The sequence below is a fragment of the Sphaerodactylus townsendi genome, linkage group LG02 (assembly GCF_021028975.2).
Source record: "Sphaerodactylus townsendi isolate TG3544 linkage group LG02, MPM_Stown_v2.3, whole genome shotgun sequence".
In the NCBI taxonomy this organism is placed as follows: domain Eukaryota; kingdom Metazoa; phylum Chordata; class Lepidosauria; order Squamata; family Sphaerodactylidae; genus Sphaerodactylus; species Sphaerodactylus townsendi.
This window is the reverse complement of record NC_059426.1, coordinates 137,819,797-137,891,885: the sequence shown is the minus strand read 5'-3', so window position 1 is coordinate 137,891,885 and position 72,089 is coordinate 137,819,797. Positions and strand designations below refer to the sequence as shown.

The following is a 72,089-nucleotide window of genomic DNA, read 5'->3' as shown; positions in this document are numbered from 1 at the left end:
GCTGGTAGCCTGAAATTTTGGTGCCACTAGCCTAAAAACTGCATCCCCTGCAGGCCAAAATTGGAAAAAAATAGTAAAAGCCACAAACGAACCTGCAATTCTTGCGCCCACCACAAGGTGGCGCCCGGGGCACTTGTCCCCGGATGTTCCCATGGTCGCTATGCCTGTGCCAAGCCCCTTTTAAAGCTATCCAGGTTAGTGACCATCACCATCTGCTGTGGCAACATATTCCAACCACCAATCACACGTTGAGTGAAGAAATGTTTCCTTTTATTAGTCCTAATTCTTCCCCCCAGCATTTTCACTGTATGCCCCCTGATTTTAGTATTGTGAGAAAGAGAAAAATTTCTCTCTGTCAACATTTTCTACCGCATGCATAATTTTATTGACTTCAATCATATTGCCTCTCAGACATCTCCTGTCCAAACTAAAGAGTCCCAAATCCTGCAGCCTCTCCTCATAAGGAAGGTGCTCCAGTCCCTCAATCATCCTTGTTGCCCTTCTCTGCACTTTTTCTATCTCTTCGATATCCTTTTTGAGATGTGGCGACCAGAACTGAACACAGTACTCCAAGTGCGGTCACACCACAGCTTTATATAAGGGCATGACAATCTTTGCAGTTTTATTATCAACTCCTTTCCTAATTATCCCCAGCATAGAGTTTGCCTTTTTCACAGCTGCCATGCATTGAGCCGACATTCCCATGGAACTATTAACTAAGACGCCCAAATCCCTTTCCTGGTCTGTGACTGATAGCCCTGACCCCTGTAGCATGTGTGTGAAGTTTGGATTTTTTGCCTCTATGTGCATCACTTTACATTTTGCTACATTGAACCGCATTTGCCATTTAGTCCACTCACCTAATTTATAAAGGTCCGCTTGGAACTCTTCACAATCCTTTGCGGTTCTCACCACCCTACATAATCTGGTAATTAGGAAAGAGAGTTGGTGGGGAGAGAGCCATGTATGTTTTGCTGGGGATGGGGGGGCTGATTTGTCAGCATCATATCTCACAAATCACCTCCCACCCCCCAGCAAAACATACATGGCTCTCTCCCCACCAACTATCTTTCCTAATTTTGACCTCACACCAACTTAATGAGGTATGTTGTTAGCCTGAGAAACGGCTCAAGCCAGTGCAAGTGGGTATTAAGCATGTAAATCTCTCACAAAACACCCCCAGCAAAACATTTACCAAACAAATGTCAGCATCATCTCTCACAAAACACCTCCAGTGGAATCAACCCCAAACAGCATCACTTTCAGTGATGTTTAAATTAGGGAGCCCAGATTCTCCTTTTAAATCTACTTAAAGGGAGAATCTGGGGTCCCCAGTTAAAACAACATTGAAAGTAATGCTGTTTTGGGGTAGATTATCTCCCACCCTGAAACAATATCACTTTCAATGTTTAAACTGGGGACCTCAGATTCTCCCTTTAGACCCATGCCGAAGGGGGTGGATTTAAAAGGAGAATCTGGAGAAATTTGGGGGGTGCCTGCTGTCAGAGGTGAAATTGTAAAGCTAGCAGCACCAAAATTTCAGGGTTTTTAAAGGAGCCTTTCCTGATGATTTGGTGAAGTTTGGTGAAGTTTCCTGATGATTTGGTGAAGTTTGGTGAAGTTTGGTTCAGGTGATCCAAAGTTATGGACCCTCAAATGTGTAGCCCACATCTCCTATTAGCTCCCATTGGAAACAATGGGGTATGGGGCACCCCCTTTGGGAGCCCATAACTTTAGACGCCCTGAACCAAACCTCACCAAATTTGGGTGGTATCATCAGGAGAGTCTGCCAAAAAATCTCTGAAATTTTGGTGCTGCTAGACAAAAACAGTGCCACCTGCAGGCAAAACACTGAAAAACACTAAAAATTGAACACACACACACACACACAAACCTGCAATTTTTGCGCCCCCCCCCCCACAAGGGGGCGCCTGGGAACATTTGACCCCCCCTTGTCCCTAGGCAGATACGCCACTGGCTGCCACTCAAAACAACAATCAGAATGTGGGACACTGAGCATGCTCATTACTGTACTTTCTACATGTTTGCAAAATGTGGCTGACACAGTATTTCTGTCAGTTTTAATGCTGATTCCCAAAATCCCCTGAATATTGGCCTTAACTAAGGTGGCTGAGCATTTGGCTACAAATGCTGCTGTTTCACCAACAAGAGATTACAATATGCTTAAGGTCTTGTGAGATATGCTTCAAGCTGCCACTCAAAAACAACAGCCAATCAGAATGCAGGACACTTGCAATGTGAATACAGAAGTCCCAGGCTCGTGCAAAAGAAACTGGAATACTTCATCCTGGGTTTAACTCGATTCTTCATGAAAACAGACAGCCATGTGAAGGGAGAAACCGGGATAAAATTGACCCAGTATGTATGATCCCAGTTCTACCCTGTTGTAATAGTGGTGTGTGGAAAATGCTAATATTTAGCCATTTTTATACAATATGAGCAACTAACTTTAATATATTAAATTAGAGTCGGTTGCACTAAACTCTGTTGAGTTTTTCAGCTGTATAATTTCATTGACTTCTAAACAAATTCTCATGGTGGCATGTAAATGTGGACCTACACATTTCACAAAATTGTAACGGTTCTGTTCATTCATTTCCCCCTTTATTTAACAATCCAATTATCCAGCAGTCTCAGACAGAACCAGTCTCACCACACTCTAGTTCCATCCCTGCATAGAAGCCACAGCCAAAATAATACCAGAACTGTGGTCAGCTAGCAGGAAAGACATAGGCCACTTCCGCACATGCAGAATAATGCACTTTCAATCCACTTTCAATGCACTTTGCAGCTGTGCAGAATAGCCAAATTCACTTGCAAACAATTGTGAAAGTGGATTGAAAGTGTATTATTCTGCATGTGCGGAAGGAGCCTTAGAAGCAAAGAAAGCATTGGAACCTATCACCAGCTGTATCCAAATATTTCTCAAGCAGCAACCAGGACCACATCAAAGAAAATATGAGATAAAGTTTCAGTCACCCCAGACCCCAGGTATATTTGGGTAAATCTCAGAATCTATGGAGGGAAAAAGCATTCCCTCTCTCTAGTGAAGGGAAAAAGCCTAGCTGGGAGAAATGCCCTCCAATATTTGTGGACAGTCAATTAAAATAAAATGGTAGGGTGAGAGCAGGCACAATACTAAAAAACAATATATGGTATGCTCTATGCATCCTGCCAAGAACAAACTGACAGGCTAATGTTTGCAGTGCTGTATCTCAGGATGATCCACCAGTTGGTGAGCCAATGGACAAGAAAAACAGAGGGAACAGCACTATAAAAGAAAATTTAGATTCAGCATTAGACCCCCAGTGTGAAACATAAGGATCTGAACTTAAAAGAGGAAGTAAACTACTAGTATCGTCAGAAAACAAAACCTTCAAATAAAAGTGAAAAGATGTCTTCAAAGCTTAGCATTTTGCTGAACCCAAGCCCAGTTCCAGCTGGAGAACCACAGAAGCCAAACAATGATGAACTCCATTTATTTTCCAAAGAAAAACCTCAGAAAGTTGATCAATAGAGCTATTGACTCCAGTAATTCAAACAGTCACTCCAAATAAAAGCTAAGATAGCATTTTAGCCTTAAAGAATAGAACTGCTGTGGGAACAGACTGACCCCCAGCATAGAAAAAAAAATGACAAGTAGCTGCTGAGGAACCAGCCACTAAAAGCAAGGAACACTCTTTGTGAGTTTTTTACGACCAAATGAAAAAGAATATCTAAATAACGAAACCGGGACAGCTGCTCAATTGGCTGATTATTCAACTTGCAGAGAGTTTCTTGGGCCAAGAAGATCTCAAAAAGACCATAATGTTAATTTTTTTGTAATTTGTTACCAAATCCTCTCCACCTCAATAATTGTACAACAATTCTCACAAACCTACCAATGATCTGGGCAAAAGAACACTGTCTGCATAAAGTAACAGCAGAATTTAACTGGTAACTAGAATAGGAACATGGGAATTAACTGCTGATAAAGCCCCTGCAATAACATTAATATAGAGACTAGGGCTGATTCCGCATGGGCCAAAAACAGTGGTGTGAAAACAGTTTGAAAACGGTATAAACCCTTTTACACCATTTTCACACCGTTTTCACACTGCTGTTTTTGGCCCATGCGGAATGAGCCTAGGAGATGAACGAATAACCCTGCCAAAAAGAAACTCTCGGCTGAAATGCATATGCTGTAATTAAGCTAGCCTAGGAACTTGCCCTTGAGATTGTGGGGAGGGGGTGCACTTTGCACATCCAGAAGCAAAGGGCTAGTTAAAACCGGAAAATTCCTTCAAGATGGATACTATCTCGACACCATCCAAATACTAACCAGGGCTGACCCTACTTAGCCTCTGAGATCTGACGAGATCAGGTTAGCAAGGAGTTATCCCACTGATGGCAGAATTATTATATGGTTGCTGAATTCAATGCAAAGTTTATGCCTGATAGAAGACATATAGATATAGTGTTTGATCCACAGATGTTCTCTAGATATAGAGACTTAGATATAAGGCTATACAAAACACACTCTTTGGGCAGGCTATATACTTCTGTACCAGATACAGAAGAACCAAGCAATGATTCAGCATCAAATGCCTTTGGATTTCAGCCTGCTTTTTCCTTAAAACACCTAGAGCCTCCAGCCACCTAACCATCTTCAAATATAAGGCTCATTCCGCACACGCAGAATAATGCACTTTCAAGCTGCTTTCAGGGCTCTTTGAAGCTGTGCGGAATGGCAAAAACAGTTGTGAAAGCAGCTTGAAAGTGCATTATTTTGCGTGTGCGGAATGAGCCTAAGAAAAAAGCATAAAGTTTCCCAGTGGAGGAACACCAACTAATGGGTGGTACTTAGATGGATCAGACCTGCATCCTTCCTTGTACATTGGCAAAATGATGGTCTGAAACCAAAGCTCTGGAATTACACTAATATCATTCACTGTGGCAAACAAAACTGCTAATAATGGCATCAATCATTCTGGAAAGGTCTTTTATCTGCTGGCAAGAAATCTGTCCAAGATGATAGCAAGGAGAGGCTTTTGCTGATCCCAGGACATTTAAAAAGGGCAAATAAGTGGGTCTGTCAGACAACATACAAAAATAAGGAGTCCTAGCTGGGCTTAATTAATTCAGTTGTTCATTAACTTTTATAGAAATATAATCATATACTTACTTTTAAGCCCATTTAATTTAGTAACTCTTCTTATGATGCTGTATTCTTGGAGATCTCTAGTCTTGTCACTTTGCTAGACTTTCAGATTATTTTTCTTTCCCAAGAACAGTTGCAAACGACTTACAAAAAGTCCTTTGCCACCCTGCAACAGCTTGCAGTCTCCCTTTCTCTTTTCCAAGTACCTTTGTGCTAATCATTGCAGAAAAATAGAAATTGGTGAACTTTTTGATTTCTCTTTCTTGAGTGCAAGACTAGCAGAGGGAGCCCAGTTATCTCCAGAACTGATGCCTGGGCTGTATGAAATCCAAGTATTTAGCCAAATCAGGCAAGTTCTTTTCAGTTTTAATATGATCCTCACCCCTCCACCAATATTTGCCCTCTAAACAAATATGGGAGAACTGAATTGTTATATTTTTTTAACCAAAGGGCACATAATGTTTCTGCCTGACATCAAGCAGAACCAGAATCAACTGGTGTACAGAACTGTGAAATAAACAGCAACCGATGGAAGGCAGGAGCTGTGCTTAACATTCATGACTTCTTGTCCTGTCAGCACCCCTTCAACTCCAAAGTTCAAATGTGATTTGAACGACGGTGGCCTTTCCACTGGATCCATAGACCAATGTGAATTCATGAACCTTTCTGGACAGAAGCTCAAATTAATCCATACCGCACAACATGGCGTCAACTGGAGCTGGATGTACCCTATTCTCCTTACATTTCTATATTTTTATACAGATGTTGATTGAAATTAAACTTTTTGCACTAAATATTATTCCAGGGAACATTCAGACATTTGAGGAATAACATGATCATTTTTGCTTGCTTGTGTTAAGATACAAAGCACTTAACAGCCTTGTTTTATACAAACATTCATAGCAGCATCTGGTTCTACGAGAAAGACATGTAGTTAGTGTGCTGTGCTTGAACTCTGAAGAGCTGGATTCAAATCCCTGCTCAGCTTTCATGTTCAGTGGGTGGCCTTGGGCTAATTATCGTCTTTCAACTTAATCTGGCAGGGTTTTTCTGATAGTAGAATGGAATGACTCCATTTAACCATGCCAAGCTGCTCAGAGGAAGGGTGAGGTAACACAGATAAAATCCTTTCCTTCTCCCACAAAGTTGCATCAATTTCCAGTCATGACACAGATTAGTCTGTTGCCTTTCTTTTGCTGACAAATGTAATCACAACACTATTTTTGTGTGGCAGCCTGCCCCTAGTAGCTGGTACGGTCTATAAGCACCTTACTTTGTTCTCTTTCTCTAGGATGTCACTAACCAGCATTCAGCACCTTAAGGTTTTCTTCAAAGCAAATTTTTGGTCATCTTAGACACAAAACCTATGTTTTATTTCTTGTCTACAAAATATTTCTGCTGACTTCATGTAAATACTTCCTCCATTTTTAACCTTACAACAAAAGCCCCATGAAGTGGGACAGGCTGAGAAAGACTAACTGGTTTAAGGTCACCCAACAAGTTTCATAGTGAGGGGAGATTTGAAACTGGATTTCTCCAGTCTCAGCTCTACCCATTATGAAACAATGTACCTTTATAGGCAGGTATAGGTTGATCTGTTTCTAACTTTCCACCAACCTGGCAGCTTCACAGAGGATGTTAATTACAAGATATATAAAGATACAAAGCAATTTAACACAACTTATTTTATTGGGTCAGTTATTTTTTGCTTTAACAATAGGCCTTTGTTAAACTTCAGGCAGTGTCTGAAAACTTCCAGCAGCTGTTTGGGATCACTCACCTGATCACCTGCTTCTGACAGGGAGTTATCCTCCCCTCTGTGTATCATATAATTACTTGGCAAATCAGAGTGCAGGAGACCACAGCCAATCAGTTGGCTCCCTTCCTAGGTGTTTCTGCTTCACTCTGGCTGTAAACAGTAAGTTGTTTTAGACAAATCTGCATTTTAAAAAAATCCTATTTCCTTGCAGTCCATCATAGATGCTGTTGCCACATACAAATGAGAGGCATGGGGCTATGCTGAGGATGGGGTAGCTTCTGCTACCTCCATCTATGAATCCTCTCTAGACAGTACCTGCAGGGAATTTTGGTAGGCTTGCCCCTTCTCCATACTGTCAGTCTGCAATGTCAAGCCCTTTTTCACATCAGCATGAATGATGAAATAGGGTAAACTGCTTACTCCAACTAGTACTCAGAGAGACAGGACAGGTACCAGAAAACAATGGCTACTGCTATATTGCATAGTTCAGGGGTATGGCAGAACATTGCCTATGCACTCTACATGTGGATCTCAGGCCCTAGTAAATTGCCCAATGTTGACCCCTAATGCCAGCTCTGGAATGTAATGTTTTAGTATATTTCTAACAGCGTGTAAAGGCACATCAAGAATATTTTTTGTTATCAGGTGAAATAGAAAAGCCATAAATGAATAAAATAAAATAAAATAGTGGGTGTCAGGCTTTTAAATACCATTTTCACACATACTGCATCCACACTTTGCTTAATTTTTCAGTCCTCTGTCATAACTTTACTCCTTCTTCCTTTTTCGTTTTATAATATGACATACTTCATAATCTGTCTCAAAGCTGGAGGTCCTGTGTGGAGCAGCCATTTTATTTCTTTTGCAGCTACTGTAGTTGATTCTTTTTCGGCAGACTGCTGGAATGTGAAACTGAAATAATTCTGGTGTAGATTCCTGCTAGGTTACTCCTAGCTTTGGTACTGGCAGTTTTACACGTCCTCACAAGATGAGATGTACTTTGCTACCTCAGCTTTTTTTCTAAAGGGCAGGACTCACTTGCTTTTACAAGGAAAAAGCTATTACCTAGGAGGTGTGGTAACATGTCATCATTAAATGAACATATCTTTCATTTTAACCCCAGGAGAAAGACAGTATGTACAAATTACAGAATGTGAGATGTACATACTTGGATGGACAGGGGACTAGTGGTTCTCCCTTACAAGAAGTACGATGTCCAGCATCTCCAAGGGCAGGAAGGAACAGACCCTGTTCTAGTTTGAAATTCAGAATTACTTGGAGAAATTAGTAGTCTGGGGCAGAGATATATAGATCAGCAAAGAGGGAGTGCAGGTACATGATTTGTTAGCAGCCGAAGTGGTTCACACAACAGATTTAGTGGTGGATTCTGCGCAGCACAAATATAATGTATTTAGGACATTATAAAAAGCATTCTGAGAAAGAACATCACACAGCTCTTTCCCCCAAAATGAGTTCAGCCTGCTATCTTCCTCTCAGCCTGGGTTTTTCAAAAATCACTAAACTAGTGATCTCCCCCCACTCCAACCCAGGTTGAAGACAATTCCTGCCTGCTGAGTGTGCATCAGCAGGTAGGAAATGCTTTTATTTTTCCTGCCCAAGCCGCTTACTTTCGTTTCCGCCGCTCGTGCCCACCATTTTGTGTACTGCAGATTCTCAGTGAAGATTGCCCACAGAGGTATCCTCTGCTTGCAGCTCATCTGTGTGTGATTTCATTGTAAAAAGTAGATGTATTGTCGAAGGCTTTCACGGCCGAATTCAATTGGTTGTTGTGGTTTTTCTGGACTGTGTGGCCGTTGTCTGGTAAATCTTGTTCACAGAGAGAAGTGTAACAGAATTCTCTCTGTGATAAACCTTTAAGATGCCAGCCACAGATGCAGGCGAAACGTTAGGAACAAGATCTCCCAGATCACAGCCACACAACTCGGAAAACCCACAACAACCACTAGATGAATAAAGTTTGTTTTGCCTAGCAATCCCATGCATGTCTTGTTTTTCCTTTTTGTTTTGAGGGAGATGTCTGTGAAGCTACGGAGACACAAGTATGTATATATTGCAGCTTCTCTAATCATGTTGCCTTGGCTTCACAAACATCCCCCTCAAAACAAAAAAGGAAAAACGTGCACAGGATCACTGGCAAAACAAACTTTATTCATCTACTTTTTACAGTGAAATTGTGCACAGCTGAGCTGCAAGCAAAGGAAACCTTCGTGGGGAATCTTCATGAAGAATCTGAAGCAGCCCACAAAATGACAGACGCAACTGTGAAATTGACAAGAGCTCCTTGCAGCAGGCAGGAAAAAAGATCTGTTTTGAGTGGCAATGCTTGTTTTCTCCCACGCTGTGGGAATACAAAATGCCAAAATGGATCTTTTTATAAAGATGTTTGTGCTGTGTGGAATCCACCATAGTCCTTATCCACCATCAAACCTACCTATTTTTTCTCTTCCTTGCATTCCATAAACTGTGTTTCTACAGTGAGATAACAGAGGCTCATTCCGCACACGCAAAATAATGCGTTTTCAAACCACTTTCACAACTGTTTGCAAGTGGATTTTGCCATTCCGCAAGCTTGAAAGAGCACTGAAAGCAGTTTGAAAGTGCATTATTCTGCATGTGCGGAATGAGCCATAGTTCACTGTATGCTCCTACTAGTATCAGCAGAAACTGGAATAATAAAACCAGCATTATTCAATAGATTTTTAGCTATGTTCACATTTCCTGCTTAAACCCAGTGAAGGAAATAAGCATTAAGTAATACTTTTTAAAATATTTTCACACCCTTTTGAATGTGGCAATTAGGCAGCATTTGAAATGATTTGCTGGCATAAGAAAGCCACAGTTGTTTTGGTAGTGTGCATTTAAATTTCACAAATAGTTCTGACTTTGACTAGAATAGTTTATGCCATGGAGAAGCACCCATTTTTCCTTGACTATGGTTATTTCAGATGTCCTTTAAGGGCATCTTGTAACTAGAAGATTAGACTTGAAAATCAGAAGATGGCAGTTTAAAAGCTGTTCAGTGTAATGAAGAAGGTTTTTTGAAAAAGAAATTGCAGTTACAGCACAACAATTTAATTTCTTTTCTGTCCTTCCAGTACACTGTAAATTTTGGACTGGATAAGCATCTGATTATATCTGCATCATTAAAGAGAGAGTCATTCAGCCATTAATAAAGACAAAGACCACCTGCAAATGTTTTACAGCCCTTTTCTTTATATGAGGTAGTTCTTTCTCAAAAGGAAGGCCAGGCCTATTCCTCAAAGTAGTTTGCTGCATGTGCATAACAGGCAATTATAAAGCTTAGAAGATTTCATAGGGATTTGATCCCTTCCCTTCACCTGTGATAGCTCCACATGCCTTCCAAAATTCTGCTCCTGGAGGACTTGAGCTCTTGGGGCTGCAACAGAAGAAGGGAAGCAAGAAAACTGTGCTCTGCAGGCATTTGGCTGGATCCAAGCCAGTGCACAAGAAAGGTGTGTTGTAACGGGGTCCTTATATTCTGGGCTAGGGAGAGATATTATCTCACCGCTAGCCACCACTTGTAACAGGGTCGCTTAATATTCCAGGGCGAGGGAGAGAGATATTAACCCACCACTAGCCACCAATTGCAATGGGACGGGTGGCCTACAATCAAGGCTCCCACTAAACTGACCAGCGGGGTCTCCTTTGCCACCCAAAATATCCCAGGCTAGTGTTCAGGGATCTTCTTTTTACTCTGCTGCCACCATAAAAGAGAAGGAACTAGGAGTCCCAAAACTGGCCTCTGGCTGGCAAATATAATAAAGGATCCCACCTCACATTCACTCTTGGTCTGAGGGGAATGTCCTTCTGAGTCCCATATACAAAAATGGAGGGAACTCAAAATTGGCTGGGATTCTAGTCTCTCAGGACAGGCACTCTTCAACCTCTCACACACAAAGGCAGGCTGGCACGAGGGTAACTTGAACACAATGAATTAAATTTATTTTAAAAACAAAAGAAAGGCTTCTTAAACTGGTTCAGAGGTACCAACACTTGATGGTTTCAGAGAGGTTCTTTTCACTTGAAAGTTACAGAGCTTCAGCTATTACTTAGGTTTCTCAGACTTAACCCACACTCAGACACACGCAGGTGTCTCTCAGAAACGACTTGGCTTTAATATACTTTCCTTTTCCTCACAGACACACCCTTGACCTTATTTCTTCCACTGCCCACTGTTTCACACACACACAGTCCTGGCCCTGTGAGTTTCAGGCATTACACAGCCTCCCTCACACACACACCAAACCCGCTCTACCTAGAGGTTTTGGGGCTTCCCAGACTGGTATGGTACAGGGGCTGGACAGACTCCTAGGTCTAGTCAGTGTCTACTGACAAGCCTCTGGCCGGCGCTTCACTCTGCACCAAAAAGCCAGTGCCTTCCTTCTTCCCTTCGCTTGAGGAGAGTCACTAGAATCCTGCCAGCTATCTGAGCTGGACCAGAATTCTTTTACACCAGAGACAGAACTGGGAGACTTCACTCCACAGACTCTGCTCTCAACTGAACACGAGCTGTTCTCTTCAGAACCCCCAACGAAGAACTGTCTGACAGGCTCTCTCTGTCTTTCTGTTTTTCTAGCAGCGTTTTAGCCCCCTTACCAGTGGTGGGATCCAAAATTTTTAGTAACAGGTTCCCATGGTGGTGGGACTCAAACTATGATGTAGCACCAATGGAGCTGGCCAGGGCACGATGGGGACGTGGGTGGGCATTCTGGGGGCGGGGCATTCCTGGGCGGGGCTCACATGTCACATGTCACTTCCTTGATGCTTTTTCAGTGAGTTTGTAAACACATTCTTTCATCTTCCTACAAAACTGTCTTTTTGTAGATTGAAGAACTAGAAAATGAAAAAAGCATGGATAAAGCATGATTTGAAGAAAAAATTAATAAGAGCTAGAAAACAAATGTAAAAATGGGAGCTAAGATAGCCAGAACGTCATCTATATTGGAAATAAAATTAAATTGCTAAACTGAATCACAAAGTGTTTTCTGTAAAAATCAGAACTGCATGTTTTGTATGTTATTGGGATACCACCCAGAAGTGTCAACTTTACCTCATCCCTTATAATGTACACTTACTTGGGATGTAACACCATCAAGTTCCTTTCCTTTATCAATGCCAGCCACTGGTTAATTTAAGAGCAGGAAAAACTCACAATATGATTCTAGAGGGTTAGCTGTGGAAGTTGGTTGCAGCAAAAATAAATAGGAGCCAATGTGAAAATTTTATTGCAGCATAAATTATGTGGATTAGAATTTTCTCTTCCAATGCAATGAGTGAATCTTCACTTTATAAACATTTTATGTAGGAAGACAAATAAAAATAGCAGGGTTAAGGGACTGTGAAATGCAAAATGTACAGCATGAAATGTAATTATGTAGAATTCAAATGTAAGCAAGAACAATGCACAGACCCTTCACTAGTTATGCTATTGAAGTAACAATAAACAGGAGTTTGTGACACATTATGTGGCACTAACAAAATTTTATTCTGGTATAGGCTTTCATAGATACAGTATGATAATATCTCATCACAAAGTAAGTTAGAATAGAATAGAATAGAATCTTTATTGGCCAAGTGTGATTGGACACACAAGGAATTTGTCTCCGGTGCATATGCTCTCAGTGTACATAAAAGAAAAATACATTTGTCAAGAATCATAAGGTACAGCACTTAATCATAAGGTACAGCACTTAATGATTGTCATATAGGTCTAGTAAGCAATCAGGAAACAATCAGTAGTAATGAAAACATAAAATGTAAAATCATAAAATAAAATAAAATAAAATAAAATAAAATGTCAGCACAGGCTATAGTCATACAGTCATAAGTGGGAGGAGATGGGTAATAGGAATGATGAAAAAAGTAGTGCAGTAATTATATAATAAGTATATAATAAATAGTTTAACATTATCGAGGGAATTATTTGTTTAACAGAGTGATGGCATTCGGGAAAAAACTGTTCTTATGTCTAGTTGTCTTGGTGTGCAGTGCTCTGTAGCGACGTTTAGAGGGTAAGAGTTGAAACAGTTTATGTCCAGGGATGCGAGGGGTCAGTAAATATTTTCACAGACCTTTTGACCCGTGCAGTATACAGGTCCTCAATGGAAGGCAGGTTAGCAGCAATTGTTTTTCTGCAGTTCTGATTATTCTCTGAAGTCTGTGTCGATCTTGTTGGGTTGCAGAACCAAACCACACAGTTATAGAGGTGCAGATGACAGACTCAATGATTCCTCTGTAGAACTGTATCAGCAGCTCCTTGGGCAGTTTGAGCTTCCTGAGTTGGCGCGGAAAGAACATTCTTTGTTGTGCTTTTTTGATGACATTTTTGATATTAGGTGACCATTTTAGGTCATGAGATATGATGGAGCCTAGAAATTTAAAGGTCTCTACTATTGATACTGTGTTGTCTAGTATTGTGAGAGGAGGTAGGATGGGAGGGTTTCTCCTGAAATCTACCACCATTTCTACGGTTTTAAGTGTGTTCAGTTCTAGATTGTTCCAGTGGCACCACGAGGCTAGTTGATCAACCTCCCGTCTGTATGCGGTTTCATCGTTGTCTCGAATGAGACCAATCACTGTTGTATCATCTGCAAATTTCAGTATTTTAACAGATGGATCGTTTGAGATGCAGTCATTGGTATACAGAGAGAAGAGAAGTGGTGAAAGTACACAGCCTTGGGGGGCCCCTGTGCTCATTTTACAGGTGTCTGATGTAATTTTTCCTAGCTTCACCTGCTGTTTCCTATCTGTTAGGAAGCTTGTGATCCACTTACAAATATGCTCAGGTACTGCTAGCTGATTTAGTTTGGTTAGAAGAATGTCCGGAATAGTTTTCCTCTATGTTATAGAAGATGGCCTTGCTAATGGGCTGCTTTCTTTAGCCTCTTCCTGGTGGTATATATGAGTAGCTCCAACCTAAAGGAAAGCATTTTACTTCAGATGTAAGCAAATTAAATAGGACATTGATAATAAACAGAATTTACATTCTGCATTCTTATTAATAAAAGTTAATTTCTACAATCATTCCATAATTCAGCAGTTCTCAAACTGTGACTAGAATATATTAATGTGCTACAAAAGAATGTGCTAATGCATCATGAGAGACTAATTAATTATGTATTTAAATACTGCTGTGAACTTAAAGGTGGCCTGCTACATCTCTGCATAAGGCACTATATGGTTTGACTCTGTTCCAGTGACCCCCTGTTATGGGTGATCATTCTGATGTCTCCACAGTGGGTATGACTGCATGATTTATGGCACAATCCCCTTCTAAATCCAGGCCCACTGCATGTTTTCATGGGTTGCCCTTTGTACCTCTGCGTGAGCCGTTGCTTCAGACTTGTCACCTTCAACACAGAAGATATGTTCAATGATTCTGAAATGTGGGGTGTAATCCTCTGCAAGTGGTCATTCCTATTCTTTTGCTCTAAAAGCAAATGCCTACAATTATAGTTTATATTTAAAACTTGGCATAGCTAACATTGTGAATAACCAGGATTGTAGAACCAGTCCTGGAACTGGTGGTGGGACAGCTGTGACCTTGGGGGCTAGTCACAGTTCTTTGGAGCTCTCTCAGCCCCACCCACTTCACAGGGTGTTTGTTGTGAGGGGGGGAGGGAAAGGAGATTGTTAACCCCTTTGAGTCTTCTTGCAGGAGAGAAAGGGGGGGATAACTCTACCTGTTCTTCTTCATCTCAGCACTCTTCATCTCAGTGATGGAATAATAATAAAAAATCATGACTGCTACAGAATATACAGTATCAGAATATGCTAGAATATTACAACCTGCTATCACAAATATAAATATAAGTTCACATTGTTTGTATGAGCATTGGAGTTCATTTGCAGGACCTGCAATACCGTCTGCATTATTCTGGGAATTGGTTTCATTGACTTCCCCAGTTCCCAAGTATAGGTCAAAACAAATAAAATATACAGCTCCTGGTGAAAGAATGGAAGGACAGCTAGCAAAAGGACAGAGGGTTATTAGAAAACAGAAGGCAATCATAGTCCCATTGTCAGCTAACTACAGATTATAGAGTTTGGCAGATGACTACCCAAAGGAAACCTCCCCCACTACCCAGTTTATGAAGTTCTATAGATCACTTTGATTTGGCTACTTTTAAGTTATATTATAGATGAAATAATGCACTTTGTTGACACAGTGTGTCTCACATGGAATATATAAATCCACCCATTCTATTTCCACCAGTCTTGGGTGAGCAACCTCTATAAATAAGCAAAGAAGGAACATGAATAATTCTGCCTTGAATTAAGGCATGTGTTCTCCTCATGTGACTTCAGCTACACTCAAGGAACAAAGAACTGTACAAGCTTTGTGTCACTAGCAGTGCCCGAGTGCAGGCATGACATGTTAGAAGGTCTAGCTAATAATTAGAGTTACTGCATTTATTCTGTGTCTTCCAAGAACCAATGTATTCTCTGTGCAAATTCAGTTTTGCAGCGAAAGCTCTTTGGGGCCAACAAAGCTTACGTCCTAAGAAAAAAGCAAGCTTTTATTTTAATGTATTGCTGGGTATTTGGATTATGGGTTCTTTCAGATCATTGTCGTTTCATAACATTGTTTCTAGTAATACAGGTCCATGAATGTATTATCATGCAGTTTGGAAATATTTTAACATTTTAACATCTGATATAAATTGCTATGACTAGGTGTTTCTATAGCATAAGTACACGTTTGCATGTTAAATGAAGTTTTGGACACCGAAATGTTTCAAAGAATATGTTTATACATCACCCAGTCCATCTTTACGTACAAATGAAAACACATTTAATCACATCACACCACAATAACTGACTAATAAATACACAACCCATTCAAAGTTTAACATATTTGTATGCCATTAGTTTCAGGGGAAGTACTGAGCACACGATTTACACTGCAATCCTAAGAAGAGTTAATATGCCTTAAAGTCCATTAATGCTAGTGGCTTAGGACTGCACTTCTAACTCTCTCCTGCTGAAATCAATGGGATACAAAAGAACTTAGTATTGGTGAAATTGTTTATGAAATTTAAAAAGAATTCATCAAATTGCTGAGCTCAGGAGACATGTAACTTATCATTTTTCTATGATTACAAATAGGCTTCATATATTGAATAGAGCAAAATACTGAAAAAGCATGAGAAACATTTTTGTCATTTGTAGTGGGAGGGGGGAAGTGTTGTTTGTTTGATCAAGATGTAACTGAGATGTTTCCTTTTTGGTCTCTGGAAGAAATGTTCAGCTGGATCAGATGAACCTTGGCCCAGTCCCTCCTTCTGACATAAGTTACATTACAAATAGAATTGTATTCTGCTGAGTTATCCAGCCAGTTTTGGTCTTTCAACCAGCTTTTCTAAACCACTGGAAGCACAGCAGGAGTAGGAGGAGAGTAGAGGTGGGAATTTGATAAGAAATTATTGGTGTCAATGATACTATTCAGTATTCAGGGATTTACTCTTGAACATGCTCTTGTTATTTCTTTCTATAATATATAATAAATGCAACCTAAAACCACTGATTTAAAAAGTGTACAAATAGTAAAGAGCCATTCAGAGATAACTCCAAAACCAAGGTAGTCCCAAAGCAGTCATGATACAACTATCTATTAATGTGTGAATGTGCCTAAAAAAAGAAGCCAGAGAAAAGAATTTTCCTGAAAAGACTTCTTAAGTGTCCTTTTAACGTTCAGCCTCATCTGAGAAGCAAACACATCATCTTCCACTTCTTCCATTCAAGAAAGACAAAATGCATCTTCCACAAGTCATATGGCAAGCTGCCTTCATTGCAGGCCCATAGGGCAAAATGGTCTTTGCACTCTTAGTCTCTTCTGAAAGTACAATAGAAGACACTTTGATCTTCCATATGAGTTAGAACAGCTGTGGAATAGATGCAAATTTGTCTTAGTTTTCCCAATTTTCCGTCTGGCATTAGGGATTCTGGGAATTGCAAATATGTGTGAGACAAGTCATACCAAATATATTCTAGGACAGCACATGTTATTAAGAGTCCATTAGAATGAATGTTCCCAAACATTTGCTAAGAACAAGTCAAACTATAGTCATATCAGTCACATACAGAGGTGGGGTTCCAACCAGTTCTCACCACTTCTCTAGAAGTGCTTACTAATTTTTTCTGAGTGCCGAGAAGGGGTTACTAAAGCAACCTCCCTGCCCAATAGGGACTGGAGGTGTGTGTGCCGCCACTGTTTGAATCCCATCACCATCGGAACCTGTTATTAAAATTTTTGGATCCCACCACTGGTCACATATAATCATCAGGAATAATAAAAGTAGAAATTACTTTCTTGTTTGGATTCTAGTGGTTGGAGTTTAGATCTATTGATGAGATAAATTGAAGTGAAACAAATTCAAGTTTCATTAAAGAGGTATTTTAACAAATAATTTTTGTCAGGCTAGTTTAAATATTCAGATGCATTGTATATCCAAACTTTATGACTCTGTGTGTATGTAAAGTGCTGTCAAGTAGCAGCTGACTTTTGGTGACCCTATAGGGTTTTCAAGGCAAGACATCGTCAGATGTAGCTTGCCATTGCCTCCTTCTGCATACCAATCATGGAGCTTCCTGGTGGTCTCCTATTTAAATACTCAGCAGGGCCAACTGTAACGAATTCCAACTCTTAGTCACATTTACTGCAGCTGGAATGCAGCACACAGGGATTAAAGGGAGGACTGCTCATGACTGGCTGGCTATTAGAAGCAGAGTTCATTAGTCAGTGTGTAGAGATTTTGAAGGGAGTTCTGTTCAGAGTGTGCTAGTGAACAGATGTGTGTATGAGCATTATTCTATGGTCGTTTTAAAGCAACTCTGAGGGACTGGAGAGTCAGATTAAAGAGGAATCTGTACTGAGTCCCTCGTGTAATAAAACAGTCACACTAAAGACACACATGGGTTGCTATTCTGACTTCTGTTAAGGGAATCCACACTCAGATACAAAGCAGTGAGGCTTATGAGAGTTCTGGGATTCTAACAGACAAAAGAGAGGAAATTGACTTTCTAACTCCTGCTCTGGAAATTGTCATGTGAGCAAGAAATAGCTAGTCAAGGGAATGTCTTTAAAGTCTGTGTGAGGAAAAACTATTTTGGATTACTTACCTGAGGATAATCTGAAGGACTTTCTAACCAAGGTAGATTCTGTATAGGGCAAATATAATGGGTGTACAGTGCAATACAAACCATGGGGTCTTTACACAGGTCCCATTTCCAAAATTAGTTTGCCCCATTTTATTTTCCTCAACCTGGGATTTTTGAAAATCACTTAACCAGTGATTCTTTTGCAAAACTCTTTTGCTCTGGATTGGAGCTGCTCCCTCGTGAATGGCCAGGCAGGAAGTGCTTTATTTCTCTCCTTTCCATCACATCATTCATAGTCAGAGAGAATCTGCCTGCCACAACAATACATTAATTATTGCCATGCTGTTGCAGAGGGATCCCTTTTAATTTTCTTTTTTTAATTGCGTGTTGTTGCACATGTGCAGCTATGCAGGTGCAGCCAATGTGGGATGATCAGCATGGTTGTGGGGATTCATTTCTGTACGTCTGCATAGCTATGGATGTGTCGCAGGAAATTTTTTAAAAAGAGAAGTGTCTCTGTGCAAAGGATCAAAAGCAAACCAGATTGTTTCTATGGACTCCAATCACTGCCTGCACGGAATGCACGTGAACTGAAAAAGGAAAACAGATTCCTTTGTAACAACTGCAACCCATTCCGCTGTGCGGAATCCACCTAAAAGAAAGGAGAACTGAATGTTGAATATTATTTCACCAATACTTAAATATCTGTATATATCAGCCTGAATGCAACATCTTAAAGGAATAAGCTCGAACTGAATTTGATTGTAACCAAATATAAGGAAAGTTACATCAGCTACTGCTATATAATAACATTCCAACTTACCTGCTTCATATTTCTTGTTAGTTAGTATTTTGACAAAACTATTTCTGTTCCTGTAAATAAAAAAAAATCATTTTTCGTCTTTTAAAATCATACAGCCTATGGTGCCTAAATTTATATTTCTGACAGAAGTGAAGGGATTTATTTTGTGTTTCCTCAGAGCAGACCTCTGCCTGACTGAGGGGTGCCTGTGCTAAACAGCAGAAGAACATTTTTATTTTATTGATACAAATGGGAAAGCACAAAGGGACATATAAAGTAAAACCATCACATTCATGTTACTGCTTTATTTTAACATAGAACAAAGGGGTTGCTTAATAACAGCCTAAATTGACGGGGAATTTTGGAGGGAAAATCTCCTCAGGACACTTGTGGGCAGAGGGAATGCTCCACCAACCCTTCTTAGCAGCCAAGTTCTAACAAGATCAGACAGCAGGGACCAACCAGGTCAGTGAAACCAAACTGAGAAGTACTGAGGAGTATTTGGGTGACAAAACAGAACCCTATCTACCCACACCTTGACTACCACCACAAACCAATTTATTTATTCTCTCCAGTAGTATGGTAGCTCCCTGAAGGCAAGTTTTGTGGGAGAGGTGAGATAGACTGGTTCAAAAATTCACATTGATAACTTCGGCCAAAAAATGGGTCACTTGTCTCCCCTTACTTCAGGTACATGTTTGGAAGTATATAACCCCTACAATTTAGTTCAGATGTAATTACAAACGAACTGTAGCTTGCTGTGAACCAGGACATTTTGAAAGAGAGTTAGCCCTTCCGGAAAAAAAAGTGTACTTGATTATAACATCAAATAAGTTATTAGTTTTCTTTTCTTTTTTTCCTATATTGGTTTTTTCATATTACTAATTTCTTAAGATCATTATCTAAAAACTGTTTCCTCTTCAAAGTCTCACTTTTAAAGTTTCCAGTTATAGTACCCTTGAATGCAGATTTTAGATAATACAATTTTTTTCTTATTATAGTCAGTAGCAGACAGTGGGACCAAAATCTGTCATCATTTCCAATCTCTGCTGCTGATTTACCAATACCAAAAGTCCAGTGGCACCTTCAAGTCTAATAATACGTATTTCAATATGTGCTTTAAAGATCATATTGGAATCAATGTTGTTAGTCTTGAAGTTGCTACTGGACTTTTGTTTTATTCTGTTGTAACAGATGAACATGGCTATTCCTTGGCAACCATTAAGAAGGCCAGCTGCTGGAAAAGGAGGACATAAAGAACTGCCTTCCTTTGCCTGCCATATTGAGCAAGTCAGCTTTCATCAGCAGGAGGAGGAAACAGTTAATCATTTTCTTTAGTTTTAATTCAGGTCAATCATTTGCTCAGTTTTATTAGCTGCTTTGAGCATCCTTATTAAAAGGAAGGAAATAAAACTAATAAAAAATCAGAGATTACAATAAATAAAATAGTTCCAACGTGTCTAAAAAACAACTTGACAGTGACAAGTTAAGTAAGGTATTTAAAAACATGTGCGGTCATTATGATAATCTGCACTAATAGAAGTGGATTTTCTTTTTGAAAGGCTCTCTTAACAGTAACATTTCTGAGTACATATGAACCCTAGAATTTATTTGAACAGCCAGATTGGGATTAGCATTGATATATACTGCAGCCGACATGTTGAAAGGTGACATCATTTTGAAAGTCAACAGCCTGTGAACCAAATGTCAGAGACTTTAATGCAGCTTCCAAAGAGTTTAAACATTAGGATAAGAAATTTAAGGGTTTTTTTAAAGTATAATATTTGCCCAGCATGAGTTTATAGCTATGTAAGTGTGACAGCTGTGTGACTGCTTACTGCTAACTTTTTACTGATGGTAATTCCCTAATAACCAATTGATTTTTGTTGCTAATAGAGCAATTTGTGAAAGTTCTTATGACAAGAAAAGATTATAAGTAGAACAAGCCTGTGGCTACTGGGAAATCACATTTGCAAACAGTAGGGTGACCACTGGTACAATTTTCTGAAGTGCAAAAATGAAGCTGCATTTATTAACTGGGAAATTTTGACACACTGCAGTATACTATCTACAGAGTGAGGGCACAAGACTTTTTCTAAAATTGAATTGCTGTGGCTTAAGTTTATAGGCAACACAGCTATCATTAATTCACAGGAGCTCTATCTGGACAGTTCACAATTAAAGACAGGTAGTGACTGTTGTCAAAATCTTAACAAGAATATGCCAATAAGTATGGAAAATAAAACAATGGCCCACAGACTGGAAACAGCCGATCTACATTCCTATCCCTAAAAAAATGTCAAGACCACAGCAGCTATAAGTAAAGTGATGCTCAAAATCTTATAATAAAGACTGTTACAATGTATGGAATGAGAAATGCCAGATGTTCAAGGTGGATTCAGAAGAGGAAGAGGCACTAGAGATCATATTGCTAATTTACATTGGTCACTGGAGCATAAGACAGAATTTCAGAAGATAATCATCTTTCATTTTGTGGATTAAAGCAAAGCTGTAAAAAGTTATGATTGGTTTTCAAATAAATGGGTGTGCCACAACATCTGATTGCTTTGATGCACAACCTGTACGCTGGACTACTGACTACTGCTAGGACAAAATGTGAAGAAATATAGTGGTTTCAAGTTAGACAAATATGTCAGGATATATTTTCTCTATCTCCTCAATTTGCATGCACAACATATCAGAGGGAAAGCTGGTAGAAGGAACATTAACCATTTGTAATATGCAGATGACACCAGATTAGAAAATAGCGGAGATCAGAAATGACTACTGATGGTTAAAGAAAAAAATACCAAAGCAGGATTACAGATGAACATAAGGAAGACAGGGCAGGGGGGGCGTGTCCCCAGGCCTCGGCGACGCGCCGGAGGCCTGGGGACAAGGTAAGTGCCGGGTGGGGGAGGCGTCGTGAAGCCGCTGCCGTTCGCTCAGCAGCGGCTTCACGGCGGCGTTTCCCCAACAAGAGTGCTTCCAAGTGCTCTGGGGAAACGCCGGCTTCGGGCCGGGCGGGTGGCGCGGCTGCGATGCAGCTGCGCCCCCTGTGTGAATGGCGGCCTGGAGACGGCGTTTTTGCCGTCTCCAGGCCGCCATTAATTGCCCGTGCGGAAACGGCCCAGGTTTCCTCATTCCTCCCCACCTTCCCCCACCAACACAACAGCAATTTCTCCCATTCTTCAGGCTACCATTTCAAAATGTTCAGAAGACATTAAATTTAATTCAAGGCAAAGTAATGCTAGACCAAAGATGGCATCAAAGAAGAAGAAGAAGACGAAGCAGACAGTTTCTACAAATGGGGGCTTTCAGTAAAGGAAAAGAAGAGATGATGGAACAGGGGAAATAAGATGTCTCACACAATTCCTTGAGGACCTTCTGTTTGTGATAGCATAATGTTATGTTCTCATTTTCACTCTATGGAGGTTCTAGAAAAGACCTAAGAAGATTCAAGTTGCCAAACTGACCTCTCTACAAAGCATGATTTTGCAGGGCAAAAGCGTGAACCTCTCATTGAAACTGGGCTGCTACCTGCACAAAGCAACCACACATGCTTGTTTAACATGCACAGGCAGCAACACAGTTTAAATGAGAGGTTGTGTAAGTGCAGAATACCACAGGAAAATATTTTTGCCTCTCTAGTGCAGAGCAGACTTAATCTCTGGAGGTTAAAAAACCACAGTATCTTTTTTTGTGTGCACACTGAAGAAAGAATTTACCATGCAGCTTTTTTTCTTCGGTCTCAGAACTGTCTCTGTGCAGAGGAGCACGTATTAGGATGACTGTACTTTGTGCTTAATTACTGTGATTAGACATGGTAACAGATCAGTTGTGCATGTGGTGATTATGAGCCCAAGCATGCCAGCTGTACATATATAAGGCCATCGCAAAAGATATAAAATATGGCCCAAGGCAAGAAACTTAAAAAAAACTTTTGTACAATGTAAAAAATGGCCATAAAGAAAATTCAATTTACTTTGACAAGCACATGCTTAAAGAACTATCCACAGCAAGACATGCCTATTCCTTCTATTTTCTGCTAATTCAGTACCTTTCTTCGCATCCTTTAATCCTTTTCCTTTTTTCTCACTTTCTTTATTTCTCTTCAAAAGATGACATATGCCTCTCTAGGAATCCAGGAATACCAGGCTGACCCCTTTATAGCCATTGTATGAACTGCATGTGGTTCTCTTGCATGACTCTTTGATGGATTTTTTTTAAAAAAAATGCTTAGTTTTATGCTGCTTTATTAAAGGCTTGCTTTTAATGGCTTAATATTGATAATTTATGTAACTGTGGTTTTATGGTATTGTTTTTACTTGTGACCATCTGCAAGAGGGCATATAAAGTGTCTAAATAAATATGTTTACTTACTTTACTTGTAAGATACTTTGGCAGCCAATCTGGTGAAAAAATGGAGCATAAATATAATTAATAAATAAGGCAACCAGTTGAATATTCTTGGGGGGGGGAGGGTGCCTGTGGATCACTTGCATTTGGTGCTTCAGTATCTGTGGCTATAAGAAAGTGATGAGTGTCAGTCCAGAGCAAGGACATAACTTGCATCCCCCTGTAACAAATCCGGCTTGTTCCGAAGCATGACTATTAGGCTATCCATCTCTATCCCACACATAACACTAGAATGAATAAAATTCCTTTGGAATCAGCAATGGCTTCCCTACAGCCGGGCTTCAGAGGTTGAAACGGCAGAAATTGTTTCACTAGTTTCTGTTCTGAAAACACTTCTGAATGCAGTTACTGATTCCCAAAACACCACCCACTACATTAGGAATATATGGCTATCCAACCAGGAGCAGCCTGGGTGGTGGCAGATAAGGGAGATGAGAATTCTGCAGACAAATCTTTCCATCTGCTGAAACAGTTCAGTGGATCCAAACTCATAACTGTCTTCACTGTGAGCATCCCAGGAGCAAATTCAGTTGTATGATATCTCAATGAGAAAGTGCTGAATTTGCCAAATTCAGGATTCTGCCTTAACTGCATGTCAACCACTGTTCATGCTTTTGCAACTTAAATGGGACCATGACTCAGTTGCAGAACATTTGCTTTGAATTCACAAAGTGTTTGGTTCAGTTCCTGGCATCTCTGGTTTAAAGAAGCAGTAGTAAATGAAGTGAAAGACCTGTGCCTGAGATAATGGCGAGCTGTCGCTAGACAATAGTAACCAGCCAGTGTGCTGTAGTGGTTAAAAGTAAATGCCCACTAATCTGGAGAACTGGGTTTGATTCCCTGCTCTGCCACTTGAGCTGTGGAGGCTTATCTGGTGAACCATATTAGCTTGTGCCAGTTGGGTGACCTTGGGCTAGTCACAGTTCTTTGGAGCTCTCCCAGCTCCACCCACCTCACAGGGTGTTTTTGGGGGGCGGGGAGGGAAAGGAGATTGTAAACCCCTTTAGGTCTCCTTACAGGAAAGGGGAGATATAAATATTCTAAATGGCCGAATGAATGCCCCAGGCTAGCCTGATAGGTCATATTTTGGAAGCTAAGCAGAATAAGCCCTAGTTAGTACTTAGATGGGGAGACCACCAAGAAGTTCCAGGGTTTCTTTGCAGAGGCAGGCAAAGGCAAGCCACCTATTAGCCTCTTGCCTACAAGGTCACCATAGGTCTCCTGACACATGACTATGCATTCCAACACCAAGACCAATGGTATTGTTCAGTATAAGACAGCTTCATGCGTTCAAGCAGATGTTCAAGCAAGCTTCCACCAGAGCCCTAAATATATTCTCTTCATTTGGGGAATCATAGTATTACAGAACTTCAGAAATTCTGTAACACATAGTTACCCAATTAACAAAATGAAAAGTGTTCATTGTTTGATTTTGTTTTGAAGATTATGTTTAGACATATTTTTAAAATCTTGAGGCCATGAATATAAAACTAGTATTGATCACTTTACAATGTGTTGGTCATATCGTACTTGTACATCAGCATTTCATCTTAAACAAATTTGAAAAATTAAAAATCCATAAAATTAAAAATCCATACAATTTTAACTGACATTTCCAGTAATTATAACAATCATGCTTTAGTGCCTGAAGTGGTCTTAGCTCAGTTCTCCATCTGTGACACTTATACAGACTTTTATTGGTGAAGTATGCATTACAGCAGAGGGATTGCATGCAGAGCTGTATATCTATCAGCAGGATTTAGTGTTCAGATTTTGAAACACCAGGGCACCCACCGTGTGGAAGAGGAGAGAGCTGAAGAAAAACATATTTAAAAAGAAACTAGATCTTAACACAATCAAATGTGATTTATAGTAAATCTCTCTCTGTTTTAAATTTAAGCACCAGTGCTGGGAGCTGTTCTTTAAGTTGCCACTATAAATCAAGGAGGACAGGTAAAGCCCTTCCATGACAAGGAAATGCATTTATTGAATTTCAGTTGTTCAGATTCCAAATTGACATTATTTACATACAAGGCATGATTTATTAATAGTTGATTCCCCTCTCTTTAATATGTTACTTTTCAAACCTGAAAAACAATGCCATAAATAAGACCACTTGCACCCCAGATATTTATAAGATTTCTTTATTTCAGTATGCAATGCTTGTCGGCAAAATTTGCGGCAACACATTACTGAATGTGGGCAGGGCATAAAGGATTCAGAAGGTACTTGGAGTGAAAGGGAGAAGATTCACATATTGGTCGATAGAGTGCTATTCTAGTCATTAAGTGTCTGGATTTTCCTGTCTGAATGGAAAAAAATCAGGAGGTGAATGCTCCACAGTACCATGATATCAATAATGTATGGATATCATTTATTAGTGTCCAGGAAATAATCTCTCCAAATACTCATTGCACCTATACTATATTAATTCTGCCTATAAGAAATATGTACGTTTGCTAATTGTATATAAGGAACTAAAGAGGTAACAAATACCACTGCTACTCTTCCATGAAAATAGGGGAATGTTAGAGGTAAACATCCCAGTAAGGCCCAAGGTACATTTCAGTTACTTGAGGAGAAATGAAGCAGACTGCATTTGTAATGTGCCTGAGACCAGACTTTAGTCTTAAAATGATATCATTATGTGATTCATTAAACAGCTACACCTCTGCCTTGATTTTCTTTGCTATGACTATTATTTTAGATACGTTTATTCCCCACATTGTCAACAAAAATATTTTGCAGGAAGCTTATTACTATGAATTTGGCACAGAATTTTACATTGTATTGCATGTATGAATGTTTGATAGAGTTTATGAATAAAGATTTTGAAAAGGATTGACTTTCAAAAGCAGTATGGTACAGTTGCAGTCCAATGCACATTTACTCAGAAGCAAGTTACTGCCAAACAAGTGTTTTAAGGATTATAGCTCTGCAGCCCAGTCCCATGCATGTTGACTCAGAAGTTGTACTCAGTGTCCTGCGATTTAGTTTCTGAGAAAGTATGCATACAACCATAGTCTTTTAATCATAGTTTTGAAAATTGTTCAGTACTGAATATGGATTTGATGAAAGAAGATTATAGCTAGGAAAGTGGGTGAGGCCTTGCTGGTTGTTTTTTTTTTTTTAATAGTGGGGAGGATTTGTATGTAAATGACATCCAAGAATGGAATATCTACACTGGACAGTTAAATTTAAGGCTTATATCCAAAAATGTTCTATGGCCAACAAGATATGTGCCTATATGTTTTCGATTTGATCCTGTGCTAGGATGTGCCAGGGCTTGGGTTTGTTTTACGTGAAACAGAATTAGTAACTAAAATAGATTATTTGAGATTGCTGATATGAGTCTGACAGCCAAGAACATCCTGAGTCTCTTGAGGGGTACATCTGAGGTCACATAAGAGAGAACGCCTTGTGCATGTACAGATAGCAGTCACACTACCGCTTGCTTTCAGCCACACAGTTTAGCGGAGAAGCCTTCCAGATTAGGGATTTACACCTTCTAGGCGACCATAAAGACCCAATCACTGTAAAGACAAACCATTCAGCCACTGCCTAGAACTTTCTACTTTGAAAGTACTGAAGTACTTAAAAACATTTTTGTCCTACACAGCTAGTATTTAAAATAGTTGTGGTGTAACCACTTTTCCTGGATTTCCAGAAACAAGGGTGGGGAAAATTCCAGGACAAAGACCGGGTCCCACCAGGTGAGTGAATGGAGATGGCTGCTTTTTTAAGACGCCTCTTTGTGACTCGTCGTTCCAAGTGAGCGGAGGCACGTCCCAATCCCAGCATCCAGTCGCTCCCTGCACGTCCGGCACTGCCCGGGAGCTTTTTTCGTGCGCTTCGTTGGATCTCGCGTGTTCCCAACCCCGTGTCCCCAAGGGATGGCTGGGGGAGGCGGCGGCACTGGAGGAAGGGAGGGAAGCATGTCGGGGACGCGCAGCGCACGCTCCCGTAGGTACGTGTGCACGCTCCCGTGCGGCATGTCCTCTGTGGAATCCGGCGGAGTGATGGGCGGGAACAGAGCATTTCCCGCGTGGAGCCCCGGCAGTGCCACAAGCAGCGTGTGGCTGCTCCAAAGGGGGATGCCTCGTGCCCGGGACGGCGCGCTAATCCGCCTGCAAATGGCCACCGGCTGGGAAGCAGAGCAGCTCCCGGCCAAGCCCAGGGGAATCTCAGTAGAAAGCATGAGGCGGATGTTCATCAGTCACCCCGAGGAGGATGGCCAGGGTAGCCGAGAAGAGCTGCCCGGGGGCCCGGCAGCAAGGGGCTCCCGGGAAGTCACCCCATGCTCCAGGAACTCAGGGGAGGCCCGGGCCATCTTGCCCTCCAGCCCTCCACCTAAGAAAGCGCCTCACAGAGAGCACCGCAGAGATGCTCAGAGATGTTTACAGTACATAGTGCCTTGCATGAAAACCTATGGCTTGTGCATAGTCGACCGCTTCCTGGGCCACAGGACGGCCGAGAAAATCTTGCAAGAAGTCCTGGCTTTGCACGTGAGTGACAAATTCCAGGACGGCGCCTTGGCGGGTCAGAAGCCGGGCAGCAGCAAGGCTATTCGCGGGGACAAGATTTTGTGGGTAGAGGGCAGTGAGCCGGGCTGTGAAAACATAGGCTACCTCCTGAAAAGAATGGATAAACTCATCATGTACGCAGATGGAAAGCTGGGGCATTACAAAATTAGAGGAAGACATAAGGTTAGTAGCTTCGCTGTGAGAGACTCTCCGCAAAGTTCTTTCTGACTTCTTCAAAGTTTCTCATCACTCTGTCGCTCAAGATCTTAACTAAACGTTGCCGGCAGTTTCTGGAAACTCTTTTGTTTCTGTATAGTAGCTTTCACACACACACACACACCCTTTCTTTTTTTAAAAAAATCACAGCTTTCGTTTAATCGTTTTGTTAAGTGTGCTGACGGCGGAGCAAGCAACATGGTTTCACGTTTGAACGCTAACAAAAAGTGGGTTAAACGCCAAACAGTAAAACTAACTTATCTCACTCCCCTCTCGGCCGCCATCAAAAGCACATCCCACGAGTTAAAGCAAACATTCTTTCCGTAGTTTCGGGCATTAGTCTGGGATAGTATTTTCAAAATTTAAACACTTTCTGCTCAGGTTTATGTCTTTCTGTTGAAACTGTTCCATACCCATTCGGAATAAATCGGTATTTTCTGCCTTTTAAAGGCGCCCCAAATATGGCTTGCAACTGGATACTTTTAAGTACAGCCTTTGCGATGGGAACGTTTCCTTTCAGTCGAGCCTGGGCGCTTGGGACAGATTATGTTGTTTGCGAAGCAATTTCCAGCCGTCTGATGATTTGTCTGCAGAAGGTGTGGGGAAGGACGTCTTCCGAAAAGAGGCGATGATAAAGTAGCTGTAAACTCTCGGAGGTATTAAGTTGCCAAGGGAAACTCCGCTGGCGCGCTTAGACCCTCTCCCCACCGTTTGTTTACATTGGCTTGTGGTATGTGACCGTAGTAGACAGCGTACATGCTGCGGGAGAATTCCTCAATGGCGGAGGCCACGCCCCCGACCAAGGATGTCACACCTCCTCCAGACACGCGGCTTTCGTCCTGCCCCCCCCCCCCCGCATCGATTCCTGTCGTGAACCCTACGGGGGTTGGACGGTCTAAGCTAGGCCCCGCCCCGTCGGCCTTTGATTGGCTGAATTCATGTTCCACCGCTCTGGGGGTAGGCGCGGGGAAAGATCGGCTCTGGGTCGGGGCTCCACCCACGTGCTCGCCCGCCCGCCGCCGAAGTAAGGACACATTTTGCACGTAGCAGACGTATTAATCAGAGCTGGGCCATCTGCCTCTGTAAAATAAGTGGAAAGGCGTTCGCCGGACCCGGATTCCCAAAAAGGGGCGTGATCACAAACTGGGGGGTGTTCGCTTAAAACACTGGTCTCCGGCATAGCAGAGCGAAAAGGGCTCCAGATGCTTCCTGGTTGAGCTGGTATCCGCATGTGCCAAGGTGTTTCTGTCAAGCTGTGACCGGCGGTCAGGCCGGGGCAGGAGTACAACCGCCGTTCATGTCAGTATCAAGTCTCAGAGAAGCCGAGAAGCTTATTTGCGATTGCACGGAAGACAGTTATTACTTGGCAAAACTTTGGGATACACAAACTCTTTTGCTATCCTGTCATAGTTCTGATTCTTTCCCTTCCTCAGCATACGTAGATATATAGTTTATTTTAAATCAGCGAGTTTCAAATGCTGGGCAAGTGCTTCATTCAATTTGATAGAATTATTGATTAATTCATTTTCTTATAATTATTGATAAGTTATTGTAAACAGTTTGATTGGGCTGTTGACTATAGAAGGAAAGTGGGGATTCGTAGTCTTGTTAAAATGCCTTTGGGACATATCATGAGATTAGATCTAGAGAAAATAGCCCTGGACTACATTGTTCCCTGTTTGCACAACATCGGCTTCTGCTACCTGGACAATTTTTTGGGTGAGTTAGTGGGGGACTGTGTCCTGGAACGAGTAAAGCAGATGCATTACGATGGAGAGCTTCAGGATGGTCAACTTGCTGGCCGAAGTAATGGCATCTCCAAAAGACACTTGAGGGGAGACCAGATAAAGTGGATCGCAGGCACTGAGGAAGGATGTGAGGCCATCAACTTTCTCTTGTCGCTAACAGACAGGCTGGTGATGTACTGTGGCAGTAGACTGGGCAAGTATTACGTGAAAGAAAGGTCCAAGGTAAGAGCTCTAAAGGGGTAAAATACTGGCAGCCACTTACATGCCCTATAAATTGCTTTTATGTAATTCAAAGAAGTTTTATAAAGTGCTTTTTTCCTGTAATACAGTGGGCTCCTGTAGCAGATTTTAGGAGGTTAATGGGTTTATTTGCTTAAATGTTAACACTTGAATTAATCTTTACATCCTAACATGCAAGAGGTGACTGCCAGCTGTTACTAAAGTGATACTTCTGTTCTTCTCAAAACCTGTGATTTTAAAGAATCTCTTGTAGAATAACAGTGTTACCCATAGGACTGATTTACAAGGAAATGTGCTTAGGAGTTCAGGGCAATCCTATATAAAGTTAACTCCTGTCCAAGCTTGTTTATTCCTTATACTGAAGTGACTGCACAGGACAACATGGTAAGAATCTTTCGAGTGCAGCCCATGCTTATGAATCAGCTGAGTTTGTAACTCATCTGCATTGGAGTATGCCAGGTGGTTTTCAATGAGTATGCAGGCATAGAAGTTCAGAATGTCAAAGCACTAGAAATGTTTTGCTTTCAGGAAGCAAAATGAACTGGGAAGGCGTTAGAAGTTTGCCAAAGTCTCTTTCACAATGATGGTAACAGGTTACTTTCCACAAAGCTGCAGGTGGATTCTTTGTGCTGCTTGCATACAGAGTGTTTCTTGGGTTCCTGGGCAGCTTTGTCTTTAGTGAGCTACTGAACTGAATCCCTCATTTATGCACAGCAAAGATTATTGTGTAGCTGAAAACAAAATCTATAGGAATGAATAAACTAATTTCTTTCAAAGATGACAGGAGGTTGGCCCAAGCATGAATTCCTTCTGATGTTCAAAGCTGCTAGATTCGTAGAGTTACAGTCCCACTAAACAAAGAAGGACTTGCTTGTGTCATTTGTCAGTCATTATTTTCTGACAGCATATTTACTGAGAATTAAGCCCTTTTCAACACATGGGGCCTTGCTCCCAAATTAAGTTTGTTCAGAGTTGAAGCCAAATAATGCTTGACATAGTCAGAACAGCTGCGTTCAAGTCCAGTATCACCTTAGAGACTTAGTTTTTTGGAAGATAAATTTTCTAGAGTCCTTTTGTCAGATAAAAACTGGACTTGCTCAGCATGGCTAACCTCCTGACACTTCTGGTAACTTCCTTTTCTTTTTACTGCACTGAAGATAGAAAATTTACAGTCCCTAGGTAGATCTCATTAAAAGTAAGTCCCTTCTAATTCAATGGGATATATGCCATAGTGAACATGTGTCAGATTACAACCTAAGAATATCACATGTATGTTCAACTGGAGAAAAAAGCAAACTGTATTGGCTAACTGTTTGGAAGTTTGTCTCAGGCTTGTTCCTTACACCTGTGTATTATACATGCTCTCTGTTCATTCAATAACAAATGAACAAAGGATGTTTAACTTATCCTATCTCTGTATCATGGCATTAAATAAAGATAAAGTCATCAGCCATCACACTAGTTCTTTCAGTGATTTTAATCATAATATGTATATATTTTTCAACTATATAGGCAAAACTCTCTAAAGTAGCAATTATAAGTATGTTTCCTGGGAATAAATCCCACTAAACAAAGAAGGACTTGCTTGTGAGGAAACATGCATGGGATTATGCTGCTAAGGAGATGGAGGATCAGTGTAACAGACTTGCAAATAAGTACAATTTTTCCCCAGTACATAGAAAGATATACCTGCTGTCTGTGTCAAGTAGCTTGACCTTGAAGGAATATTTGAATCCCCTGGGTGAACAGGTAACTAGGTGCAAGTCAGATGTATCCCTGCTTGTGCACGTACAGCTGTTTTGCAGCCCAGTCCTGTGCATGTTTGTTCAGAAGTAAATCCTATTAAGTTCAGTGGAGCTGATTCCCAAATGTGCATAGGATTGCACTCTCAGTTTGCAACAGTTCATCCATTGGTTCCAGCTACTTGATTGCTGATCAGCTTTTTCAGTGCAGTTCCATTGTCATAAAACATGCTGTGCATCACAGTTTTCAGTAGATCATTGCGTCTAAGAAGGTGGAGTGTGTGAATAAGCAGGGAGGACAAATAACTAAAGCTGAATTGCACAATGCAAATCTGTTCATCAGTCTCCTTGTCCTTAAGTTCCTCCAACCTGTTTCAAATCTAAGTAAGTAATAATAAATTCAGCTCATTTCGTAGTCTTGTATCTGCTTCACCATTTCCATAAACCTCAGTTGCAAATTTGCTTCTAAACTGTGGTTTAAAGCTTTGTGAAAATGACACTGCGTAGTGCAGATCTAGCACCCACATTGGAAAGGAGGGAAATGAGTGCATGAGAGTGTATGTTGGAAGTGTGGGGAAGTGTGCATGACCATTGAGCATTCCTGGTCTTTGGATCATGGTAAGGAAAATATTAATGTCTGTACCATGTCTAAAAAACTTCAGTTTTGACTCCCAACTGCTGAACTGATATTGCAACTGAAGGGTTTTAGCATTTGAGCTTCTCTGGTGCTGTTTGTCTTGCATATTAGTTGTGTTACGGGGCAAGAATTTAAGAGGAACTGAATGTACATTGTAGTCAATGTAGTAGCTGATATTTGTATTCTGAGCTGATTTTAGCCTCAAATTGAGAAAACGTCCTAAATTGAAAACTTATTTTGAACTTATAATGAAGTTGAGAAATAGATTTATTCCAAGACTTATAAACAACTTCAGCGTAAAAAACCCTCCTAAAATGGTGATCACAGTTATTTTAGCATTACTCACTGCAGAAGAATACTGAAAATCTAATTTGACGGTTTCAAAGCAGCAATAGTCTTTGGTAAGCTTGACTTCAGCTTCCTTCAAACCTTGTAACGAAAATACCGACTCACAGTAATCCTAAACAAGACAGTTGAGTGTTTATATGAGTTATATACTTAAAACTGAACTTTGTACCACTGTCTTCTAGTGTAAGATTTAAGAAAAATATTTCTATACAGATTTGGGTTCAATCATCAGATGTTACATATTGACTTTAGGAAAAGGACACTTCAAATATAATGCTGCAAAATTAAATAGCACTATTGTTCAAAATTGTAATAAAATGAGTACAATAATTAATTGAATTCCCATGGGCATCCTACCTAGGGTGGTATTTTAAAACCCTCTTTCCTTGTCAAGACTACTGTGGATTATTTTAGCCACGTCCTCTGGCCTGACCTGGGACTCTCCAGCCCACCACCATAAATAAATGCTGTCCTTTAGAAGATGAGATTGACAATGTCCCTGAGGATCTTCTGGATTGGTCTAAAGATTGCCAGTTCTGCAAGACCTTCAGTTCAGACTGTGGGGGTGTAACTGGTAGTCTGTACTCAGTGTTGTGCTGTGGGATGGGAATGGTTTCCCTAATTTATTATTTTGCAGATTTAGGATTTTGTGTTGGTTGGTTTTAAATTGTATTCTGAACAGTCTTGTGGACCAGTAGGGTCAAAATACAGTCCAGAAATATGATACATACATAGCTGTCAGCATTTGCTTTGTTCTTAAGACTGCTGATACCAGATAATCTTCTGTTCCCATTTCAGAAATCCATAGCCGCATACTGGCTCACCGTGCCACCCTAAGCAGAACTGCTGTCTTCAAAACCCATCGACTTCAGTGAACTGTGAAGGGTATAGCTCTGCTTTGGGTGGCACTGTCAACTCTGACAATGGCTTGAGTGATTGGGAAGACATGCAGGCTCCCCTTCTTTCTTGTGTGTTCTTATTCTTCTCAGTTTTCCTGGTTGTTTTAACCACAGTTTTTTGTGGCATTTGAAAAACAAATTCATTAGCCATAATGTTCAAATCATTATAGGAAAACTTGGTTTGCAGTGTATTTGCAAGCTGCAGTTAGGAGGTTCATTCTGACCTTAGGCACTTAAGCTCAGAGACCAAATACAAGTTTCGCATGCATCCCGGGGTTCATCCCCTGCACGTCCAGTTTAAAAAGTTATTTGGCAGTACAGCTGAAAAAGGTCTTTCTCTTCCTGAGTCTCCAGAGAGGTGCTGCTGGTCAGAGTATACATCAGCACATTCGATGGGTCAGTGGAAGGTGTAAGTGTAAGACTTGGTGTAAGGCAGCTTCATACTATCACTCACGTTCATCAACATGCTTCTATTCATTCCTCTAGATTCTGCTGGTTTATTGGGCTTGAAAGTTTTTCTTCAGTACTGTGTGAGGTTTCTGTATTCTATAGGAAGAGTCCTGACAGGAGAGAAATCTTATCCAGAGTTGTAGAATGCTCTTTCATATTGCTGGGCATGGGTAGTTTAGCTTGGAGGGATATAGCTCTAAGTCCCTTCTGATGGTCTAAAAGCTTTAAGCATTTGTGTTGTTACATAGGCATCCAACAGCAATAACCTTATAATAATGTTGAACAACATGGCAGTGGTGGTAATGTTAATGTTCTGTGACATTGCACTCTATTGCTTATTCACACACCCTACCGTAGGCATTTATGTGTTGGCATAGCAAATTTGAGAGCTAAATCATCAGAGCACACGAAACGGGCCTCCACGCAAATGTACCATTTCAGAGATGCACAACTACATCTTCGACTGAAAATTTATTCCCATTATTTTTTTAAAAAACAAACTCCTGTAAATGGAAATCAACCCAACCAAAATGAATAGTGGTCTGTGGAAGACAATATATGTGAATAACTTATGGAAGACAATATACGTGAATAACTGAAGCTGACTTCTGAAGGGTTAATTATGTGTACCTAATAACTTGTTTTATTTTCTGAATCTCACTTTTGGATTGGTTTGTCAAGGAGAATGGCCAGGGGAGAAAGTGGGGAAAATATTAACCCTTCTCCGCCCCTGCTTTCTCCCTGGAGAAAACCACTTCTGAGCTGCATATACCTTCCTCAGCAGTCTTGGAAGCTGATCAAGTATGGCTGTCTTCAGAGTTAGAATGTCAGGGGAGGCAGGAGTGGTTTTCTTTGTGCTCTCCTCTTCCTTGATAAAGGAATCTCAGTGGCTAAATGTGCAAAAAAAAATAACGAAGAAACCATAAGTTTCTTCAGAAAGAATGCTGAACATCAGCATTCTCTGTAACGTGCTACTTCTGTATTTGAAAGGGAATTGTGATGTTTTCAAACAAGCAGTTCTTATCTTGGGTGACAGTGGCACAGACGGTGTACCTAATGTGCTGTTAATGGACTCATATACTGCTTCTGAAATGTGCTTGCCAGCTCTGCCCTGGTGGTGGTGGAGATGAACATCTGAAGCTACCTTATAATGGGTCTGACAGCGGATCTATCAAGGTGAGTGTTTTGTAGTCTGACTGCAGGCAGCTTTGCAAGGTTTCAGATAGGGGTCTTTCACATCACCCACCTGATCTTTTTTTAACTGGAGATACTGGGGATTAAGGTTGGAAACATCTGTTGATATACCACTAAGCCAGGGGTCTGCAACCTGCGGCTCTCCAGATGTTTATGGACTACAATTCCCATCAGTCCCTGCCACCACCATGATGGGAATTGTAGTCCATGAATATCTGGAGAGCCGGAGGTTGCAGACCCCTGCACTAATCTCTACCCACAATTCAGGGTGCAGCTGGATGGAAGGTGGGCCAGTGCACATGTTCTTGCTGAGGTCCATGTAGTTAAGTGTGTGTCACTGCTGACTTATGGTGACCTTGTATGGTTTTCAAGGCAAGAGATGTTTGGAGGTGGTTTGTCATTGCCTGCCTCTGCATGAGCTGAGAGAGCTGTGAGAGAACTGTGTCTTATCTAAGGTCACCACAGACTTCATGTGGAGGAGTGAGAAATATGACCTAGTTCTCCTGATTAGAGTCTGCTGCTTATGTGGAGGTGTGGGGAATTGAACACAGTTCTCCAGATCAGAGTCTGCTGCTCTTAACCACTATATCCCACTGGCTTCTGTATAGTTATGTATCCAGAAATGACCTTGGTATGTGTGAAAATTGAAGCACAGACAGCTTGAAGTCTTTTGTCTTTTTTTCTGAGATCTCATGACCATGAGGTAGTCTATTTCTAATATCATTTTTGTGTTAAAATGAGTCTTCTGCTGTTATCAAGGCAAAGGAAAATTAATGAATCCATATATTTTCTACTGCCCGCTTTGGTGGTTATATTCATCATAATTAGGGGGCAGAGAATCATATATTTTTTTTAGTCACATAAAAATATCAACTGCATTGTTTCAAACTTATTCTGTTCTGGGCATGAAACCTAAGCAGCGGTGTGTAGGAGATTTATTATTGGGTTGCTGAAGAGCACTGCCTATGGAAATATAATTGTTTATTATAGGTTACAAAGAATTTTGATGATACTTGCGTAGCAGTATGCTTTGCAATTAGTTTACAATGGAAGGTCTGATGAAAACTGCCATCCTGGAGAAATATGCATAATTTGTCTTTCTTTTTTCTAATCAAATGCACATGTTCTGGCATAGCAGTTGGGTTCAAATCTGTTCTCCCGGCCAGCTGCCAGGATGCCCAGTGTTCATCAGAGTGGATACAGAGCCACCAGAATTGTAAATACTGTGGAGAAGTCATTTTACGATCTCAGATGGAAGAATTTGGCTTTGGCAGAGATCCTAGAGCAGTTGCCATGGCTGTCAGAACTGATGTTTGTATCTGTATTTGTTGAGCCTGATTAGTATGGTTGATTGTATGAAGGGATAGGGTTTTGTGGGTAGGCTTTGGGTGTGGCTAGTGGGGATTGAGGCATTAAACCTACCTGCAGTTTGAAGCTCTTCGTGTAAAATACAGCTTTCCAAAGTCATAAAATCTGAGGTGTGAGTAGTATGTAAGGCATGCAACAAATCCTGAAAGACCACAAAGCTGCTGCTGTTAATAATGGAAATGCTTAATAACATGTAGCACTATCAGTGTAACTGATACTTTACAAAGCAATAAGCAATAGGTCCCTGCCCGTGAGGAACTTACAATCTCAGTATTAAGAAATGATGAAGACAACCTGGGGAAGAGGAATTGTGACAAAGGCTTGGGTAATGGGAAGACTGCAGATGTCATTCCATGTTGCTGAGGCTTAGTTTGTGTAAGGATTGTTGAACTAAACAGTTAGGCAAAATTTTTAGCAGCCATGTTGCCCCTACTTATAGTAAAATGTAGTGTTTCCTGTTTATTCTGATAAGCCCTAGGCATGCTGGTTTTAATCCCTCTTGATGTTTTAACCTGAATACTTTATAATATGTTTACCGACATTTTAAGCCCCATTGCCCATAAAGGTAAAGTTGAGATAAGTTGTGTATGGAATGTTAAACTAAAAGGTTAGGCCTTCGGGGACAAACCTCTGAATCTTGACCCAGTCCAGGGTTGTTGGGAGGTACTGCATTCTAACGACAAAACTTGGTGACATGCACACAATGAATATCAGGCTGATTCCGCATGGGCCAAAAACAGCAGTGTGAAAACGGTGTGAAAATGGTGTAAAAGGGTTTAAAACGGTGTAAAAGGGTTTATACTGTTTTCGCACCGTTTTCACACCGCTGTTTTTGGACCATGCGGAATCAGCCTCAGCTATAATAAGAATAAATAACATAAATAGCATACGAAGTTTGATAAAGGGTTCTGTTCCAGTAGCACGGATGTAAAATATGATGGATTGTGATCCTGTCATTTGTTGATGGTGTAGGAGAATCTCTATTATCCAACTCTCTTGACAGTCTGACTTTCAAGTTGCTGCATACCCAATTAATGCTGTTTAGAGAGCAGCGCATTGATTGTCCCAACATTTTGAGTTTCGCCCTAAGCATAACAAATTTCTCTCATTCTATTTGGTTCTTCTGCATTACTTAACTATTAGATCAAATGCTTAGATCGCCTAGAGTCTAAAACAAAGCACAAAGTCACAGGACAATTTAGTTCACTTCAATGCCTTGTTTTTAATCAGATAGTTAATCAGCAACCTGGTCAGTCAAAATTGCTGTTGACAATTCTTCTGCCACCCTCCCCCATTCCTTTTAAAAGTAATTGTATAAATTGCCTAAACTCTGGGTGACCTTTCCTGGGAACTGAAGTGGGCATACTCTTAGTCATGGTGGATGGCAATTTGAAAGTCATAAGAGAGAAGTATTAGCAGATTTCTAGGAATAGAATTTTCAGGATACCCTTGAGAATTCAAGTATATGGAGAGAAATAAACATTACTGTGACAAATGTGGATTTTAAAATCTATATTTGCTGAACATATGTGAATCCAGGGGTACGTGTTTGCAGGGGAAAAATCAAAGGAGAAAGGAAGGTTCTTTCTCTGGCTGTTGATTATCGCCTACAACCCCTATTCCTTCTTGCTGCTTTTCCCCTTTCCAGAGTTGTTTCTTGCCTCAGACTCAGAGAAGAAATATATGAAAGCTGTTTGGCGGGAAGGGATGATGTAAGAGAATTAATGATAATTCTGTGCATGTGGCTGACTTCATCTGTGGCACAGAAATAAACTTGTGGCACCTTAAAGAATAACAGTATATTATTCCACTATACTCTTTTGTGGACCAGAACTTTCCCTTTCAAAAACAATGTGTGGCATCCTTACTATGTCTTTAAGGTGGCAGAAGATTCAGGGTAAAATTGGTGTCAGGACATGGATTAAGTTTTTCCCACTAATGTTTCCCTGCAAATAGTCCTGCCTTAGAGTTATTAGGTAAACACAGTATGGGAGATGTCTTTCCATTATGAGTATCTGCAATAGTGAGTCAGGTGATTTTATTTCACTGTATCTACCTGAATATTCACTTTTTGTTATCCATAACATGTTGAGTTCTGTTGCAGGAAAAGGGGAGATCCCTCATCTGAGCTGTTCTTTGTCTGTGTAACCCAACCTGGGAATCCACTAAGTGAGCATATTGCATAAATGGGAACAGAAGACCCATTGCCTCACTTCCAAAGGTGGTGACCAGCTTTGCTCACCTTAGCAACACATGAATAATGTTGTTCTCAGATAGTGAAAGACTGTCCTTTTAAGGTGCGTATCTCTGCTCCCTACACATTCTGTATTCTAAACTACTGGAATATGGTTCACAGGTCTAGATCAAAACTGGTGACATTCGTGAACTCTGCTGATGTGATGCCACCACCAGCCTTTTAATGCATGCTAAACTGCATCAGGTATATTGATACTGGTGTAAAATTTCTGTTAGAGTGCATTTCTTTGCTTGCACAAACGTGTTTGGTTTGAACTTGTCTCTCATAAGAGTTCCTGGTCTTTGCTCCTTTCTCACTCTGAGGAGGAGGACACCTTGAAGGTGGGCTGTTTCCCAATAACTGATCAGGGATGTAGGACTAAAATATCCACTTCCTGTCTCCCAGGCACGAACTTGTAGCCCAGAACTGACAACATATCAGCCATGGCCCATAGCAACAAACAAGGGAGCTCCAGGTTGTTCTTTCCACATTTGGAAGTGGAGAGAATTCTGTTATGAGCAGAAATGCGTTAACAGTTGATCTCTGTTGAGTACATCCTGGGATCCCTCAGCATTCAAGCAGTGACTGAGCTGACAAACCATGGACAAGAAGGAGCAGTTTATCTAAACAGAGACTTTTCAACTGGTTTACAAATTGATTCAGTGTTCTGAGGGTGGATCTTTTCACCTCAGCTTTCAATCAGCGATTATGATTCTTTCTCCAATGCCATCATCCATGGGCAGTGCAAGTAGATTCCCTGACTTCCCGTGTTACAGGGACTTCTGTATATGTTTCTGCTTCTGCCAGTTATCCCAAAAGTAATGAGGAAGGTATGCTAGTAACAGGCCCTGGTTATATTTGTAGCTCTGGAATGGCCTTGCAGATTCTTATCTTTCTTATCCTCATTCTTATCTTTAATGGAACTTTCAGTGAAAAAAGCCTTGGTGTGTTCCTGTGAGCAAGGATATGTTACAGTAAGGTCTGTTATGGCTCCTGGCTCCAGAGTGGTTTCATCTGACCACATGGCTCTTGAAAGGAATTGGTTGCTAGAACCAGGTTATGCCTCAGAAGGGACTAAAACCATCATGGTCTCCTGCAGCTGTCCACCCAAAGGACTTGAAGGACTTTGTGAGATGATGTCAGTGCAAGAAAGTTGATCATAAACCCAGGCCTGGGGCAGGTATTAGCCTTTTTCCAGGACAGGGTCCAGCAACATCTGAAGGCTTCCACACTATAGCATCAGGTAGCGGTTATAGCAACCATAGTTCTACAACAGGAAGGTGTTCCTTTGACTAAAGATCTTCACGTTGTCTCATTCCTCAAAGGGAGCACAAATAGGCCCTCCAGTTGTCCATCAGTTCTTCACAAGGTGTTTACATGTGGTTCTTGCCACGCTCACCAAGACTCCTTCTGAACCATTAAGAAAGGTTCCTCTTAAGTGGCTTCACATATAGTTATTAACAGCGTAACTTCAGCTTGAAGGTTCTCAGAGTTAGAAAACTTATTAGCCAGGAGAGGTACAATGGACCCCCTCACCTTCTTCAGGCAGGGAAACCACTCACTGACCTATCTTGTCAGATTTTTCTCACATTTTCCCCTTCAGAGACAGAGGTGCGTAAGAAATGGTAGCATAACGTGAAACAGAAGCACTTTCCCTCAGCCCTGTAACTGACCCAGAAGGTGGACGGTGCCAGTTATAACTTTTCTAGGCAAACTCCTTAATAAGGCACACATAATAATAATGAGACAGATTTAAAACTTAAACAGAATAAAAGGTTTATTAACAGGGAGGAGATGGGAAAGGGAGAGAAATAACTTGGAGGGAACAATGCCGTAGGATAACTATATATTCACAAGAGTTTAGGCACAGAGATTCAGTATTTGGTTTTCAGGCACAGGCTCCCACACTTAATAAGTTTGTTTAGTTTCAGTTTAGCTTAGATGGTATTCAGTTTCATAGATGGTACAGTTACTTAAGATGTTAATAGCTAATGAGTCCTAACAGGCTTGATACTCAGTACCCTCACGCAGCCCTCACAGTTAAAAACCCAAACTTAAACATAAATCACTCACTTTTGAGGAAAAACAAAGCAGAAACTCAATACATCACAAAGCAGAAACTCAATACATCACCAGGTTCTGGTTATGTATCTGCTTCTCCAATGGGCAGCTCAGCTTCACCTCCAATGCTCTCACCCTCCTGTGCTCAACGGAGTGATGGGCCTGTATAAACACCAAACTGCAAGCCCTGACTCTGTCATTGAATTCTCTAGTACTGATGACTGCCAACAAGATATATCAGGTAATAAAGCAAAGACTCCTTGAACAGGAGTCACAAAAACTGATGGTCCGAGCAAACAAAGTTTGCTCTCCAATTCACTTGAGCATCTTGCCCTGTTTCTGCATCCCAGTCAGCTATCTCCATCTTTTACACAATCCTAATCTGAGATGAGCTCTTACCCTGGCCAGATGCAACTTTCTTCCCTCTACTAGACGATACAATAGAGAGTTCCATCTTTTAACTACTGATAGGACCTTCACCTGTATTCTTGGCCTGGAGGAAACTGTTCATCATGTTCTTCATCACTGTCCCCTATACGATTCTGAGTGGGAAAAATTACTCAATCCTCTTATGGCTGGATTAGGCAACACTGCAGATGTTCCCAAAACTCTGTTCTTGCTAGACAGCAACTCAACTGCCATACTCAAACCAACAGCTAGATTTCTGTGCGCTGTGATTGCTGAACGTTTCCAATTTTTTACTAGACATAATTTTAATTTAATGGCTTAATGTTTTAATTCTATTTATTGTATGTCCAAATAGATTTTAATGTAACATAATCTCTATTGTATATTCGATATGCCATTAAAGGATTCATTCATTCATTCATTCATTCATTCATTCATTCATTCATTCATTCATTCATTCATTCATTCATTCATTCATTCATTCATTCAACTCAATACACCAGTCTGTTACCCAGGAATTCTTCCCTCATTAGAAGATGTATTTCTCACTGGTTTATAAACCCCACCACCAGTTCTCAGTCTGTGTATATTATTTGCTTAACACACAGCACACCTGCTGTCAGTTTTCCACACTCTGACTACTCAACTCAGAGGTGATTGAGCACAGCCAAGGCAGTTAGCTGTTAGCTTCTAGACGTTCAGATCCAAAAGTCTTTCAAATTGTTCTTCACAGGGATATTCTCTTTCTGTGCATCAAGTTTTATAGCCAATCAGAGTGTAGGATGCCACACCCAATCAGGTGGCTTCTCCTGTTCCTAAATCCTTCTATGCCTCACTCTGGATATAACCAAAAAAAGCTGACAGACTTGCACTTTTAAATTAACTTTTCCTCAAGAAGTCTCTCAGTTTTCACAAAGACAAGGTGGTACTTCAACCAGACTCTACATTTATTCTCAAAGTTAACTGTATGTTCCACAGTAGGCAAGAGATTCATCTACTGCCCTTCTGTTCACAACTTGAGCATGTGAAACAGGAAGTCTGGCACATGCTAGATTTGAGAAAGGGTCTTAGGATATTCATCCGGCATATGTTCACTGTTCAGTGATGCAACTTTCAGTCACTGAGTTCTGCCTGTTATGGGGAGAGGAAGGGAATGAGGTTGTAAGCCACTTTGAGACTCCTTACAGTTGAGAAAAGTGGGGTATACAACTCTTCCTCTCTTCTAATTCCTTTTACTGTTCTAAGTTATCATTGTTTCTTGTCCTACTTATCAGTTTCGAAAGTCTTTAAACTGAGCCACAGGTTCCCACCTGGGAGACAAGAAGTGGATGTTTTAGATTGTCTTATTGAGCAGCCAATGGGAAACACCCCAGCTTCTAGATGGGCTCCTTGCATCCGAGCAGTTCCATTTTTAGGACTCCTTTATTAATGATTTCAGAAATATTTTCCTGTGTACAGAGCACCTTTATAGTCCTTAATAAAAAGCCCAGTGAATGCAAGCAAAAAGAGATATGTTGGTGCTTAGTGTCTGTTCCATTGACCTATAAAGCAGGGGAACTGTGTTTGAGTGTTAGGAATGGTTTATTGTGGAAGGGTCCAAACCAGGCACTGAGCTCTCTCTACCAGCAATTTTTCTCCCTTGAAAAGAGATAAGGCATTGAGAGGCTTCGGTGCCCTATTTGAAAAAAAAGCCCCAGAAGTAAATGATTTCCAACTCATTTCATGTGCAAGTCTATATTTTCTGGCCCTGAAAGATAGCGGCTTTCCCAAAGCTATTGCCAGCATCATTTGATTAGTATTGCATCTTTAAAGACATTTGGAAGACTTCTGTATCATGTGATACCTTTTCAGAAGCCACTCCTCTGAATGAGTTTAGTTGAGGTTTAAACCAAAACCACAGGAAGTTCCGGCATTTGAACCTGAGTCTTCCAAATCTTAGCAGTCTCTATTTAGAACATCATACTAGACTCAACAAATGCCATCCAAAAATAAATTGGCTTTGTTTATGTATTTTAATGCAATTATTTTCCACATAAATATTTTTGGAATGAATAATGCATTAAAAGTTTCCCTAATGTACTGAAAAGCATTGATGTTCATTACCCTGATTGATGCAGGCAAGTGCATATGCTGAAAGGCAAACCTGTTTGTTTGCAGAAGGAATTCCAGGTGTCTAATTGAATTAACAATTTACTTTGGTATCTTTATTTCCTAACACAATGAGCTGCTTTGGTAAATGTCATCCTTCCTTCACAAGCTCATGTGCACAGGAGATCAAAAAACTGGGAATCCTGGTTTGTACACCTTTCATCTTGCTGAGATAGGATGGAGATGTGGTACATTATGCCCAGGTGAAATTAACCAGGGAAAATTGGGGGCCTGTTTTCATCGCTGAGGTAAGGGTCCCATTGGCATTGTGTAGACCTCTGGAGTGACCTCGCTTTCACTGCTGTGGATGGGTAGCACTGAGATTCTTCTTGTGCTATTAAGTCATGGATCATGCAGTTTAGCTGCTTTTGGTGCATGACTAGAATCTAAGGATGAAACTTGTGTATAGTGACTGGTTGTTTGGTTGCAACCAAGCAGGCAACTGTTGTCCCTGAAGCACTGGTTTACATGGCAGTTGGTCCCTGGTGCCTCAACACAACTGCTAAAACCCAGGATCTAGTAGTATGAACTCCAGTTTAGATGTGGAAGGATTAATCTTAATGGAGGTATTTGTTGCTCTGTGGTCCTAAAATGTTGGGAGAAAAAAAATCCAGATTGTTATGTCAATTCGATTTTTAAAAACATTTTGGCTATAATAAAGTCATATTTGGAAAACAAACAAACATTGATTTAAAATGAAATCTGAACTTAAAGAAAACAAGCTATACGTATTATCCTGCGCCCGGTTAAATTGCGTATCTCAGAGCACAGAAGTTGCATCTGGTCAGGGAAAGAAGAAGCGCCGTTGGTGCAGCATTTTCAGACTATGAATCATACAGATTCGGATCTAAAATTCTGTGTGATACAACAATTCAATCATATTGCTTCTTATGGTAATTTGGACAAACTTATCCTACAGGCTGAGAAATCGTTTCATTTATGAGTTTAAAACTGATGTGTTTGGTTTAAATAAAACGTTGGATTATACCTACCATTTATGAGGAAGGCAGGAGATTGCTCAGGTGTTAATTAGCAGGTCTATAAGGTTACGGTATGTCTATGGGGAAGTAGGTAAGATTCTGTGGGAAGTGACAGCTCGAGAAAGAGAGTATGTAAGTATAATTAAATGCTGTTTAGTGGGATGCTGAACTATTATAAAATAATAATATAAAAATAATGTATAATATAAAATAATGTATTATATAGGAATAGTAGTCCATTATGTTATGTTTCTTATAGAATACCCAAGGGATATCTTCTCATATATGAGGTTGAGGCACTGAGGAAGATACCGAAATACACAGTCTACATACGAAGCGGTCTGCCATTACCAACCTATTGTTTTCTGAATGGAGTACAAATGTTTACCATCGTTTAATTGATTCAAATTGGAATTATTGGACTATTGCAGTAGAGCTTATCACAAGGAGAGGGCTGTGACTAACATGATATGTCTTTAAAATTATATGAATTGGAACTGGTTTCCTGAATATATTGATTTTAGTTCCTTTTGGAAACAAATGTATATTTTTGTTGTGTATATCGTTTTTTAGATATGACCTGAATAAGAAATTGAGCCAGATTTGCGATATGGTTTTTTAGATACACAATTATCCTGCTCTTACAACATCATTTCCTGCTTTTATAACTTTCAGAACCACTTGAGATATCATTTCTTGTATTTTTTACCGTTTCTAGTTTTTGTAATCCTAGTCCTATTGCATTGTTCAGTAGGTCTTCTCTGCTGTTTGATACCATGTGTCGCGAAACAGGCTTGCCTATGGTTTTCAGGCCCTATTTCGCTCTCAGCCCTCTCCCAGAGTTATCAACTTTTTCCCGGAGAGGGCTATCTCATTCCCAGGGTACGCTGCCACCACCTGGCCAGTTTTAGGACTGCCCACTAGGAAGGGCCAGGACCTCCCAGTTTCCTCTTCCAATAGCGTGTTCATACCGGGGGGAGCATACGCAGTACAGAGAACGGTCCACTACCGGTAAAGATTAAATGAAGTTAAGTTTTAATAACAGTAGAACATTTAAGAGAACTTTTGTGGCACGGCACAAACACAGCAAGGAACACAAATAAAAGAAAGGCAAATCACAAGCCCTCTGGCCCTGTCACTATCACATACCCTGCCTACTAGTCGTTGCACAGCAGGGTAGGTCCTCGGCTTAAACAGGTATTGTCTACGAGGAAGCTCCCATCACTGGGCCTAGCACATGGCCTGCAGGGAAAAGGCTGCTGCCGTCTCCCAGGCAGAGCCTCCCTCTTCCCAGAGCCCAGCAAGACAAGAAGAACCCACCCACAGGGTTCTGGCTGGTTTTATCTTCCCATCTTTTTTTGGCTCCCCCTGATGTTGTTACCAGGCTCACTGCAACTTCTGCCCACCCACTCTATGGTGCCTGATTGGGGACAAAAGGGGAAGATAGGAAGGGCGGGGGAGGGGGAAACTATTTCTCCACACCATGCAACCCTCTTTGAATCTATTGAGAAAGGCAGACTATAGATAAGTAATCTCAAAAAGCTGCTTCTCCCTGTAAAGAAAAATTGTGTGTGTGTGTGTGTGTGGGGGGGATCCTTCATCAGTCATCATATAGTTCAATAATTTGTGTACTTATGTTATGCCTTGGTACTAGGTGCCATATGGTCAAGACACCCCAAGTTTCAACCACTGATCTATCTAGGTGACCTTTTTATTGCAGTGTTATGCCTCGGAACTACTTGATTTCTGCATTAGGATAAGTTCTCTAATGATAAATATCTACTGATGAACATTGACATTTGCTTTCCATTTCATAGAGAACAGTGATCTAATTAGAAATTAATACTGGCTTTGTTCTTTGAGATCATGTATGTTTTTGTGGGTGGCAGACTTGTTATAAAAGAGAAGTGTCAGATTAAAAACAGAGACACAAGAAAAAATAAACTGTTTTTAATCATCACTTGTGTACCAAAACCTGTTGTAGCTGCATTCCAGTCAGCACTTGTCTACCAAAACCTGTTGTAACTGCAGGCTGTAAGAGAGATTATATCTCCAAATAAGTAATAATTTTACAGTTGAAATATTGAAGAAACACATTCACATATAATCACTATGTTTTATGGTTATAGTAACAAGTATTTAAATAATAATGGATTAAAATTTAATATTTTCTTTTCTTGGTTTATGTTGCTAATTTAAATTTGCTTGATTTTAAATCAGAACACTGTGCATCAGCCTTTTGAAGGGTTCTGTATCACCAAAAAGGTAGCATAAAAATTTGCATATTTCTACATCAACCAACCAATCAACAAAATCTACTGATGCATAATCCACAACCCCTTATCCTGTGTCTAACAGTGGAGGAAGATGTATGTTGCTTTGGGTCTCCATTGGAGAGAAAAGTGGGGTTTAAATGAAATCAATAATTAACATAGGCCCATTATACATAGAGGGAAAATGTCTGGGGGAAAGCGCACTGGCAAGCATCCCTGCTCTGGCAGCAAAACAAATTAAAAGTTGTGCTAGAGAATGGAAGGTGAAAGCAGGGCTCCAGGAAATAGGTCCGTACAAGAAATATTGCCGCAATGGACATTTGTCCCCACTGGACTTTTGTCCCCTTGTGAATTGGCCATAGATTTTACTCAGCGTCTGTTAACAGGAATTTCCCGTGTCCTCGCCTGCTAGATTAAAAAACCCTACCCTGTTTATCCAAACTGTTGGAGACTTTCTAGATTATGACTATTATTTGGTTCAAAGTTTCTTTGAAATTCTATGTGAGATTTCAAGCTGAACTATGTACAGTGTCAAAAGAAATTTTAAAAAATAAAATCAGCTATAGTTAATATAATTATTTTGCTAATTGTGATTTTTAATTTGTGATTCACATTTGGTGGCATTTGATTCAGACTAGAGAATGTTTACTATAACTTACATCCATGTGGTATGTATACCATTCGTATTGCAATGCCACCCAGGATGCAATGTAGATCTGTTTTGATCATTGTGTGAAGAGATAGGTAGATGTGCTTTGTGCTTGTTGTCTGGTTTTGTAAGCCTGTAAGCAATGGTCAGGTACAGAAGTATGAAGTAAGGTCTTGATGCAAGAAGTTGCCCTACCCTGGGGGAAACTTCTATCTTTGAAGAACTTTTAAAACTTTCATAGGCCTTCAGGGAACTACACTGTGAAATGTGGCTTAAATGATCCAAGGAAACAAAGTTGACCATCATAAATATTGTTTCATCCTTTCTTCTTGTAATGGTGGGAAAGTCGTTCAGTTTTGTTGTGCTCAGTTCCTGTTGAAAGGTAGAAATTCTGCATCCTTTTGGTGTCTTCAAACCTTTTCTCCTGTTGAGAAGGGAGGATTTGGAAGCAGCAATTAGGGCACTGTTGCATTGTGGGTTCCAGATCCCTGCTGCACTGGTTATAGTCTGTTTCTACCATACATCTAGTCTAGCCACCAAGATGGCAGTTTCTGAATGGGTTTTCTCCACACTTAGCCCAGATGTGTATTTCAGTTTGGGTGGTTAGCCAAATTGGCTTGTAGGTCCCTTACAAACTATTTTTTAATTACCATTTACAGCATAGAATAATCTTTTTCTCCATTGATTTTGTTTGTGTATGCACTTCACTTTGCTGGCTTCTCCCACCCTATCTCTCCCTCTTTGTAACCTAGTATGAGATATTGTTATCAAGTATAGATGGAGCCCAATCACAACACAATCTTTGCTGTCAGATGGTGGCAGCATCTCTCCAGAGTCAGCATCCATAGGACAAAGCATGTGCACGTCCATTGAAAAAAATCTCTGAGGGGGGATTGCTGCTTAGGTTGAGAGATTAATACTCTTGCTTTCTTCATGTAACGGTTCTCAGTGTGATCGATGAACTAGGAAATAATCAGGGTTCTTCCATGGTAGGTTATACATCTTCAGACATTTATTTCTCATTGATTACACAGGTAACACCAATGAGCCATTGATATAAATCTCATTGCATTAGCAACAGACCTGACCCCCCTATCTAGTGTAGAGCTGAATTTTATAGCGCGGCTTTAACACAGCTAACTTGACATAATTGAAGTAGGAGAGGTACACTGTTAATTAGCAATGTGCCTGTCATTATCAGCTGTGTGTGTATGTTCATGTGTAGGGAGCAAGCATGCTTTTAATCTCTTTGAATAATTCATGTCAGTGAGAGCTAGGCTGATTTGTTCTCTAAAGACAGCACTTTATCCCATTCACTTCTGTTCAGGGATGCTTTTGAAGCCAATACTACATCCTACATCTATTGCCCCACCCCAGCTGAAAATCTTGCTTCTCTGAGAATAACCATATTCCTCTGTTTGCTTAGCCTCACCCTGGGTTCTGTTTCTTGGTCACCTTGGAGTTTGATATTGAACTGGTGTGAACGCACACACAGAGGCCTTTCTTTTGTTGAGTTGCAACAATATGCCTTGTGCTGTACACAAAAGAGCTGTGATTTGTTTCTTCCTATGAAAGCTTAAGACTTGGAATGCAATTCCCTTGAAAGCAATAGAACATCATTTCAAATGACCATGTGCTTTGGGCTAGAACTTAGAAATATGGACAGAAAAAAGAAAGATGCCATAATGGATTAGCAAGGATGTGGAAAATGGTGGGTGAAAACAAAGGAAAAAATCTTTTATGTTGTAGGAAAGTTTTTGAAAAAGTGGGATTTGAGGGAAACAATAAGACCAAGTAGAGGCTTAAATTTCATTTAAATCGTCTTTTTTTGCCTAAGAATAACTATGGTAGGGAAAACAAACCAGCCTACACACTGCACTGTCAATTGTCAGTGGAACATCTATGTTTAAATTTCCTTATTGAGGCTTAGCCCTCTCCTAATTTTAGCTTTTTAATTTAACTGCAAATGTAGCATTTACATTTACAAGTGGACATGACTTGTACAGTTTAAACTTCAGCTGTATCTGCCCTTGAAGATGACTCTGTGTTTATGGTACCATGCATATTTGGTACATGTTGAATGGCGCCAAAATATTAATGGACATCAGGTCAATACTCCTTATGGGTTTTTGTCATTGTGTGTGTCTGGGTGGGTACTTTGCCATATCTAAGATAGGCACTAATGTTGTGTGTGTGTATAAAGTACCGTCAAATTGCAGACAACTTAGACGGTCAGAGGTGGCTTGCCTCTGTGTGGTCTGAGAGGGTTGTGAGAGAACTGTGTCTGGCCCAGAGTTGTGCAGTAGAGGATTGGGGAATAAAAAAAATCAGAGTCCAGCACTCTGGCTCTACACCAGTGTAAGTAGGTTTAGTAATTTTGGCCAGTGGCTGCAGTGCATTTCAGGAATCAGTGGATCTTGGCTTATTTTTAGACTCTGTCACTAGCTGGTTAAAAAATTGCTTACTTTTCATGAGCTTTCCTTTCTGAAGTGATTAATGATGATCAATCATGAACAGCTTTTGGGAATTACTTTGAAGTCTTCAGATTCAGAGTGTGATATAAATACAAAATACCGCTGAGTGGATTTTTTCTCTGTCTTGCATTCTGATATTTGTATGCTGGCTTTATGTGTTACCTCTGAGCATGATCTATCTATCCATTGGTGAAGCTGTGTGAGAGTGGGAAATGGCATTGGGACTGATTGATCCTTTTGCATTCACTTACTCTTGATGCCTGTCCTAATTCCCTTTTGTGTGCATAGTTGTGTGTCCAGAGATGAGTGTATCATGCCCTACATTTCTTCTAAAATCACATTTTTAATGTTGTTGACTCAACAGCTAGGGTGACATGCACAGCAGTTGTTAGTATGGCCCTTTTACAGGTCAGGGCTATCAGCAGCATACCCTCAGGTGGGCCAACTGCAAGAGTCCAGGTCTTCTGCATCTTCCTGCCTGTGTACCTGTTCACTTGCAAGTACTCCACAATCCATGCTCCCAGCTTCCCAGTGCTAATAGGGAAATGTATATGGGTGGTGCAATTGCTATATGTATACGGGTGGTGCGCTGTGGTGGCATTCCTGGCAGCCAGCAGAACTACCAACTGCATGCACCAGACAGTGCTGTCAGGGAAAAGGCATGAATGTGGTACAGGCAGCTGTGTGTTCAGATGCTGGGAGAGCTTGTGGGTGGAGGATGCATAATCAGGTGGGGAGGACATGCAGGCTGGTGGGCAGAAAGGGAGGCATGAACCCTGGTGATAGGCAGAAGGGGGTCCCAGGCACTGTCTGCTCAGCCCTCCCCCCGGACCCCTGGTACAGATTGCCACTGGTACAGTTCTTACAGCACGCACCTCAATCTCATAGGTCTCTTGTTAGAAAAATGTCTCTATGTAGATTTTTTCACTATAATGGTGAGATACAAAGCAGCAAGCTATAACGGAAGGCGCTTATATGTTCTGCTTTTCGCTGCCACCAAATATATTCTTTTCGCTGCCACCAAAAATAAATCCAAGCCCACTCAATACTGATTTTAAACGGTCACCACCCTGACTGGGGAACACACAGACACAGACAGAAAAATAAATGAAGACTGGAACGGTTTTTAAAGAACAAAACTGAAACGTTTATTTGCTGGCTTTACAGAGGCTTCTCAGATAAACTGGAGAGGAAATAAGCGTAGTGGTTGCTGAGAAAGTTTGCTTAAGCTTAACGGTTGCTGAATAAAGACTGTTCTTAAGCTCAATGGTTGCAGGCACTTTACTTCTTACACACTGGACACTCACAGGTGTCCCTTCACTTATGGTTCTGTTTCAGGAGAAAGATGTTTCTCAAAGATGTTACTGAGGAGGTTTCACACTCCCTTTTAAAAATAAAGTTGTCAGTCCGCTGTTCCTCCTCACAAAAATAAAAACACTCAGTTTTCGCCCTGTGGGATTCAGGCATACAGCCTCCCTCTCCCACAATCCCAAAACTTGGCTTCGCTGCCACAGGATTTCCAAATGGGCCCTCCCAAAAAACTGGGATGTTCACTTCTGGAGGACAGACCCACAGGACTTTAGAGGTTTCACAACAACAAAACACCTGAGGGGGGGGGACACTCCAGCCTCCAAACCTTGTAGGGTTTCCTTTTTTTAGTTTGTCTCTAATAGCTTCCTCAGCTAATAATACCTCATCACACAGCAGGTGAGAGATCTCTCCTCCGATTCCCTCCCCTACTCTGTCACCTCAGAAAGTACCCAAGGCAATCGTGCACATACTACAATGCCTCAGTCAGAGCCAAAAAGTCCAAAGACTTAAAATAACGAACCCTTCAGCACTAGCGCTGACAGAATTTATAACATCCGCATATTTTCTCTGGCCAATCAGGGCTGGCCAGGGCTTAACTCTGTCAGGGGCGGGTCCACCCTGTAACCTGAATGCAGGCTAAATGCATTCGTCACACAAGCCAACTTCCCAAATCCCCCCCCCCCATCCCATGGCCAGCCTCCTGTGCTCCCTCAGAGGAGAATTTTGCAGGACCAAATGTCAAATGGCACAGAGGAGTGCAGCAAGAAGGGCAAAACCAACCAAACTAACCAAAATCACTCCTTCTTATATGAACTTCTATGCTGTTCACTGAGTTTTCTCCACACCCATAAGAGTGAGTGGCAGACTGTCTCGACTGGTTCCTTTTTGCGGCATTGTTGCTGCCTGGCATATTGTCTTGGAGGGTTCCTCGGCCCTCTGTGGCAACTTTTCAGAAAGCTCAGGAGGCTGTGGGAGACAGGTAAGGCAGTAAAATAAGTAGATCAAAATTAGGTGTCTCTGTATCCCAAAACATGGGGTTTTAAGTCTCGTAACTCAGCACAAGAAGATTGTTTGATTGTAGTGGTTAGAGTGTCAGCCTACTATCTGGGAGATCTAGGCTCAAATTCTCTCTCTGCCCCAGAAGCTTGCTGATTGGGCCACTCTCTTTCAACCCCACGTACCTCACAATATGGCTGCTGTGATAAAAAGAAAGTTATATTGTAAAGAAAAACAAGGTATGAGTATATAACTTTATAAATGTCACAAGACTCACTTGGGGTCCTTTGGATTGGCTTGAGTTTGCGATCTTCACCTGCATCTGAGTCCACCAGTTGTCATGGTGGAATGTGACTGGGGAAAGTGACTTTTATTTCTAGTTGTAATACTGTAAAATATATTTGTTAATGCTGGTGTATAAAGCATTATTCAATATGCTATCTTTACTAGTGTTCTAGTGGGCAGTTAATGAAACAGAATTCAGATTGCCTCAGGAATTGCATCCATACTGAAGTGTGTGTGTTTGTGTAAAGGGCCTTCAAGGCACAACTGACTTATGGCAACCCAGTAGGGTTTTCAAGATAAGAGAGTGGTTTGCCATTGCCTGCCTCTGCATGAGCCTGGTATTCTTTAGTGGTCTCCCATCGAAGTACTAGCAAGAACCAATCCTGCTTAGACTCTGAGATCTAACGAGTTCAAGCTAGCCTGCGCCAACCAGATCAGGGCCCCATATTGATATAGGGATATTTAAAATATCTTCAAGCAGATTAATTTCAAGTTTTCATGCTTCTGTTCCCCTTAATGGGGAGAATCTGCTTTAGATGTCTTTAATGAACTCATGCAAAATTATTTTCTTGCTGAACACTTGCTTGCTTTATCTCAGGTAATTATGGAAAGTCTTTCTCTGTCCGTGCATACACTGACTTTCAGTCAGCATACATCAGTCATAGCCTACTGGGAAATTTTTCTGTATAAGCCCCATTGACAAGAATGGTACTATTGCATAACCAAGGCCTTTCCATTTCAGGAAGAGGGACAGAACTTAACTGAATATTTTTCTGCATTTGTATCCTACCTTTGCTTAAAAATAAATTCTCACAATATATTAAAATATCATCAATAAAAATACAGTAGAAACATGATGATTTTACATTATCAAACAACTAATGTGTTTTTTATATAAATATCTGCCAAAATAGGGAATTTTCATCTGCCTTGTAAAATACAGTCCAGTTAGATTCTAGTGGGCCTCCTTCCTTGGAAAGGAAATTCCACCACTTCCATCTGCTTGGAAGGGAAGTACTGAAGTTGAAAAGACCTTACTCCATGCCTTGTCTGTATCTCTGCTCCCCATTTCAGCTGTTTTGTCATCAAGGGGAAGAAGGATTTCATGCTGGAAATTCTTCCCTCCCACTCTCCACTTAAAAATTCAGTACTGCACTGGTGCTTAAACCTTTTGAAGCAAGATTATCTTCTAAAATTACTGGAATTATTGGGTCGGTTGCATTTTAGTAATTCCATGCTACTTTTCTTTTCTCCCCCTTGAAATGCAGTATCTCTCATTAGTAAACATAGCAAGTTTACACTTTATTTTTCATGTTCAGTATTTAATAGCATATAGCATTACTGAGTTATTTCAAGACCTTCTCACACATTACGTAAATACATATTTTCCTGGGTGCTTCCTGTCACTCAGCATGTTCATACTGTAATAGCTGATTCTTTGGCTATTTCTACATAGGCTGTTTTCACTGGGACCAGTTCTGTTGGGATGGAGGATGGGAGGAGGGCGGTTCCTGTTCTCTTAGCACTGTGGTTAATTCATAAATGGGATTCTCTGGCTTTCTCCTGCCATTTTGCAAACCTACTTTGCTCCAAAATTGAGGGAACAATTGTAGCAAATCCTGGATAGCTGTTGTGTAGGAAAGTCTGGGGTTTCTTGGCCCTATTTGCGTCCCAACCTTCCCTTGCCACCAGGAAGTTTCATTTGTACATTCACAGTTTTGAAAAGTGAATTAATTGTGCGGGGAGGGGGGTTGATAAAAAGTGTTGAGGAAATAAGGCTGGGATAAAACTAAGCTTGGGCATCCTTGGAAAGGCAGTTTTCACAACTGAAAATTCCTGTGCCTGAGCCTTATCTTGTGTCTTTCTCTCATCCCAAAGAAACAGCACCTTGTGCTTGAATAAACGTTTCCACATTTTCCTGACAAGTCTCCTCTTCCATTAGTAGTTGCACAATAGTCAAAATATAGCAGGAGGGGAAGAAGTGTCTTCAGCCTTTCCTGCTAGAATTATAAGCTGCAGCCCTGGTGTGAATGCTAAAACATTGAGTTAGAATTTTGGAAACACAAAAGAAAGGCAGGATTTGTCTGAGAGTATATGTGTCTGAGGGAAGGGGAGAAAAAAGGGAGCTTTCAACAGGAATCAGAAACAAGAAGTATGTTTTTGTATGTGCTTTTCCTTCCCTCAACAGTTTTGCTGTGTAGTGTACTCTGGAGTGAAGTTTGCATTTGATTGCTGATAGCCTCACGCTCTGCACGTAGCACTGTCATTAAGCCATCATCTTACTGGCAAGGAGCCAGATTGCACAGCAGTTCTGAGGAAATCTTCCTAAACCGAAACAGCTTTCACTGGTGTGTGTGTGTGTAAGTTGCTGCACCAAGTGTGTTTACATCTGCTAATTGGAGGCTAACTCTTGACTATCCCAAAGGAAAAATAATTAATTTTCAGTAGCTTCAGATTTCAGATTGTGATGGCACGGCTGCTCTCTGCATGCCACAAATAGGTTTTCAAAATAATGTGCCCTTCTGTGACCGTGCTGCAGCAAAACTGTAAGAAAAGAATATAAATATTTGGAGTTTAATATTCATTCTAGAGAGGGTATGTGGCTAAAGAACAAGACAGCACCCTTCTTACACAAGAAAGAAGATCAATTGTTTCAGTAATTAGATGAGACTGGGAGGTTCATAGTAAGCAGAATTATGATTATATTGCCAAACAATTCCATTCAACCTCAGATTATTTTCTTAGCCTCAGCTTTTTGTGTTGTAGTAGAAATGCAGAGTGTCCAAACACAAGCAATTTGAAAGGATTGTTATCTATTGGGTGAATTGTGGGCTAGATTTGTTTGTTTGTTTTTACTTATTCACAAAAATTAACCTGGAAGCACAGAATGGGATCAAGCTATTACTTTTATAATTCTCATATTGTACTCAGTGGGGGTTTGGTTATTCTGAGCCCTTGTTGAGGGCCAGTGTAGATGTGATGGTGTTCCCAGGTCCTGTGGATGCTAATGGCATTTTAAAACCTAATGAGGTGATTTAAAAATGCCTAATTGGACCAGCAGCATGGTGAGATGAGGTGCTGTTGTGTCCCCTACCTCCACCATTTGTCCAGCTAAAATAGCCACAGTCCCCCTGCCCAACAGCTGTTTGGTACTTGAAAAGCAGGGGGCGTGGCAAGAGTGCCTCATCCTGGTGGGCCCAATAGGACCCCGGCAGCCTTTTAAATCAGCGTAATGGATTTTAAAATTGTGATGGCATCCACAGGTTAGATCTGAAGAAGCTGCCACATATAGTTTGGCCCTCACCAAGGGCATCATCAGCCCCATCCTTCAAGCATTTCCCCTTTTTATCTCCAATCCTCAACCAGTCATTTATTAGTAAAGGAGGGAATTTTGAATCTCTACTAAGACCCACATTGATCACTGGCCAGATGTCTGATCAGAAAGTCTATGTTAATCTTTCTTCATATTTAATTCCTGTTATGGGGTGTGGAAAATACGTCTTGTACATTCTGGATATTTTTTAAACTTTTTTTTTATAGAACAAAACATAGTAACAGAGAGTAGGGGGGGGGGGGGAAGAATGCAGGAAAGAGAATAATAATGCACAAACACCTAAATACAGAATGCCCAAAATAAGAGAGCACCCAGAAAAAGTGAAAATCTAGAGAACAGAGAGGTGAAACAATGGAAAGGCAGCTTTTAAAAGCCAACGGGTTGTATCAGAGCTAGTGGGTTAAAAAAGAAGAAGACCCAAACCAGTTCGAATTAAAAGTCTCCAGAAGTTGTTGGCGAGGCTAGGATCAGATCCTTTCTGCCCTAATGCTAGCGATTGTCCAACACTTGTTTCTTTCAGCCATGTGTGGCAGAGAGCTCCTGAAGGCTCATCTGTCCAAAGCACCATTTTTTCAGAAGTCCTTATACATTCTGGAACTCTCACGGGGGAAGCACGTTTAGCGACCAGTTCTGTGACTGAATGTTCCAGAAGCTGATGGGTTTTTGCCTGACACCATCATTGCCTTTAGATGCCCAATGAAAGTCTGTCTTATTCCCACTAAGCTTTTGGTGATGCTTAATATTCTTCTCATGGCAATGTATATGTTTTATTGTTGCATTTATTGTTGCATTTGGAACTGGTTTACCAGTTAGCTGTTTAGAGGCAGTGTGGATGTTCTCTACCTGTGGGGTGGGGGTATACATGATTTTGTAATCATTTTATGATTGCTGCTGTTATTTGTTGAAGTTGTCTTCTTTCCTACTTAATAATCCGTGCAGAGTACAATAAATTATTAGAATGCCATTTTAGTCTAACCACAAATACTCGAATATATAATTAACACTGAAAATGCTAAAAGCAGCCAATATACAATAAATTGTAATAGTTTCACAGTACAGTCCTAATGTCCACAAAAGACATAATGCTGTTTAAGATTGTGCTTCGGATGTGCTCTAAAACCATCCATCATTCTAAAAGAACCTCCAAAAAAGATGTTTAGATGGAGTGGTAGATTTGTGTAAGCTGCCGTGAGTGCAGTTTTTGACAGTAAGGGAAATGTTTAAATAAGTTGCTGTATGCCAGATCAGAGCACTGGCCCTATCTTATCTACTATATCTTGTCAGTGGCTGTCTGATATCTCAGCCAAAGACTTTTTCTGGCCATGGTCTCTTAGAACTTTGTCACTGGAGATGCCAGAGATTAACTGGAGAATGTGCAAAAGCATGCACATGCCATGAAATAAATAGCTGTTCTGGCTATGCAAATGGACCTGAGTCATAACTCGGCTATAGCTGCTCTGTCCATTTTCGATTTGCAGAAGGCTGTCTTGCTGCTTTTGGCTCAAAATCTTTGTAACAATTCTATTAATCTCTCACATTAAAACAATTGCAACTGCAGTTAGCAACTAAATGAAGACTCGTGGAAACCAAAATAGGATTATAATTGCAGGAACATTTCTACACGTGAAAGGATTTCTGGCCACAGAGTATTGCGGAGGGCATTTTGGACTGTCATGAGAATGTAGTAAGGTTGCCAGCTCTGGGTTGGAACATTTCTGGAGATTTGGAGGCAGAGCCTGAGGAGGGCAGGACTCAGGGGAGAGGGATGACAGCGGGGTATAAGGCTACAGAGACCATTTCCAAAGTAGCCATTTTCTTCCAGGCAATTGATCTCTGTCATCTTGCAGTCAGCTGTAATTAAGGGAGAGCTCCAGACCCCACCTGGAGATTAGCAACCCTGGAGTAATGATGTGGGAAAATGGCTCTCTGTAGGTAGAAATTTGTCTAGTCTTTCTCTGTGCCAAAATGAGGATTTTTCCTGATATATGTTTTAATTGTCATAGTCTTTGCTGGTTATTAGACCAAGAAATGCTATAGTTAAAATACATTATTAAACTGAACAGTCAACGTTTGTTTGAATAAAGGTAAATCTATCTGTTTAGTAATACCCCTTTTTTTGCCCCTGTACCAAAAGTGATGAGGTAATAATTTTGTGCTGTGATACTGGTGGTTGGATTCACAGTTTTTGTTTGCAGTGTTTGCAGTGTAGCTATAACAGCAAAATATTCATTATGAATGTACCATCAGGCTGATGAGGTTCCTCCCTTCTCTTTCTCTCCTTCCATCAAGGATTGCACTGTCTGTCTTCCTGTCATCCAGTCTATATTGTATTATGCAAAGAAGATTGGGAATTGTTAGTTGTACGTGCACCGCAGATTTCTTCACAGCCTCTACGTAGGTTGTGGCACAAAGCCCATCTCACGCCTGTCTGTCTGGGATTCAGGGCCTCCTAGGTAAACTAAGGCAGATTACAATCATTAGCAATTGTGGCCTCAGGCCTCCTCTAGTATCTCACATGTTATAAAGGCAGATTAAATGACTTTGTGCTGTAAGGAAAATCCCCCCCCCCCCTCCCAGTTCTAAATGTGCATTCTTCATCTCATCTTCAGTTGGGCCTTGTGGTTTTGAGGGTGTTTCATATTAGGTTTTTTGGTGGACCACCCAGTACAGCAATTGATGGTTATAGAGTCTGAACTAAAGTAGTGCTTCTAACAGGTGCTTGGTTACTCTGAAGCTCATTCCTGCTACCAGACACGTACCACCTTATGGAAGCGCAATTTGTATATCTCAACAGAGATCTGGGACCAAAGTTAGTGAAGTTTCCCTTCCTTCAATGCATTAGAAACTTGGTGGTTGCTGATGCATTCTGACATATGATGTATAGGGCATGTTATCATGCAGCCTGGGGGTGGGAATCAGGATTGCCTGAACACTTTTTCAACAGGGGAGGGTGGGAGACAGAATTACTCAGGCATTTTGATATCTAAAATAAATGACATCATAGTTAGAATTGCTATTATAGCATGTGAAAAGCTCCTTCAAGTAAGAGCAGATTTCTCATGGGAAAATGAAGGAAACAGGCAAGTGTTTCAGGTGCCATAAATTTCAATGGTGATTGAACAGGAATTTTTTTCTGGTAAACAGTGGCCAGCAATTAAAATCCATTGGTATAACCTGAGACTAGACACGACAGGAAACACTTGTAAAAATCCATTTTTTCCTTCCAAAAATGGCAACTTTGAGAGACAGAGGATTCCAAATGCACTCTTGTGAGGGATGTGATTCCCACAATCCCTCTGAAAATTAAAGTGGTTTCTGAAGGATGAAAAGTGTTAAGGGCCCCTGGACAAGGATGTGGGTGATCCTACTCTGCCATGAATCTCATTAGATGATATGGGGCCAGTGACCTTTTGTCAGCCTAACCTACACAAGATGTTTGGCTCAGAGAAGTGTGTAACCATGTACACAACCTGAAGCTGACTGGAGGAAGGGTGAGGTGAAAATGTGGCAAATACAGAAGTGTTTACTTGTTCATTCCTGTTCAAATTGTCCTGTACAAATTAGATTTTATAAGGATACTTAATTCAACCACATGCACTTATATGACACTTTCTTGATTGTCATTAATTTCTGTAGATTTTTCTCAAGAGACCTGACATAGTGTCAATTGCTCCTATTTGAATACTGCTTTAAAAAACGGTTAAGTTCGTTGTCATTATTTTATAGTCTACTCCTGGGCTGTGACTCAGTGGAAGAGCTTCTGATTTGCATGGAGAAGGTCTCAGGTTTAATCCCTAGCATTTCCAGTTAAAAAGAACAGGTGATACGTGGCGTGAAAGACCTTTGTCTGAGCCCCCAGAGGGCTGCTGCCAGTCTGAGTAGACATTCTTCCATAGGATCAATATTTTTTAGAACTATTGCATTCAGGTTCACTAGAGTAGGAACTATCTTTGTAGGTGTGCTCTGTGTATATAAGCTCATTCATGGATGGTTTGGAATTACTTATTGAGTCACCCCAGAAGAGGAAATACGGACTCTGATTAGTTATGAAAAATAATCTTCTCCTTCTCTTTGTATTTTCTCTCTTAGGCTATGGTCGCTTGTTACCCTGGAAATGGAACTGGCTATGTGCGTCATGTGGACAACCCCAATGGAGATGGACGCTGTATCACGTGCATTTACTACCTGAATAAGAATTGGGATTCAAAGGTAAGTTGGCCGTGACATTGTAGATGCATTTGAAAAGAAGACTTCTGGATTAGACCAGTGGGCCATCTAGTCTAGCATCTTGTCTCACACAGGGGCCAACAACAGGGCAAAGAGGCTGAGCCCTTCCCCTGAAATTGCCTCCTGACACTGGTATTCAGGTGTTTGCTGCCTCTGCATCTGGAGGTTACTTGGATGAAAAAATTACACCCATTAAAATAATGGTATCTAACTGCTGAAACAGATTAAAATATGAGTGAGAGGGCAGATTGTGGTTCCATGTCCTTTGAACTATCCCCTGCGCAGCAACTTTTAAAGTAAACACAAACTTCACATAAGCACGAATGTTTACGTGAGGTATTCATGGCTGTCTTGGGAGACTGGGATCAAAGCTGGCTTTGCAGATTTCTGGTCCCAGCAAAGGGTTTCTTTGGAGAAAAAAAAGGATTTGCCACCCCATCCTGCTTAAGCATACCAGCACTAATGGCAGTAGTGAAGAGCTCTAAACATGCAGCTGTGCTGTACAAATAAAGTATCATATATACTCGCATATGTTGACTTTTTCAGCACATTTTTTGTGCTAAAAAAGCCCCCCTTGACTTGTGCCCTTTCCACACAGCGGAAAGGGCACCTCTCCACCGGCAGAAATTATGCCGGTGGAGGGGAGGGGGCCATTCGCACGGGAGCATGCCAGCGGCCCCCGCAGAGGCCAGCACAGAAGAGGCGGCTGCACGGAGCCGCCTCTTCTGCGTCCTCCCCCACTTACCTCGTCCTCCAGCATTGGTCTGGAGGGCTGCAGGGACCCACCCATGCTGCAGGGACCCTCCAGGGGTCGGAGGGCAGTGTGGGAGGGTCTCAGCAGCTCTCCAGACCAACGCTGGAGGACGAGGTGAGTGGGGGGGGGACGGGAAAGTGGCACCTTCGGCGTGGTGTGGTTCGTACCGTGCCGATGGGAAGGCGGTGCTTTCCAAAAACCTCCCTCGGGAAGGGAGGTGGAAAGCAGCGCCTTCACGCCGCTCGGGGCCGCACAGGACGCTCAGGGCCGCATGGGCCCTGTGCGAACAGCTGCCCAGGTACGGCTTTTTTGCCATCCCTGGGCCGCTGTAAATGCCCGTGCGGAAAGGGCCTTATACTCAAGTGAGGTGTATTAAAAAAATATTTTAGGGTTTTTTCTTTGTTGGCCACAAGGAGGTGCAGTTTTTAGCCTAGCGGCACCAAAATTTCAGGGTATCATCAGGTGACACTCCTGATGATACCCTCCAGGTTTGACAAAGTTTGGTTCAGGGGGTCCAAAGTTATGGACCCCCAAAAGGGGTGCCCCATCCCCCATTGTTTCCAATGGGAGCTAATAGTAGATGGGGCTACATTTTGAGGGTCCATAACTTTGGACCCCTTGAACCAAACTTCACTAAACCTGGATGGTATCATCATGATAATCTCTTGCTGATACCAGCCAGGTTTGGTGATGTTTGGTTTAGGGGGTCCAAAGTTATGGATCCCCAAAATGGGTTCTCCCATCCCCCATTGTTTCCAATGGAAGCTAATAGTAGATGGGGCTACCCTTTTGGGGGTCCAAAGTTATGGAACCCTGAACCAAACTTCACCAAACCTAGGTGGTATCATCAGGAGGGTCTCCTAAAGATACTCTGAAATGTTGGTACTGTTAACATAAACAATCCTTTCCTGACAGGCACTCTCAAATTTTCCCCAAATGCTCCCTTTAAATCACCCCCCCCCTTTCTGAGTGGATTTAAAGGGAGAATTAGGGCTTCCTAGATTAAAAAAAACATTGAAAGTATTGTCGAAGGCTTTCACAGATGTATTCAACTGGTTGTTGTGGGTTTTCCGGCTGTGTATCCATGGTCTGGTAGATCTTGTTCCTAATGTTTTGCCTGCATCTGTGGCTGGCATCTTCAGAGGTGTATCACAGAGAGAAATCTAAGAGAAGTCTGGACACAGTGTATAACAGACTTCTCTCTGTGATACACCTCTGAAGATGCCAGCCACAGATGCAGGCGAAACGTTAGGAACAAGATGTTCCAGATCACAGCCACGCAGCCCGGAAAACCCACAACAACCAGTTGAATCCAGTAGCTGCTGCATTTCCCACCATCGACTTATACGAGAGTCAATAAGTTTTCCCAGTTTTTTGTGGTAAAATTAGGTGCCTCAACTTATATGCGGGTCGACTTATTCACGAGTATATACGGTAACCAAGCTGTTTACCTGTTTAGTCCTCAACAGAGTTACTCCAGTGAGGCCACTGAAATCTGTGGAATTAGACTGGAGTAATTCTGTATCAAAGCATGTAACATCTTGTCATTCACATGGAAGTTTACCATCATTAATATTTCCTTTGTTTCTCTGCAGAGCAACATCACATACTAAACTCTTGGCAAAAGCATATTCATCCCCAATCCCTGTGAATAGTTTATGGACAATACGAGTTGCTGTAAAACACAATTGCTGCAATACACAAATGAAGCTAAACTGCATAAAATAAGAGGCTTTTATATACATGTTAAATAAGGAAGTAAGCAGGAACTATAAAAGTATCATAAAATCCCTTTTTATAGAGCTAGATTTGTTTCTAGATTGTTGAGAACAATCCTAAGCAATCTGCTTAGAATCCTATTTCAGTTTGTTCAGTGGATTTTGCTCTCAGGAAAGTGTTCTTAGGATTTCACCAGAGGTCAATGCAACTGTTGTTTGAGAAACAATTTCACTTTGATTCCATTGGCAGCCAGTCTCAGTTCCATTAATCTTAACAGGTGAGGGGAAGTTGTGAGTACTGAGTGCTCTATGGCATAATAATTTTGCTTTTTAAATTAAGTTAAACCTCTTACCTCATTTCTTGTGTGGTTAAAAAGAAAACGTGATTTTTAAGGTATCCTTGTAAATGACCTTATAAAAGTATAAAATGAACAGTTCTCCTATTTCTCTCATTTTTCCCTGTAAAAGCTTCACGGTGGGATTCTCCGAATATTCCCAGAAGGGAAGTCCTACGTAGCAGATGTTGAACCTATCTTTGATAGATTACTTTTCTTCTGGTCAGATCGAAGGAACCCACATGAAGTTCAGCCTTCCTATGCAACAAGGTAATGAAACGTGTGGTTTTGTGTTCATGGATCCGAAGAGACAGGTCCATCACTCAGAGACCGACCACATGATTTGTAAACATTAGGCCCAGGTTCAATCCCTGGCATCTCCAGTTACAGGATTTCAATTATCAGAAGTGAGAAAGATTTATGCCTGGAGTCCATGGAGAGCTACTGCCAATCACAGTAGCTATTTCAAAACTGAATGGACCAGAGGTCTGCCTCCACATACAGTAGTTTTATGTTCATAGAAGGCTGAAAATAGACCTGGTATTAGAAATATAATTGACTTTTTCCAAAACTTTACTACATTACCAACAAAAACTGTGCATGATAGATCTGGTGTTTGCAAAATACTATGCAAGAATGTACCTTGTCTATGGGTAGTCTGGTTCTGCTGTCTTCAGAGTTTGTCATTGTTTTTCACCTTTAAAGTTAAAAATTCAAAATCCATCTATCAAATAATAACTGTGGTATACCTCTGGTTGGTATTCATTATGCATATGATAGCAATGAATATATGAAGATAACTTACACTGTGTCATACCACAGACTGCAAGATCAGTATGGCCTGTTCTTACTAGCAGTTGCTCTCCAAGTTCTCTAGTAAAGGATTTTCACAGCACCTACTACTTAACCCTTTTTAACTGGAGATGCCAGGGGTGGAACTTGTGTCTTTGTGGATACAAAGGGGTTCTTTACTGCTAAGCCACAGCTCTTCCTTACAAGGAAACAGGAGGAAAATTCCCACCCTCCAACCAGATCTCTTGTCCAAGAATGCTGTAGTGGGCTTGAGCAGACCAATTTCCAGATAGGGTTCCCCTTCATCAAACTGAGTTGTTGTCATGATTCTGAGGGTACTGAGCATGCTCAGGTTTTATCTGGCTGTTTTCTGGAGGTTCTTTTTATTAATTAATTGAACATGGAACCATTAATTTTGCTGTTGAATAGTACAAGCTGCAATTTTGTGAGAAAGGGCATATGAAGGGGAGGATAAACAATTTAGAACATTCCTATCCCATACCCAGCTCCTAAATCACCTTTTCCAGAATTATAGCTAATCCTTTAGACTAATCCTACCTGCTCTCAACTATTTTGCCTTTCTATAGCATCCTCAGTCCTAATCAGACCAGATGGACAAGTACCAAGTGGCTGTAGCTTGGTCCTTAGAATATTTCTAGATGCAACTTAAGTAAGCTGTTTGGTGCTACATCGATCTCTGTAGTGATTTAATACCTGAGGGAAACAAAGCCAGAAAACCAGTTATATTAGCCCATTATTTTTATTCTTGGTGTGAATAGAGCTGTGCTATGCATGCCTAGACTGTCACTTACAGACTCATCTGGTTGCTTAGTAATGTATTCCAAATATTGCAGCAAATCCCTGTTTTATTATTGTATTTGTATAAGAGGGAAAAATCGAGTGTTCTGCTCACAGTCGGGTACCTTTCAGAGATGTAAATTGATTTCCTCTCTTTTACAGATATGCCATGACTGTATGGTATTTCGATGCTGAAGAAAGAGCAGAAGCCAAAAAGAAATTCAGGAATTTAGTTGGTATGATCAGTTCCTTACAATATCATCAATCTTGTAAAACCATCATATGTTGTTTTATTTCCAGCTCATTAGAATTAATTTTTGAGGGAAGCACATCTATGGCCTGATCCTGCGAAAGCAGTCTGTATATGGAAGTGGTCTTTTGTACAAAGAAATAGCGCACTACGTATGCTGCCGCTTCCTTTGACAACTGGGTAATGCATTTTTAAAGGCAAACATTCACCCAAAATGCCTTGCACAGTCTTTGTGTCTTCAGAAGTGACAGTATGAGCACATTTTCCTATCTCCCACATTTTTCTTGTCAGGCCTTTTTGGTCTTTATGAAGATCATTTTTATATTGAGGTACAGAATGCACGTAGCTTTGGGAGAAGAGCTGTGGCTCTGTGGTAGAGCATCTGCTTTGCATGCAGATGGTTCTGAGTTCAGTTCCCAGCATCTCTAGTTAAAAGGATCACGTGATATGAAATATCTCTCACTGAGACACCCCAGAGAGTGGCTGCCAATCTGAATAGACAGTACTTAGTGGACCAATGGTCTGACTCAGTATAAGGCAGTTTCAGGTGCTCATGTGTCCTCATAACAACCTAATGAGCTATGTTAGGCTGAGAGAGAGAGAAAGACTAGTTCAGTGTCACCCAACTGCATAACCAAGTGGGAATGTCTTCCCAGTCCTGATCCAAGCCCTAACCATTAACCACAGTGATCTACTCACTTCAGAGATAGGGGCCATGCCCCTAAGGAGCTGGATGAGATAAAAGCCAAGTCTGGTTTGGGTTGTTGCAAAGGTGAAGTGAGGGGAAACTCTGCCTGGGGCGTGTGCACACTCTGCGCCCGTTCCGCAGCAGCCTCCTCTACCATGCCCTGGCCACGCTTCCACCATGGCTCTGCCTGGCGTGTCACACCCCACCCCGTCGGCGCTATGTCTCTGGGTTGCTGTTTTCACATATGCACATTTTTCTTTGCCTAAATCAGCAGTAAAGAGTTGAAATTAAATTTGAAGCACATTAACAATTATTCTTTGTCACAGTGTAAGGAAGTAGTGAAAACACATTTCCTAGTCCACTAAAGAAATCCAGTAGCCTATTCTTTCTGAATGCCATTCTATAACCTGTTGTCTTTTAAGAGAGAATGGGGCCTTCATTGAAATAAAAACAACTTCATCCAAGGAGGTATACAACATTTGGTCTTGTTTGCTTTGCATCGATCTGCCCTTTAACCATGTCCTCATTTTTCCCTTATAGATGCAGGGAAGACAGAAGCAGTTCTCAATGAAGACTGAACAGTGATTTTCCAGCGCAATTCTTTTGTAGTGATATTTTTGGGACTCTCTGCAGCAAGCAATAAGATCCAAAGACAATACAGTCTGTTTCTAGTGATTACTGGATACTCTTCTAACCTGCAGATATGCACTATTCTGGGCACTGTTTAATGTTTGCATATTATACTGATGGTACTTATGGCCACATCCTATCATACCCATCAGGCATAAAAACACCCCTGTTTTCTACTTGCCTTGCACAGAAGAACACCACCATTTTTTTTAGAAAGTGAAGAAGATCACCAAGTCCTCCTGTTAACGTTGACCAACTGGCCTTTAGCCTTACTGGTATTAAAAGATACTAAACATTCAAAATAGTTGGGGAAACCTGACTCTTATTTGCACTTTATTTAAATATTCTGGTTCAGTGGGAAGGAGCTTTATAAAAGAACCTCAGTGGCAGACCGCAGATGGCAATCAGGAATGGTAAATATTGAACTGCGTGTTTGCCAAGCGCCAATTTTGTTATGCTCAATGTGGATGCTTTGATGGGCTTCCTGGTCACTTTGCTATACAGACTGTTGGCCTAATTGTCTTGTATCATTAATTTCTGAAAAGGATAAGCCTCCTACTTGCCATAAAACTGCCTGGATTTGATCCATATTGCTGAAGTCAAGCAGCAGCAGTGGTTCCGTTGCTTGGCCTTTCAGAGCCCCGGGATGGGCAGAGGCAGTTGTGCAGCTGTCTACTATTTTGTAAAGCACATCCTCTTTTTAAAAATCTGATGGGTCTGTGTCTCCCTTTTTAAATCTTCGTTTTATAAAGCAACTCATCTCTCCCATTTCCATCCAGATGTTTAAACTCTGGGAAAAGTTAATGACAAACTCAATGTGTAGATGCCAAGGAATTCTTAAAAATAACAGCAAAAACCCAACATCCTGATCTTCCATCAGCCACACGCTGAACGACTGAAGTGGAACTCTGAGAATCCTTCTTTATGTTTGTTAGACTGGCAAATGTATGACTGATGACTGTGGCCAAATTAAATCATATGGGGTGCAACTTTAAATCAAGCTGTGATTAAATTTCCCATCAACATTAATGGGTCTGTGGATTGTACCACTGGACCTAATTGTAGCTGTTTTTTGAATCTGAGAACATGTGTTTACTATTTCTGCCCAATTCTTAGATTGGTTGGGGCAGCAAAAAATGGTTTTCAGAGGGGATGTGCCAGTTGCTGTTCCTACACAGAATCATAAAGCTTTACCCTACAGGCAAATGCACTGTGAAGATGTATTGAAACAGGGCTCTTAGCTTCCATTCTACCAAGTCACTTCAGGCCATATTTTTGTGCACTTTTATTCTTTTGTATATTGTCAGAGCCAAAAAATAGTCGTAGTCCCAGCAGCTTAAGTTTTCCCCCCATCTCTGGTATTTGTGTACACGGACAGGATTAGTAATGACTAAACACAGATTTCCCTATTCTAGAGCAGGCCTGAAGAATTTGTGATTTATTCAACTGAACTCAGTTCAGTCATGAATTGTGGTCTACAAGTTACTTGCCAATGTTCAGGAAGGGCAGGGAAGCCACAAAACCAGAAGGTTCAGCAAATCCTTACCTGACTGGTTTGAGTTCATTTGTGGATCATGTTACGCAGTCCTAAATGAGAGTAATTTAAAAAACAACTTCGCTTAGTAACTTTTCTAGTCTTGGTAGTAAAAACTGGTCCATGCTTAGCAACTATATCCTTGTTTCTATCATAAGAACATAAGAACAAGCCAGCTGGATCAGACCAGAGTCCATCTAGTCCAGCTCTCTGCTACTCGCAGTGGCCCACCGGGTGCCTTTGGGAGCTCACATGCAGGATGTGAAACCAATGGCCTTCTGCGGCTGTTGCTCCCGATCACCTGGTCTGTTAAGGCATTTGCAATCTCAGATCAAAGAGGATCAAGATTGGTAGCCATAAATTGACTTCTCCTCCATAAATCTGTCCAAGCCCCTTTTAAAGCTATCCAGGTTAGTGGCCATCACCACCTCCTGTGGCAGCATATTCCAAACACCAATCACACGTTGCGTGAAGAAGTGTTTCCTTTTATTTGTCCTAATTCTTCCCCCCAGCATTTTCAATGAATGCCCCCTGGTTCTAGTATTGTGAGAAAGAGAGAAAAATTTCTCTCTGTCAACATTTTCTACCCCATGCATAATTTTATAGACTTCAATCATATCCCCCCTCAGACGTCTCCTCTCCAAACTAAAGAGTCCCAAACGCTGCAGCCTTTCCTCATAAGGAAGGTGCTCCAGTCCCTCAATCATCCTCGTTGCCCTTCTCTGCACTTTTTCTATCTCTTCAATATCCTTTTTGAGATGTGGTGACCATATCAGAATATGTAATGTTAACACTCAATTTATAAACTCATGCTCTTCATTGATACCTACAACAATATTGTGTCGGAGCCTTTGTTCTTCACTGTGCATACATTTCCTTCCATGTACTGTTGCTTTCCAGAAATGCTAATAGATTCTAGCAATTTCCACTCTTCTTTTCCAAACTAACCAATCTTTTCTTCAGCCAATTCATTTCCCACAGTTAATTTTTTTTACTCAGCTAAAGAAGACATGGCTGTCATTATAAGCCTCGTTCAAGGACAAGCACATTCCTTCTCCGGAAATGTAGTCTGTGAGCAAGGCTAGTGTTTAAGAGGAGCCCAGCCTTAACCATATTTCACTGAGAATACTTCAGTTAGACAACAATGCAGGATGTGAAAAGCAATATATTTAATGATAGTCATTTGTTTCACAAAAGAGGGTTATCTTGTCGCCTGTTATGGGGATTTGAATTTTCAAGATACCGTGGAGTGATTGAGGAGGGGCTGTGCTTTACATGCGGAAGGTTCTGGGTCCAATTCTTTGCATTGCTAGTTAAGAGAGTCCAGCAGTAGATGATGTGAAAGTCCTCTACCAGAGACCCTGGAGAGCTGCTGCTGGTTAGAGTGGACAGTTCTGACGTTGGTGGTCCAGTGGTCTGGTATAATGCAACTTCAAGTGTTTATGTGCTGATTTGCTGTGAAGTTTCCCCTTGAAGAGTAATATGTGACCATACAGCTTGTCATCTTTGTCTCATGCCCTTAGAACATAAAGCTTTTATTGATTGTAGGAAGAAATAATTTGTTCACTCAGACTTCCATAGATGAGGCACAGGAGTGAGTTGATTCCATTTTTATTTGAGAACTGTAAGTGAACCAAGTTTAGCATATTTTTTGTGTCCAGATTTCCAAAAAAGATGTTTTCAAAGAAAGTATCTCAGTTCATGCGGTTTAAGGACATGTAAGGATATGTGATGTTTTTGTGGAGAAAGCCCAGGACTATTTAGCCAGAAGGAGCCTAGTGGGAAGCTCAATTCATCACCTAAGATTTTTCTGTTTAAAAAAGGAACTGACTTTTTGTGGCAGCACTTCTACCATTTAAAGAACAAAAACATCTTGTTAGGGTTGAAAGGTGTTCTGTTTTTTTTAAAAAACCCTACTGCTGGGCAATACATTTCAAAAGTAGTAGAGATTGGATTTATACTCTGCCTTTCTCTCCTTTAAGGAGTCTCAAAGTGGCTTATAAACTCCCTTCCCTTCCTCTCCCCACAACAGCCACCTTGTGAAGTAGGTGGGGTTGAAAGAGTTCTGAAAGAACTGTGACTGACCCAAGGTCACCCAGCAGGTTTCATGTGTAGGAGCAGGAAAACATCCAGTTCGCCATATAAGAGAGTCTGCTGCTCTTAACCACTACACCATGCTGGCTCTCTAATAGTAATAGTGCTGCTGTTACCATGCATATAACACATCCACCTCTGCTTGTCTACAGTTTTGCCTGACTCAAGCTAGACTTTTCAAGATCACCATAACTGTGCTTAAGTGAACCTTCCTTTAGCTGCTGTTGGCTGGATTCTACACTCCCTTTCTATTAATGGTGCATTCCTCTGGGCAAGGCACCTTTCACTGGTAGAATTGGTGGAAGACCCCTTCTACCCTAGAAAAACCATCACCAGTAATAGGGCAGATCTGTAGGCTCCAACCCTATGACAAAGCATGGCAGGATGTTTAAAGGAGTCAAGTTATAACTTATTTATTTAAGGAAGATGTCGGTTACAAGCAAATTAAAGTGTTTAAATGTAAAAAAATGTTGATTCAGATCTCCCAGAGCTTCTCTACAGGTAGAAGGATTTCCTGAGGCAGAATGCAATATTCTCCTCTTTCCTGCGGCAGTCTGAAATGTTTCCCAGAATCTTACTGGTTGCCAGCCCTGTTAGTCTACGTCCCCCTTGTATGGGTGTAGAAAGGTCTGTTTAATGTCTCTTCTGCAATACATACATGTGTTGGGAAACCATTATTTGTAATAGGTTCCCATTACATATACATGTGACGAATATGTTTAATTTTCCCATACGGTTATAGTGATGAACATTTTCTCTTCCCTGTCATTTGTGAACCTGCATTCCTGACTTAATGTAGGAACAAAGCAAAATGGAGAAAGAGACTTCAGAGTTGGCCCCTAGCTGTTCATAGCTTTTCAGGGGAGACCTGTGATGGAGCATTTCTGTAATAACTTGTTCCTTCTTACTTTTTACAAAAATCCTCACTTCCTGCTGAAGTTCTGCCTGTTCATATCTTTGAACCATCTCAAAACTTGAAAACCAGGTGTACTCATCAGAAGGAATGTTTCAGGGATCTGTTTGTGTATAATTAACTGAATATTTTGTTGGCTTATTTATGCAAAATTGATATGTTCCACATGATTATTCTACAAAAATTTAAAGCATTTTAGAATTTAGAAGCCCTTACTATTAAATATGGATGCAGATACTAGGTAGAAGGATAGGGTTTTTGTACCCTGCTTTTCTCTACCTTCAGGAGTCTCAAAGTGGCTTACAATCACATTCCCTTCCTCTCTCCACAGCAGGCACCTTGAGAAGTAGGTGGGGCTGAGAGAGTTCTGAGAGAACTGTGACTGGCCCAAGGTCACCCAGCAGGCTTCATGTGGAGGAGTGAGGACTCAGACTTGGTTTCCCAGGTTGGATTCCACCTCTCTTAACCACTACATCATAGTGGCTGGAAATTGTATTAATAGCAATATAATGAAATGATTAGATTAATGAAGGGAATATTAAAAGATTCTCTTCATTGCCCTTCTGTCACTGCAGGAATGTATCAGACAGAAACTGGAATTGGGAGAGGGAAAGGTGAAAGTGGAATAGCTGTACATTTAACATTAGTAAAGATTGCTAGGGAATTTTGTTGCGTATTGTAAATTAAGACAAAGCAATGAATATTAAATGAAGCAGGAGCATAATCCTACAGCTATAGACATCATGAGGGTCGCCACAATTCAGAGCTGTGGAGCAGCTGTATTCAAGCCCTGACTTAGCTCTGCTTATATGGAAATGAGATATTACTGTATGATTAAGTGTACAAGTCATTATGTGCATTCAAACTAAATGCAGGAAGACTTTATTGTCACTCAGATGAACATGCAAATATGCATATAATTTATACCATTTCCCAGCCCAGCAAGTGATACTTTTCTGCAACTGCACAGCAGTTAGGACACAACACATGGATAGTGATGATATTCATGATTCTATAAAGTTTTATAGTTGTTGAAGCTGTCATTTGACATTCAATCGATCTGACTTCAAATTTTTAGTCAATTATACAACCAAAATCCCCACTACATAAGTGCCTTTCTAAAGACATTGCTGAAAGGACATAATTTCTCACAAGCAAAACAGAACTTTAAAAATGTTTTCATATTACAAGGGGAAAAAATTATTTCCTTTTTCAGTAATGTAAGGTTCTGAAGCACAGAATGCTTATAATAACCAGAACAAAATGGTTTTTAAATAAGCAAGTACCAATCGCATCAGTATTGTTAAAGATCCAGGTTTAAAAGATAAGTAAACTGGTTTCATCTGAGCACTATCAATTGGAGTTACTTAGGTTTTTTATTGTTACAAAATGAATGTACCATAGTTTTATCATGTCTGAAATGCAAACTATCTCCTGATATTTAATAAAATCTGGAAGGAAATTCCCATGTATACTTTTTTTCTGATAAAAGAAGAATGATATTTATGTGGCCCACCAATGAACTGGGTCCAGTTTTAATCTTTAGGCCCTTT

The 72,089-nt window shown here is 40.9% G+C and overlaps 1 protein-coding gene across 2 annotated transcripts; it reads left to right on the top strand.

Moving 5' to 3' along the window:
- Positions 1-27,336: 27,336 nt before the first annotated feature.
- EGLN3 (egl-9 family hypoxia inducible factor 3) lies at positions 27,337-67,206 on the top strand. 2 transcript variants are annotated; one of them, XM_048485837.1, is made up of 5 exons: positions 27,337-27,989; positions 59,893-60,012; positions 62,971-63,107; positions 64,590-64,663; positions 65,906-67,206. In XM_048485837.1, the coding sequence occupies exons 1-5, from the start codon at positions 27,378-27,380 to the stop codon at positions 65,941-65,943; spliced, it is 981 nt and encodes a 326-aa protein (XP_048341794.1). In that variant the 5' UTR covers positions 27,337-27,377; the 3' UTR covers positions 65,944-67,206. The 2 variants fall into 2 exon arrangements, with proteins under 2 accessions (XP_048341794.1, XP_048341795.1); XM_048485838.1 differs by lacking the exon at positions 27,337-27,989 and adding an exon at positions 29,055-29,992.
- Positions 67,207-72,089: the final 4,883 nt, after the last annotated feature.

Coding starts and splice junctions, on each gene's coding strand:
- EGLN3 (XM_048485837.1), top strand. CDS start 27,378: ATGCCTCGTGCCCGGGACGGCGCGCTAATCCGCCTGCAAATGGCCACC. Junction 27,990..59,892: donor AAATTAGAGGAAGACATAAG/GTTAGTAGCTTC, acceptor TTTCTCTCTTAG/GCTATGGTCGCTTGTTACCC. Junction 63,108..64,589: donor CAGCCTTCCTATGCAACAAG/GTAATGAAACGT, acceptor TCTCTTTTACAG/ATATGCCATGACTGTATGGT.